The 61,738-nt window shown below is 42.0% G+C and overlaps 2 protein-coding genes across 4 annotated transcripts; both read left to right on the top strand.

Annotated features, from left to right (window-relative positions):
* The first annotated feature begins 1,168 nt into the window (after nucleotides 1-1,168).
* On the top strand, nucleotides 1,169-23,095 carry LOC115164581 (synapsin-1-like). 2 transcript variants are annotated; one of them, XM_029717216.1, is made up of 13 exons: nucleotides 1,169-2,136; nucleotides 4,943-5,000; nucleotides 6,131-6,222; nucleotides 6,857-7,013; nucleotides 7,169-7,258; nucleotides 9,336-9,398; nucleotides 9,520-9,662; nucleotides 9,835-9,909; nucleotides 9,997-10,099; nucleotides 16,343-16,492; nucleotides 16,662-16,731; nucleotides 16,882-17,491; nucleotides 22,608-23,095. In XM_029717216.1, the coding sequence occupies exons 1-13, from the start codon at nucleotides 1,811-1,813 to the stop codon at nucleotides 22,741-22,743; spliced, it is 2,073 nt and encodes a 690-aa protein (XP_029573076.1). In that variant the 5' UTR covers nucleotides 1,169-1,810; the 3' UTR covers nucleotides 22,744-23,095. The 2 variants fall into 2 exon arrangements, with proteins under 2 accessions (XP_029573076.1, XP_029573077.1); XM_029717217.1 differs by having other exon boundaries at nucleotides 22,646-23,095.
* A 17,137-nt stretch (nucleotides 23,096-40,232) lies between these two features.
* LOC115164580 (apical junction component 1 homolog) lies at nucleotides 40,233-50,157 on the top strand. 2 transcript variants are annotated; one of them, XM_029717214.1, is made up of 3 exons: nucleotides 40,233-40,423; nucleotides 43,180-43,559; nucleotides 46,533-50,157. In XM_029717214.1, the coding sequence occupies exons 2-3, from the start codon at nucleotides 43,236-43,238 to the stop codon at nucleotides 49,857-49,859; spliced, it is 3,651 nt and encodes a 1,216-aa protein (XP_029573074.1). In that variant the 5' UTR covers nucleotides 40,233-40,423; nucleotides 43,180-43,235; the 3' UTR covers nucleotides 49,860-50,157. The 2 variants fall into 2 exon arrangements, with proteins under 2 accessions (XP_029573074.1, XP_029573075.1); XM_029717215.1 differs by lacking the exon at nucleotides 43,180-43,559.
* Nucleotides 50,158-61,738: the final 11,581 nt, after the last annotated feature.

Raw genomic sequence — 61,738 nt, forward strand, 5'->3', positions numbered from 1 at the left:
CAATTTTTTTGACTTGTAAAATAGGAACATAATTGGAAAATGCCATGGATACCCCCACTCTCAACTTAAATTGGTGACTGAACTAAGATTTGTTAAAGGCAATGGTATTGCTGTTGTGATTAGTTGTGTAGTTTTGGGTACCGGTAGTTAGGAGTACGGCAAACACCTTATTTCTTTGGTTCCTCAATATACATTTACCATATTACAATGTAGGCTATGTGTTACAGCACTACTTTTGGTGTCCCCCTCAGGAATTGCTCTTGAGAAAATGTCATGTAATTGTCCCCTCCAAAGTTGATATCAGATTTTCGCCCCTGTCTCTACTATTATTTTGACATTTCACATTCTTAAAATAAAGTGGTGATCCTAACTGACCTAAGACAGGGAATTTTTACTAGGATTAAATGTCAGGAATTGTGAAAACTAAGTTTAAATGTATTTGGCTAAGGTGTATCTAAACTTGTGACTTCAACTGTATGTTAAACATTTTCTAAATGTATGATATGTTACAAATTCTAGCTAGGTGGCTATGTTACCTAGCTGGCTAACATTAGCTAGGCTTGGGGTTAGGGTTAGGATTAAGTTCAGGAGTTAGGTTAAAGGGTTAGGGAAAGGGTTAGCTAAAATGGTTAAGGTTAGGTTTAGGGAAGGGTTAGCTAACATGCTAAGTAGTTGAAAAGTATCTAAAACGTAGTAAGTAGTTGAAAAGTTGCTAATTTGCTACAATGCTAAAGTTGTCTGTGATGAAATTCGAAATCGGGTTGCTAGACATTCACGTTATACGCCTACCCATTTACCCAGACCAACCACCCTACTGGCTTAATTAACATTACCAATAGTAACATGACATACTAATTTGGTGTCCCGGAATTACGTTACTATGTTACGTCTAGTCTATGGGACCAGGCTGCTTAGAAAAGTCCAGCTCTCAGCAACAATCACTCTTTGCTTTGTCTATAAATGTGCAGCCTATGATAATGCACCACACAATTCTCTAAAATCCACTACTATCGTGGAATATCAAAATCTGAACAGCTGCCTAAACCTATGGCTATTAGGCTATTACTTCTTCATTAACTTTTTTTAATTCATCACGAGCATAGGCAACATATGGCGCATTTCCTGTATGGGGGGTGCCCGCAGTCATTCTCTCGGCAGGAGAGCAACGCCCCTCAATCGTCTCTCCTCAGCACCACCCCTCATCCCAACCTGCCCCTCTCCTCTCAAAGGGATGCAAGGGAGTGACGCAGGATAGACGGGAAAACTGCGCTTAACCTCGAAGGAAAGATTGGATAGGGGTGATGCAATAAGACAAATTCTGGAAACCCAAGTGTAAATCACGGAACCTCCGTTCCCTAGAAAAGAGACCGAAGCACGGCTTCTATGGTCAGTGGTGGTGGATGCCAGACTCACATGTTATCTATTTTACGCAGCCACTCACTAATGTTTTGATGGATGCGGCTCGAATTTGGACAATTGGTTGAGGTAGGCGAAGCTTAGATATTCGTGTTGACTGTGTTTTCTCACCGTGACCGATAATCCTTCTTCGAGTCAATTGAAGAGGTCTAAACCTTGAAGGGGATACAGGCCAATCCATCTATAGATTTGGAAATAAAATAATTTTATGGAGATACCTATTTTAACGACGTAACTGGTTTTTTTCTTCTGCGACTCAGGGTTGATACATTTCACACTGATCCTTCGATTCAAATGTCAAAATAGTGTTATAGGCTATTGGTAGGCTAATTCATAGATTTGCATCAAAGAGGAGGATTCACCATACACCTTTTCGTAGCCAAAATTGTTCAACATGAATTACCTGCGTCGTCGGCTGTCGGACAGCAATTTTATGTCCAATTTGCCCAATGGGTACATGACTGATCTACAACGCCCTGACGCGCCGCAGCAAGACCCTGCAGTAGTGTCGCCTGGACCACCGGAGAGGCGTCTGTCTACCAGCCAGCAGTCGGAGGGCACTGGCAGCGGAGCCGGAGCTGGATTTTTATCTTCCTTTACTAAAGCTGTCAAACAAACCACTGCTGCTGTTGCTGAGAAAGTCACCGAGGTAGCAGACAAAGCAGGCGTTGCCTCTGGTGCCAAGATACTCCTGGTAATTGATGACCAACAAGCAGACTGGTAAGGAGAGTGCTGTGTAGGTTACACGTTATGGCCCCTGTCTAGACTCAAATGGGTGCCAGTATGCTACCAAGAAACATAACTTCATTAGGATATAATTCACCTTTACTATGGTCATAACACACACACACATATCCTCACAAGGATAGTAAAATAAGGAATATTCTGACAAGTGGGGACATTTCGCCAGTCCCCACAAGGAAAAAGGTTATTTTAGGCTTAGGGGTTAAGTTTAGGGATAGGGTTACAATTAGGGTTAGAATGTGGGGTTAGGTTAGGCGTTATGGTTGGGATTTTGAATGTGAATCAATTGTTTGGTCCCCACAAGGATAGTAACACACACACAACGAGACTACATTTTACTAATTTAGCAGACGCTCTTATCCAGAGCAACTTACAGGAGCAATTAGGGTTAAGTGCCTTTCACCTAGTCGGCTCAGGGATTCAAACCTGCGACCTTTCGGTTACTGTCCCAACGCTCTTAACCACCAGGCTACCTGCCGCCCAACTGCCGCATACTACAGTGTACACTGAGTGAATAAACATTAGGAACACCTTCTTAGTATTGAGTTGCACCCCCTTTTGCCATCAGAATAGCCTCAATTTGTTGGGGAATGGTCTCTACAAGGTGTCGAAAAACACAGGCATTTTGGGTTTTCTGTTTTCTATGTGGGTTGTCTAGATTGTCATTGTATGTTGTATTTTCTATGTTGTGGCCGGGTATGGTTTCCAATCAGAGGCAGGTGTTTTTCGTTGTCTCTGATTGGAAGCCATACTTAGGCAGCCTGTTTTTCATGGGGTTTTGTGGGTGGTTGTTTTCTGTTTCGTTGTTTGTACCTGATGGGACTGTTGTTGGTCGTTCTGTTATTTAAAAGTAAATATGAGCACTTCACACGCCGCATTTTGGTCTCCTTTAGACGACCCTTATTACAGCCTGGCACCTACTACCATACCCCGTTCAAAGGCACTTACATATTTTGTCTTGCCCATTCACTGTCTGAATTGCACACATACACAATTCATGTCGCAACTGTCTCAATGCTTAAAAATCATTCTTTAACCTGTGTCCTCCCCATCATCTACACTGATTGAAGTGGACTTAACGAGTGACATCAATAAGGGATCATAGCTTTCACCTGGATTCACCTGGTCAGTCTATGTCATGGAAAGAGCAGGTGATCTTGATGTTTTGTACAATCAGTGCATATGTCAAAGACATATGTTATCCACAGTTATTATCATACCTACATAGGCCACCGAAATAATGAAGATGTCTTGGCAATGCAAATGGTGCAATTGCAATTTTGCACCACCAGCACATTGCAGGTAGCCTCGCTTGTGCCAGGCATGGTAAACTAGACTAGGCTACATATTCAAATGGTTCTGTCAGGCCAAATAAGGACGCATTCACAATGTAATGTTTTTTGGTCTACTTATCAGCCCATATGAGAGCCCCAAATGATTCAGTATTTAACTTAGGCCAAATGTGTAAGATACTATGATGATTTCTTGGTCCATGATAGTTCATGTTCCTTTCCAGTGTGTTAAACTGGGTCTGTTTTATTTGATAATACATGTATACCTACAGTTACTTCAGAAAGTATTCATACCCCTTGACTTATTTTACATCTTGTTGTGTTACAGCCATCATTCTAAAATGGAAGAAGTTTCGAACCACCAATACTCTTCCTAGAGCTGGTCGCCCGGCCAAACTGAGCAATTGGAGGAGAAGGGCCTTGGTCAGGGAGGTGACCAAGAACCCGATGGTCACTCCTCAATCCTGACCAGTCTCCCAGTCCCTGCCGCTGAAAAGCATCCCCACAGCATGATGCTGCCACCACCATGCTTCACCGAAGGGATGGTGACAGATTTCCTTCAGACGTGACACTTGGCTTTCAGGCCAGAGTTCAATATTGGTTTCATCAGACCAGAGAATTTTGTTTCTCATGGTCTGAGAGTCCTTTGGGTGCCTTTTGGCAAACTCCAAGCGGCTGTCATGTGCCTTTTACTGAGGAGTGGCTTCTGTCTGGCCACTCTACCATGAAGGCCTGATCGGTGGAGTGCTGCAGAGATTGTTGTCCTTCTGGAAGTTTCTCCCATCTCCACATAGGAACTCTAGAGCTCTGTCAGAGTGACCATCAGGTTCTTGGTCACCACCCTGACCAAGGCCCTTCTCCTCCAATTGCTCGGTTTGGAACACCAAGGAAGTCTTGGTGTTCCGAAACTTCTTCCATTTAAGAATGATGGAGGCCACTGTTTTTTATTTTAAATACATTTGCAAAACTTTCTAAAAACCTGTTTTCGCTTTGTCATTATGGGATAATGTGTGTAGATTGATGAGGAACATCTTTTATTTGATCTATTTTAGAATAAGGCAGTAACGTAACAAAATGTGGAAAAAGTCAAGGGGTCTGAATACTTTCTGAACGTACTGTAATTGTATGTGTAGGGTACAGAGAAGAGGTAGTCATTAAAAAATATCAAACTTTATTATTGCATACAGAGTGAGTCCATGCAACTTATTATGTGACTTGTTAAGCACATTTTTACTCCAGAATTTATTTAGGCTTGCCAAAAAAAATGGGTTGAATACTTATTGACTCAAGACATTTCAGCTTGTCATTTTTGTATTAATTTGTAAACAGGCTGTAACACAACAAAATGTGAAAAAAAGTCAAGGGGTGTGAATACTTTCTAAAGGCACTGTACATCGAGTATGCTTGTGAGATAGCATTACAAAACTACTCTCCAAAGTAGGCCTAGTTTTTATGCAATTCAAATATTTTCTCTTGCCTTTCTTCTCTAGGGTAAAGGTCTTCAAAGGTAAAAAGGTTCATGGTGAATTCGACATTAAGGTGGAACAGGTGGGTTGCTCGTTCACCTTTGTTATTTTAATTGTCTATTTTATATCAGAGATGGAGATGGAGATTTGAGGTTATAGAACAGCCAATGAAACTCACAGGTCACCTCATGATGGGTGTTATTGAGTACAGGGATTGAAGCACACAGATAGACAACCCCTGCACCTACACTCTTAGAAAAAAAAGGTGCTATCTAGAACCTAAAATGCTTCTTCAGCTGTCGCCATAGGAGAACCCTTTTAAAAATCATTTTTGGTTCCAGGTAGAACCCTTTTGGTTCCAGGTAGAACCTTTTTGGGTTCCATGTAAAAACCCTTTACACAGAGGGTTCTACATGGAACCCAAAATAGTTACACCCGGAACCAAAACGTTTTTTTCAAAGGGAACAGCTGAAGAACCCTTTTGAAACCCTTTTATCTAGGAGTGTACATGGGTGCTGCAGACCTGCACTTACTGTATGCAATAAACAATGAATCAAAGAAATACCAAGACATGCACATACTGTATAGTTGAACTATGTTAAGCGGACTGACAGTTGGATAATTATCAAGTGTGATAATAATGTTGGAAATAGGTCACTCTGAATCTGCTAACAATATCCATGGAAAATAAACTGATCTCATGGACCCCAAAACATTTATACCTGGTGGTGACTTTATAGAACAATGAAGTTAATGCTACCCGCTGTGCTTTGTAAATGAAGACTTGAAAATGCTTCTGGATTATTTTCTCTACCGGCATTTTCAATGTCTCCTATTTCTGTCCTCTCCTTTTATGTTGCATTAGAGTGTTTCCACTATGCACCCCAATGAGTCTCAGCAGGAAGAGCCCTGTGCAATGAATGTCTCATCAGTTTTGGGGGACAAAGCCATTGAAGTAATACAGTAGTTCACTCCAAAATCAAAGTCTGTCAGATAATTCTGATCTCTTAAGTGGGCTAATGTGAAGATGAATCAATGTTCCACACCATCTATTTTGTAGAGCCACCTGTCTCAACTCCAAAGAAATGGAAAAGATCTAATTTCATCACGCCTGGAAAACGTTGATTTTTGCAGTGAACTATAACCTTAAAATGTCCCTGTTATGATCACATTGAGGTTTGACTGGGATTGACACGGATATTGTCCACTCAGGCTGACTTCTCTGAAATCAACCTAATAGCGCATGCTACAGGGTGCTATAGTGTTGATATCGAAGCAATCCGGAACGGAACCAAGGTCATCAAGTAAGTCTACTGTACATCCTTTGAATACAGTGTTCTACGTGATGTTTAAGATAATCAGACACAAATATCTATCATGACACAAGGCGAGACCCAGATGCAGACACAGGAGGCAGATGGTTGGAGTCTTACAATATTTATTAATCCAAAAGGGTAAGGCAAGAGAATGGTCGTGGACAGGCAAATGGGTCAAAACCAGTTCAGAGTCCAAAAGGTACGAGAGGGCAGGCAGAATCAAGGTCAGGGAAGGTAGGATGATCAGGCAGGCGGGATAGTAGTCCAGAGTCAGGCAGGGGTCAAAACCGGGAAGACTATCAAATAGAGAATAGCAAAAGGAGAATGGGAAAAACACACTGGTTGACTTGACTAACATACAAGACAAACTGGCACAGAGAGACAGGAAACACAAGGATAAATACACTGGGGAAAATAAGCGACACCTGGAGGGGGTGGAGACAATCACAGGAACAGGTGAAACAGATCAGAGCGTGACAATATCATAAGTGTGTCCTGATTGCTTATGTTACAAGATATGCATGATTTCTTGCAATTTTCAAGTGCAAAAGCCAGAATAAAATGCTGACATGTCTGCTTGAATATAATGTATTGGTAATGTGTGATTTTTTAATTTTCCAAGGTGTTTCAGTCCAGACTTTGTGCTGATTAGGCAGCATGCCTTCAGTATGGCCAAGAATGGAGACCACCGACACATAGTGATTGGGTTACAGTATGCTGGTCTCACGGGTGTAAACTCTCTACACTCTGTCTACAACTTCTGTGACAAACCATGGGTGGTAAGCGTGGCAATATAAAGCAGATTCAATTGTTTGTTGTTTGCTTTCTGAGCCTAATCTAATTCAAGTAAACAGCCATGACTGCTAGACAGATCATGACTTTTGATTTAACTGAAAAAGTCACCTCTTTTGTCTATTATCGCGTCTCGTTTCAGTTTGCTAATATGGTGAGATTGTACAAGCAACTGGGACCAGAGGAATTCCCACTGATCGAGCAGGTTTACTATCCCAACCACAGGGAAATGGTGGGTGTTCTGCCATCTGCTTCCCTCTACTCCTCCCCCACCACGACATGGCCATGTCTTCACACTAAACAGACCTAAGCAAAGACTATTAGGTGGCCCTTCTGTTTGAATAACACATACATTTCTGTGTCCAGTAAGAAAAGGACAAAGGAGTGGCTAGCACACATCAATAATCCATCTCAGATCTATCACAACAATCAATCTTAATATTGTCTCTGATTAGACTGAGGGTTCATGTGTACAGGTCGCAGTAGAGCAGAGTGGATTTGATTATTCCTGCGACCTATGGATCCCCTCAGTAGCGCTGCACTGAGATCAGTGTCTGTGCTGCCGCAGTGCTGCCCCCCTCCACACCTGCCGTCGCTGGCCTGCTCTCGGCGCAGCTCGCCTCAATGATCAACATGAATCGCTCGATAACTCTGAAAGTTTAACTGCTGCTGTTTGGGCTCATGATGCCCTCAGCATATTCACACATATTCATACATTTACATAAGTATTCATACCCTTTACGCAGTACTTTGTTGAAGCACATTTTGCAGAGATTACAGCCTCGGGTATGACGCTACAAGCTTGGCACACCTGTATTTGGGGAGTTTATCCCATTCTCTAAAGATCCTCTTCAGCACTGTCAGGTTGGATGGGGAGCGTCGCTGCACAGCTATTTTCAGGTCTCTCCAGAGATGTTCCATCGGGCTCTGGCTGGGCCACTCAAGAACATTCAGAGACTAGTCCCGAAGCCACTCCTGTGTTGTCTTGGCTGTGTGCTTAAGGTTGTTCTCCTGTTGGAAGGTGAATGTTCGCCCCCAGTCTGAGGTCCTGAGCACTCTGATGCAGGTTTTCATCAAGGATCTCGCTGTACTTTGCTCCGTTCATCTTTCCCTCAATCCTGACTAGTCTCCTAGTCCCTGTAGCTGAAAAACATCCCCACAGCATGATGCTGCCACCACCATGCTTCACCCTAGGGATGGTGCCAGGTTTTCTCCAGACGTGACACTTGGCATTCAGGGCCAAAGAGTTCAATCTTGGTTTCATCAGACCAGATAATTTTGTTTCTTATGTTTCTCATGGTCTGAGAATACTCCAAGCAGACTGTCATGTGCCTTTTACTGAGGAGTGGCTCCAGTCTGGCCACTCTACCATAAAGGCCTGATTGGTGGAGTGCTGCAGAGATGGTTGTCCTTCTGGACGGTTCTCCCATCGCCACAGAGGAACTCTGGAGCTCTGTCAGAGTCACCATCGGGTTCTTGGTCACCTCCCTGACCAAAGCCCTTCTCCGCCGTTTGCTCAGTTTGTCCGGGCGGCCAGCTCTAGGAAGAGTCATGGTGGTTCTTAACTTCTTCCATTTAAGTATGATGGAGGCCACTGTGTTCTTGGGAACTGCAAACTTTTTTTGGTACCCTTCCCCAGATCTGTGTCTCGACAAAATCCTGTCTCAGAGCTCTACGGACATTTCCTTCGACCTCATGGCTTGGTTTTTGCTCTGACATGCACTGTCAACTGTGTGACCTTATATAGACAGGTGTGTGCCTTTCCAAATCATGCCCAATCAATTGAATTTACCGCAGGTGGACTCCAATCAAGTTGTAGAAACATCTCAAGGATGATCAATGGAAACAGGATGCAACTGAGCTCAATTTCGAGTCTCATAGCAAAGGGTCTGAATACTTATGTAAATAAGGTATGTGTTTTTTTATTTGTAATAATTTGCGAAAAACTGCTTTCGCTTTGTGATTATTGGGTGTTGTGTGTAGATTGAGAAAAAAGTAATTTAATCCTTTTTAGATTAAGGGTGTAACGTAACAAAATGTGGAAAAAAGGGAAGGAGTCTTAATACTTTCCGAATGCACATTAAAACGTGATGATACGTTGATATTAAACTGCATCCTGACACATTTAGCAAATAACAGCAGCTCAATTTGAGTTTACAGTTTACTCAAGTAGCAATTTACTAAGAAATGCTGTGCTAAACATTGTCTTTAGTCAAACAAATCTACCTGGCCACAAACCTACCTGCATGTCTGGAGCCTGTGCAGTAGGACGTTTTCCAATGGGGATGTTGTGTTGTCTTTTGCTGCAGATTACCACTCCTGGTTTCCCTGTGGTGGTGAAAATGGGCCACGCCCACTCAGGGATTGGGAAGGTAGGACTGGACTGCTCTTGTTACTGTTTTAAATGATACCAAGTAGGCCTGGATTAGTGTTTATGCTTCACAAATCAATACTATTGACATAATCTTATTCAATCATGACTTTACCCTGCAGGTGAAAGTGGACAATCAATATGACTTCCAAGATATTGCCAGTGTTGTTGCCCTGACCAAGACCTATGCCACATCTGAACCTTTCATCGATGCAAAGTATGATGTCCGCATCCAGAAGATTGGAGACAATTACAAGGCCTACATGTGAGTGAAAAAAATAAGCTCCTTGTTGTGGTGACTGAGGTCAATCCATTCGACAAATCCCCAAGCTATTCAGCAAAGGCTACATATAATTTATTCTGCATATCCCGACATTGATGTGAATAAGATGATCAAGAGAGAACATGCTAAACGGTAGATCTTGTCTGTTTATCAGGCGGACATCAATTTCAGGGAACTGGAAAACCAACACTGGTTCAGCTATGCTGGAACAGATAGCCATGTCAGACAGGTGAGTGTTAACACAGACTGGGCTTTTGTGCATCAGACAGACAGCAGTGCGTTTAGTAGTTACTAGCAGTGTTCTCCAACATCGTAGGTATCGGATGTGGGTGGACTCCTGCTCTGAGGTGTTTGGAGGGTTGGATATGTGCGCTGTGGAGGCTCTGCATGGAAAAGATGGCAAGGATTACATTATAGAGGTAAAAGGATTAGAAGCATTGTTAACAATTTTGCTCTTATATTTATTATATAGCTTACACTCGCCAGTTTTCTTTCTTTCTTATTTCGCATGTTTTTTTATAAAAAAAGATATTTATACTATTTTACGGAAGCCCTGAAGCCCAAGACCCCCCAAAATAATAATACGTAGACTCTTGGAATTATCTCATTTGAATGAGAGAGTATCTTATTTGAACATTTTAGTATCTCGTTCGAAACAACTTCATTGTTCCTTTGTCTAATTAGGCCTAATTTGCTATGCAGCTTGTCAGACCGTGTAATGGTTGCTGCAGCCATTCATTCACTAATTCCATCCACTGATATGATTATGAATTGACAGTTTTTTGATAGCCTAAAGCAGGGCTGAAGGCCAGAGCATGTAAGTGGGCGAGTGTGGAGCAAGGAGCAGCTTCTCTCCCGCTCCAATTTCACTCTGGTACTGCTCAGCCACAAGCTCTGGGCATGCTCTGCCTAGCATTTTTTGTTTCCTTTATCAGTATTATTTTAATTAGGTCTATTTGGTTGTAATTACTTAGCCTACCCCACCCAGAGTAGCATATATCTAGTTTATATTCTACTTTCTAACATTAGGATATGTAGTTTCTATTTTGAAGAACTTCTAATGTATTCACAGATGTTTTAGGTGGGCAATACATAGGCTACTCTACAATGTATTCACATTTTTCTTGGAATAGAAACACCACAATATAAATCCATTTAATTAAGCTAAAATAAATAAAAGGCCAGTATCAGTTTATTTTAATGAAATAAAGGGAATAAATAATCTCAAACACCAATAAACTTGACATGTGCATTGAGCAAGGGAAATGTGCTCTACAAATGAATTATTATTATTATAAAGACAGAAAAATATGCATGTAAAAGCTTAATTACATAAATAAATATTAGTGGGAATAAAGCCACAATATAAACAAGAGAAAGAAGAATGGAATATATTTGAAAAGCCTAGAATTAGGTTTGATTGGAGAAAGAAAACAATTAATACTGCACAAAAAGTGGTTGTTTTCCCTGTTATTTGATCAATAAAAATATTTAATTTGATTTGGATGTTTTGTGGCTTTACCCATAACTTTTTAACTTTTGATGTAAATGTTTGAGGAAAGGGTTTTATTCTTTCTGGATACCATTAGAATGACAATCGCAGGGAAAGGGACAGGCAACAACTATATCTATATCGGTCCGCTAATACTAGTGAAAGGCCCAGTGCACTTATTTTGTAGTCAAATATTTATATATAGTTGAAGTCGGAAGTTTACATACACCTTAGCCAATTACATTTAAACTCAGTTTTCACAATTCCTGACATTTAATCCTAGTAAAAGTTCCCTGTCTTAGGTCAGTTAGGATCACCACTTTATTTTAAGAATGTGAAATGTCAAAATAATAGTAGAGAGAATTATTTCTTTCATCTTTGATTTCTTTCATCACATTCCCAGTGGGTCAGAAGTTTACATATACTCAATTTGTATTTGGTAGCATTGCCTTTAAGTTGTTTAACTTGGGTCAAACATTTGGGTAGCCTTCCACAAGCTTCCCACAATAAGTTGGGTGAATTTTGGCCCATTCCTCCTGACAGAGCTGGTGTAACTGAGTCAGGTTTGTAGGCCTCCTTGCTCCCACATGCTTTTTCAGTTTTGCCCATACATTTTCTGTAGGATTGAGGTCAGGGCTTTGTGATGGCCACTCCAATACCTGACTTTGTTGTCCTTAAGCCATTTTGCCACAACTTTGGAAGTATGCTTGGGGTCATTGTCCATTTGGAAGACCCATTTGCGACCAAGCTTTAACTTCCTGACTGATGTCTTGAGATGTTGCTTCAATATATCCACATCATTTCCCTTCCTCATGATGCCATCTATTTTGTGAAGTGCACCAGTCCCACCTGCAGTGAAGTGCACCAATCCCTCCTGCATTTTTGTTTCATCAGACCAGAGGACATTTCTCCAAAAAGTACGATCTTTGTCCCCATGTGCAGTTGCAAACCGTAGTCTGGCTTTTTTATTGCGGTTTTGGAGCAGTGGCTTCTTCCTTGCTGAGCGGCCTTTCAAGTTATGTCGATATAGGACTCGTTTTACTGTGGATATAGTTACTTTTGTACCTGTTTCCTCCAGCATCTTCACAAGGTCCTTTGCTGTTGTTCTGGGATTGATTTGCACTTTTTGCACCAAAGTACGTTCATCTCTAGGAGACAGGACGCGTCTCCTTCCTGAGTGGTATGAAGGCTGCGTGGTCCCATGATGTTTATACTTGCAAACTATTGTTTGTACAGATGAACGTGGTACCTTCAGGCGTTTGGAAATTGCTCCCAAGGATGAACCAGACTTGTGGAGGTCTACAATATTTTTTTTCTGAGGTCTTGGGTGAGATCTTTTGATTTTCCCATGACGTCAAGCAAAGAGGCACTGAGTTTGAAGGTAGGCCTTGAAATGCATCCACAGGTACACCTCCAATTGACTCAAATGATGTCAATTAGCCTATCAGAAGCTTCTAAAGCCATTACATAATTTTCTGGACTTTTCCAAGCTGTTTAAAGGCACACTAAGTTGACTTTATGTGTCACGACTTCCGCCGAAGTCGGCCCCTCTCCTTGTTCGGGCGGCGTTCGGCGGTCGACGTCACCGGCTTACTAGTCATCACCGATCAATGTTTCCCTGTTCGTTTTGTTTTGTCTTTATTATACACACCTGTTTATGATTCCCTGATTATGTTCATTATTTAACCCTCTGGCTTCCCTGTTTGTCTTGTTCGTGATTGTTCATGTTTAGTGGTTGTTGGAGGTGTTTCTCCCAACCCTGTTATTTTGCTGTGGGAGAAGTTTATTGTGGTTTTGAGTGTTTGCACTCATCCCTCTGTCCTGCGCCTGACTCCGCTACTTCTCCAACATATTCGTTACATTATGTAAACTTCTGACCCACTGGAATTGTGATACAGTGAATTATAAGTGAAATAATCTGTCTGTAAATAATTGTTGGAAAATTACTTGTCATGCACAAAGTAGATGTCCTAACCAACTTGCCAAAACTATAGTTTGTTAGCAATAATTTTGTGGAGTGGTTGAAAAACTAGTTTTAATGACTCCAACCTAAGTGTATGTAAACTTCCGACTTCAACTGTATATTTTTATTAATAAATATTTTTTATTCAGATTTTGCAGGGGGTGATGCAGCACCTTCAGCACCCCTACTTCCTGCGGCTATGCTTGATTGTGAGCTATAATCAAATGTTGAATTAAACGTGTGCGACACAAGAGGTAAACAAGTTTTCCATCAATAGAATTACTAAACTTACAGTTAAAGTATCCATCACCAATAAATGAATGAAATTCAGAAATTATAGGCTGGTTTATGTTGCGAAAAACATGCTTTTATTAGCCTATCAGAATCTCCTCTGATAGGGCTTCAATTGAAAGGGGTAACTTGTTATAGACTACAGTTCACAATAACAAAAAATAAATAAATTTTATCACCAAAATAAAATGAAGAGATAATAAACTTTCATGATGACAATTAATTTAATCTTTGAATTGTTGGCTAATGGTTTACTGAAACATAAAGAAGCTATCCAATTTTCAATAGCACCGATGACAACAACCTATTCATTTGGTGATAAGGCAAAGCTCCTGAGAAGGAGCGCTTGAGAGGGAGATCTGTGCGTAATGGATGGATTTTGCGTTTTTATTAGCAGGATTTAGTTTAACTAATGTCTAATTGTGGAGTATTTGGTAAACGAAAGTGTCACAATACATAGGGGCATATTTATCAATCAGGGAATTTGACGTTGAGTAGAGATCTTCATGCCTGCTGCCAAACCTGGTCTGAAATTGCAAAGAAGATTTGTCCTGTCCCTTTGGGAATTAAGATAATTAAAGAATATTTTAGGGACTGCAGATTACCAGCGTGGAGCTGTTTTTTACGCACCAATCTGTGTTCTCTTTTGGTGATATCACTATTGTGCATGCCCTCAATGACAGAAGCTTTTTTGTGGTGTTTTGTAGTGAATCTTTTATAGAACGTCTGATCATTCAGTTGCCTGAGTACTTCAGCTTTTTATACAGTGTAGTCTTGTATAGTAACAGCGTCCCTCTTGTCCGCTAGGCGGATGACTATTAGAGGGGGCATTCTGGACATTTAAGACCTGTAGCTTGGATATGTCTTTATGCACCAGTCTGTAGTACATATCCACAGCGGAATGAACGTCGATGGACCCCTAAAAATAACAGGTTCAGATGCAATGTGCATATGAATTAGTAGTCAAAACGCATTGCTGTTGTGCGTCCTGGTATTCAGGCTGATTTGCCCCTATGTATTATTTTGTATATCTTTTCTGTAAATAGTTCACGAAAGTTTATTGCACCATACTGGCCGCCTACTTATTTTCTTTCTCCAATCAAAAAAAATATAAAAATAGCACAAAAGCACATTGTCTCAATGTATTTGTACATTTTAGGCTTTTCAAATGTATTCCATTCTCCTTTCTCTTGTTTATATGATGGCTATATTCCCACTAATATTCCTTTATGTAATTAAGCTTTTACATGTGTATTTTTTTGTCTTTATATTAATAATATTTAATTTGTAGAGCGACTTTCCCACGTTCAATCCACATGCAGAAGCTTATTGGTGTTTGCTTGAGATTATTTCTTCCCTTTTATTAATGAAAAGAAGTTGATACTGGCCTTTATTATTTACGATTTATTTAAGATATTTTAGCTTAATTAAATTGATTCTATTCCAAGAAACTCTAAAATAGATTTCACAGTAGCCTATGTATTGCCTACCTAAAAACATGCGTGAATACATTTGAAGTCCTTCAAAATAGAAATGACATTTCCTAACGTTAGAAAGTAGAATATAAACTAGATATAGGCTACTGTGGAAGGGGAGGGGCTAAATAATTACAACCGAATAGGCATAATTAAGACTAGTGATAAAGGAAATAAAAAATGCTAAGCAGGGCAGGCCCAGAGCTTGTGGCTGAGCAGTACCAGAACGAAATTGGAGCAGGAGAAGAAGGCACCATTTTTTTCACACTGCTCCACACTCAACACTCGCCCACTTACATGCTCTGGCATTCAAAAGCAGCCCTGCTTTAAGCTATCAAAGAACTGTCAATGAATAATCATATCAATGGATAGAATCATGAATGAATGGCTGCACCAACCATTACATGGTGCTGTCACGGGCGTCGTAAGGAGTGGACCAAAATGCAGCGGGTATATTGATAATCTTCTTTACTTTATTAACGAGAAGACACTAAAACAAAACAAACGACGAAAACAGTCCAGTAAGGTGCACAGACCATACTAGGAGCAACCACCCACAAACACAAGTGAAAAACAAACACAACTAAATATGGCCTCCAATTAGAGACAACAACAGCCAGCTGCCTCTAATTGGAGGTCATTGACAAAACTAACATAGAAACAGAAAAACTAGATAAGGACATAGAAATAGATAACCTAGAACATAAACCAAAAACCCCGAAAAAAAAACACAAAACAAACACCCCCTGCCACGCCCTGACCAAACTACAATAACAAATAACCCCTTTTACTGGTCAGGACGTGACAGGTGCGACAAGCTGCATAACAAAAGAGGTCTAATTTGACAAAATAACCATTAAGTAATTCAAACGAGATGCTCAGTTGTTCAAACAAGATACTAAGTCATTCAAATGAGAAGAAGAAGAGGCTAAGTAATTTTTTTTGCTTTTGGCTTCATGGACTCCGTAGTATTTTGATATTTAATACTGCATTACTGGGAAAGGCTCGCAATTTAAGCGTTCTTAAACTGTGTAGTAACACTGTAATTACACTGGTAACATTGTAATATCTTGTGGCTACCCAGACTATTTGCATTGCCCCCCCTCCCCCCTCTCTTTTACGCCGCTGCTACACTCTTATTATCTATGCATAGTCCCTTTAATAACTCTACCTACGTGTACATATTACCTCAGTTACCTCGACTAACCAGTGCCCCTGCACATTGACTCTGTACCGGTACCCCCTGTATATAGTCTCGCTATTGTTATTTTACTGCTGCTCTTTAATTACTTGTTACTTTTATTTCTTATTCGTATTTTTTAAACTGCATTGTTGGTTAGGAGCTTGTAAGTAAGCATTTCACTGTAAGGTCTACACCTGATGTATTCGGCGCATGTGACTAATACAATTTGATTTGTGTTTCCCCATCTCGTTCTCTCAGGTGGTGGGTTGCTCCATGCCCCTGATTGGAGACCAGCAGGATGAAGACCGTGCTCAAATTGCAGACCTGGTCATCTCCAAAATGAACCAGACAGTCCCACGCACTGCAAGTCCCTCTCCTGTCCGTCCCACAGCTGCACAGCCTGCACAGGTGACACTATTTCTAACCACCACTCAGTCTAATAGACTTAAAATGAGTCAATATTTGTCAAAAGGAGTATGTTTAGATGAGTGGTCTTTATTGTTAATTGGCCAGTATATTTGGTTTGTATTTATAACCCATTAGCTTTGTGTCTCATTGTAACATGTTGGCCACGTAGAAAGCTGCATCCTCTCAGCCTGTCTCACAACCCAAAGTGCCACAGGCTCAGCAACGCTCTTCTCCACAAGGTAAGAAGATGGCTCTGTAATATTAAGGCCCAAAAATCCCAATGGACACTTGCTTTTGTTCATTAGCTGGTAATATGAAAGCTACATTTGTTTTGTTGTTGAAATGATTGCTTGATAGGGACAGGATAAACAGTGCTCTGTCTCCTTCAGGTGGCCCACAACAGGCACCCACCGGCACTGCCACCCCACGCCAAGGAGCCCCCTCCCAGCAGCGCCCCTCTCCCCAAGGCCAGCCCCCTGCACAAGCCCAACCCCCTGCCCCAGGCCACAACACCCAGAACCCCCCTGCCCAGACATCACAGAAAGATAGACAGGCCAACCCAGGAGCTGGGGCACAGCCGCGTCCCCCAGGGCAGGGGCAGAAACCCCCCTCTGGTCAAGGATCCCCCCAGCGATCCATGAGCCAGGGGGGCTCCCCTCAAAACCAGAGGCCACAGCAGTCAGGTCCCCAGCTGCAGCAGAGCCCCCCCCCTGGAGGCATGGGCCAGAAGTCCACAGGGGGCCAGTCCCAGCAGAGGCCCCAGCAGAAGCCAGGCCAGCCTGCCAGGCAGCAGTCCCAGGGAGGAGGCCCTCAGGGCCCCCAGCTGCAGAGGGCTCCAGCCCAGCAAGGTCACCCTGGGGCCCCTACCACTCAGCAGCCCCGCCCTAGTGCCCAGGGCCAGGGAGGCCCAGGAGGGAAACCTCCTCTGCAGCAGAAGCCCCAGCCCCCACAGAAGCCCAACCAGGACCCTCCTGCTATGGGAGCCACCCCTCCACTGAAGTAAGCAAAGCTTTCAAAAAGTATTCCAAAACATTCAATGCCATTATACTTTTTGCTCAGTGTATCCCAACTGTATTACTCAATAGCTCAATATTGGATGTAACATCCTCCTATTGTTTTTGTCAGTTTTTGTGAGCCACACAGGATGCTCTGTCTATCTTATTCTAGATAAGGATGAGTAATTAACTGACGAGAGGATTCTGTGTTCTAGATTTAGCTTTCATTTATTTTTATCTCGTCAAGGGGATTGATGTGCATGATGGTGTTATATCTGTACTGTAGGCTAGATATTGAGTTTGCAAATCAGTGTAGCTATAGTTTGTCATGGGATATGTTATCAGATGTTTACAGTGCGATTTGTTATTTGATCCAAATGTTTGGACTGAGTGTGCATGAACAAGTCTTTTCAAGACGATTCCAATGGAATGTTCACACTTTGTGTCCTGCTCATTATTACTTTTCATGTTGCACTTGAAATTACAAGGACTGTTATTTTGGATAATGCTAGATTTTATGGATGAGAGGTTGGTCAGGGCCGACCCTAGGCATATGCGACATAAACAACCGCTTAGGGCCCCACGGCTGCTAGGGTGTCCTAACCACCCGAAAATAATTATTATAATATATATTTTTGTAACTCAATCAGGGTCTCAACTTACCGATGAGCATTAGAATAGTAGAATACACAAGGTGCAATTTTCCAACAACTTTTCGTTTAGGGCCACCAAAAGGCTGGTTGACATTGTATTAAGTACCATTGACCATGTTTAATGTCCTGGTAATTCTCTAGTGACTCATGGAAAGGAAAGTTTAAATAACTACATCATTTACAACTAAACAGTGTTCCTTAGAACATGTGAGGGCAATGTGGAAAGGGTCAAGGAAAGTGTTATGCAGGTTTCATTATGTAGTAAATTATGTACGCTTCTAGTGTATATTGCATAGAAAATATGGCTTTAACAAGCTATTAACAGTCAAAATGTAATGTTATGAATTTAATTACTGTTCCCTGAAGGAGGGAAATGACGTACAACATACTATGGGGAGTTGAACCTTCGCGGATCTACAATCACGCCTGACAATGAAATTCGCGCCTCGCTGGATGCACCGCCTCCACAGGTGATAAGCGCGAGGCTCGGATTAATTCCTTCAATTTAATACTACTCTTCACTGAGCCCAGGAATGGGTGGCGCGGGGCCAAACAAGTGTTGTACCTCGTTTTCCTCCTTCAGGGAACAGTAGTTATAATCCTAACATTATGTTCCCTTTCAATCAGTCAACTTCGGTTCAACATACTATGTGGAAATATAATCACGCCCCAAGTTGATCCTGATGGATACTAAATGAAACGGTCCATGGCAGACCACCCAGACCTGACCCCACCAGATGTGGCAGTCTGGGTATTGTGCAAACGGCACGCTGCATAGTGACTTTCCCCTGTCCCAGCGGTAAGCACCCTATGGGCATTACTGGGAGCAGTGACATCCAAGCGATAAAACCTCACAAAAGTGTGTGGTGATGCCCAACTTGCCACATGACAAATATCTCCTACGGTCAACCCTTTAAACAACGGCCAAGACGCAGCCACACCCCTGGTAGGTAACCCTTGCCACTTTCTGCTATATGCCAGCGTGATAGCCTCCGCAAGCCAGTGGAAGAGACACTGCTTAGAGAGCGTCCTGCTGCGAGCTGGATTAGCAAACAGACTAAAAGCTGGTCACATAACCGGATATTCCAGGTCAGTTCAATGTACATGCGAAAAGCTTGCACCGGACACAGGGCATGTAACTGCTGTTGCTCTTCAGAAGCAAAAGAAGGAGGCGAAAATGGAAATTGCTCAAAGCTAAGGACCTGTAGGTTTTGTGGGAGAGGATCTTCAGATCCATCGACTCCAGAGGCTTAAAGGGGTTGCCTCCAAAACCAGCGTCAAGCCCCAAAAAAGTACACTTTTCAGGAACCACACAATCAGGGATAGCGGCCATGTACACGTTTAAAGTGGAGAATGCCCGCACTGAAAAGGAACCTGCCCTTTATCTTGGCACCAGAGCCCAACCACTTATACGCATAGCCACAAGAACCAATTGTAAGCCCTCCCGGCACACCCTCTCCAGCGTGGGCTGAATCAGAACCACTGGCGGAACGCGTAAAGGAGTTCCGAAGACACTGGTGTGCCAGAGCGTCCATTTCCAACAGGGCACGGGTCCCTCATCGAGAAAAATAGAAATCACTGCGCATTTCTGAGGCTGGTAACTCTAGCTCTTCCGTTCCTGTGGCGGTCCTCGTGAGATCCAGTTTCATCATAGCGCTTGATGGTTTTTACGACTGCACTTGAAGAAACTTTCAAAGTTCTTGAAATTTTCCGGATTGACTGACATTCAAGTCTTAAAGTAATGATGGACTGTTGTTTCACTCTGCTTGTTTGAGCTGTTCTTGCCATAATATGGTATTTTACCAAATAGGGCTATCTTCTGTATACCACCCCTACCTTGTCACAACACAACTGATTGGCTCAAACGCATTAGGAAGGAAAGAAATTCCAAAAATTCACTTTTAACAAGGCACACCTGTTAATTGAAATGCATTCCAGGTGACTACCTCATGAAGCTGTTTGAAAGAATGCCAAGAGTGTGCAAAGCTGTCATCAAGGCATATGAAATCAGATTTTATTGGTCACATACACATGGTTAGCAAATGTTAATGCGAGGGTAGCGAAATGCTTGTGCTTCTAGTTCCGACCATGCAGTAATATCTAACAAGTAATCTAACAATTTCACAACAACTACCTTATACACAAGTGTAAAGGAATGAATAAGAATATGTACATATAAATATATGGATGAGTGATGGCCGAACGGCATAGGCAAAGATGCAGTAGATGGTATAGAGTACGGTATATACATATGAGATGAGTAATGTAGGGTATGTAAACATTATAAAAAGTTTTTAATTATTAAAGTGGCTAGAGATTTAAGTCAGTATATTGGCAGCAGCCACTTAATGTTAGTGATGGCTGTTTTTGTGATGCACCTGTACTGACCTCGCCTTCTGGATGATTGCGGGGTGAACAGGCAGTGGCTCGGGTGGTTGTTGTCCTTGATGATCTTTTTGGCCTTCCTGTGACATCGGGAGGTGTTGATGTCCTGGAGGGCAGGTAGTTTGCCAAAGGGTGGCTATTTGAAGAATCTCAAATATAAAATGTATTTTGATTTGTTTAACACTTTTTTGGTTACTACATGATTCCATATGTCTTATTTCATAGTTTTGATGTCATTACTATTATTCTACAATGTAGAAAATAGTAAAAATTAAGAAAAACCCTTGAATAAGTAGGTGTTCTAAAACTTTAGACCGGTAATGTATGTTTTGTAGTAAAAAAAGATAGCGGAAGATACTTGTTTTCAATGACATCATTGGTGTGTATTGTGTGATTTTAACCAATTATGCGTAGGCATTGCTAACTAATTGTCTACTAATTGGTTGATGATGTCATTGGAAACGCTTATCCTCCTCTTTCTTGTTTACTACATAACATAGAAACGTGCCATTTTCACATGTGGTGCTGGAGATGCTGAATATGAAGTAGAACATTTTTTAAATGTCCCTTTCAACATTGACAAGCTTCCAAACTTAGTTGTGATTCCGTGACTGTATTGCCTTGGATGAAGCCTTATGGACACGGGGTGCTCCGGCAATGGTTGCGGTAGCACCGTCCATTTAGAATAACCAAGTGACTTAATGGTAGATAGGTATACTAAACAAGAGAGTTACCCAAGCAATTCCACCATTAGGAAGCCGGAATAGCTAGCAGTAGCTAGCTCACCTCGGCAATTTAGCTAACCTGGCTAGCACACTATGCAGCGCTTGTTAGCTGGCCTGGTCTCAAAAGTCTACATACAACCGGATCACAGAGGTGGGACCCAGACCCTTCTGCGATGAGAGACAAGCAGTGCTTAACCAAGGCAGACACAGGCGGTAGGGGGATATTCACAGAACCTGGTTGCCCTCTCTCTTTGAGTAGGCTCCCTTAACTGTCGACAGAGCGCACAGGAGCCGGTAGACATTCTAGTCGAGCATCCATCTCTGCGTTCCGCAACTCCGACTCAGCCAAGGTACGGGCACCCAGGAGAGGAAGTCACTATTGGAAACACCAAGTTCCGTAAGGAATGCTACATGATTGTCAAGAGAACCTGAGCCGTGGACTAGTTGGGGAACAGTGCCAGCCGTCTCTTAGTTTCACACACAAACTGATTTGAGCGAGAGCATCCTGAGCATGCGCCGAGACATACAAGACAACAAACACTAGTATCTTTTAAAATACTCAGGCATGGTCTCGAACCCGGCTTGTTAGTAGTTTTGTCTTAGTTATTGCTATAGCCAGACCAAGCCATTTGAAGAATAATTAATTAATTGTTTGTGATTAGGAAACTTATGAGAACAAAGTACAAACTTCAGCACACAACGTCCAGGGGATGAGCACGCTCTACCATTAACGGACAGTTTAGTTGACGTGACTTAAGACAGTCTCGTGTTCCAATTGTTTGTTTTAGTAGCGTGAATTGTTCCTGTTCACACCGAGGTAAATAGTGGAATAATTGAAGGAATGAATCCGAACCTCACACTTATCACCTGTGGAAGACACGGCTTCCAGTGTGGCGTGGATTTCATTGGCCTTGTCAGGCGTGATTGTAGCTCCTTCAACCGAAGATGTGAGAGTGCGACTCGTATGTTGTACCAAAGTTGACTGACTGAAAGACAACTGCAAGCAATTTCTTACATTTATTTATCTTTGTGCCCTTGAGTCCAGAACATGGACCAAGGAACACTGGTCAAGGGTAGGGGGGATGGGGGATGATTAAAAAAGCATGCCTTTGCATCCAGATCAATAATTGAGTATACATATAAAGTTGAGCTGATCATGTGTTCCTATGATCAGCTCAATGTCCATACATACTGAAGGAACTCTGTCTATCCCCTATGTATGGTCTCTCTCTTTCTTTCTCCAGACATGCCCTACACTTCTTACCATTACACCCTACACTTCTTACCATTACATGGGTTTGCTGCATGACTTTAATAGCCTCTTCCTCTCCTCTATTGCCATTTCCTCTCTTTATAGCAAATCCCAGTCTCTTACCAATGCCTTCAACATTCCAGAAACCCCAACGCCACGGGCCAGCCTTAGCCAGGATGAGGTGAAGGCTGAGACCATACGCAACCTACGCAAGTCTTTTGCTAGTCTCTTCTCAGACTGAGAGATGGAGTAAGCCCCCTCCTACGCCGACTGAAAGGCAGACCCTCCCTCTTCCCCTCCCCAACACACAATGGACCAATAGGACTAACACCTCCCTATCATGGACATTGATGTACATTGATGTGAAAATGCACATATAAAACATCCACTGCCTATACAGACATAGGATCTTAATTTGACCAGTATTGTCGCAGCAAAATAATCCTGCAGCAAAAGGATTTTAACATTAAGTCCATAATATTGCTTGATCGATGGTTAAGCTGGCCAAAATTAGGCTATGTGAAAAGTGCAATACTGTTAATATAACCCAGGCTGTATCACAACCGGCTGTGATTGGGAGTCCCATAGGGCGGCACACAATTGGCCCAGCGTCATCCGGGTTTGGCCGGTGTAGGCCGTCGTTGTAAATAAGGATTTGTTCTAAACTGACATGCCTAGTTAAATAAAGGTTAAGTAAATATAAAATATTAAAAACCGTGTGTTAGTGTGGGTTTTCAGTGCATTTATGTAAATCACAAAGCTCATCTGCATTTCCTGTGGTGCAGGAAAATTCTCCACAACAAAAGAGTGATCAAATTAAGATCCTACATCTGTACATTTGAAGACCACACACAGAATATAATACAGATAGCCCACTGGGCAAAAACTGGTCAAATCATGTTTGCACTTTATTTCAACCAGAAAAATCTACGAGATGACATTGAATCAACGTAGAAAACTGATTGGATTTGCAAAAAAGTCATCAATGTAAGGGCATTTTGTCTTTTTTTCACCCAACTTTTAACTTAAATCCAATTACATTTTTCTTTTTTGAAAACTCGACCAAATGTAAATCAAAACTAGATGTTGAACTGACATCTGTGCCCAGTGGGAGGTTTGTTGCTCTCAGTCTGAAACATTCCCCATCACCTTCACGTTCCAAATGATTCCTACAAACACACACACATACAGTACACACCTACTTCTCTTGTTGTTGCACGTGTGTTTAAATTTCAGATAAAAGTAAGGGTGAAGATTCTTACCCCATCAATCATCAGTCCCTTTTTAAATTATGTTATATATTACATTTCAGTAGGTGGCCTATGTTGCTACAGTTTTTATGTATTGGGCGATATTTACTTGGTCACGATTTGATCATTTGGAATTGTTTTTATGCTCGTATACCTGAAACAATACACTGGTAATCGTCATGATAGTGTTCCCAGTTTTCTGTTACTGTCAGATCCTAGTGACACATTTGACCAAGTCTTGGTTGGCTCTCAAATGAACCATCGCTAAATTAAACTTGTCGGCACGGTGTTGTTCACACTACAGTAGGGCAGTTCAGTGTTACAGTAAAGCAACACTACAGCTGTTTGAGTTGCCCATTCATTCTAAGTTATGATTTTTTTAGATGCATGTCAATAAAGGAGATATGGTTGGAATTTCAATCACTCACATCGCCGCTTGTAACCGTGTTGTCACGTAATTAGCTAGCGTAATTAGCATAACAAAAGTATGTGTTGTTTTTGTGAGAATGCCGTTGCTGCCTCCCTCTCCCTTCTTCTGTTAGATTAAGACAAAATCTCAATAGCTCTCAATTTGGAAAACATGCCTTACACAGACACAGAGTTCAGTCAGATAGTATTGTCTCAGGGATGTCCTGGTAAGTGACACACTGGTGTCAGGGGTCAGGTCTTCCAAACGTTTCACTGAAATGAGGATGATGAGCTACTGCAAATGAAAGCATGTGTATTTACTGAGGTAGAATGTATTTGTTCTTTCAAATGTATTTGCACATGAAATATAACAAAATCATACTTGAAGACATAAGCGATATTTTTTATGTCAGATTTTAATGTCAGATTGTAGAGACACAGCCAGCTCAGTGCTCTATTTTACCAGCCATCACAAGGGCCTGGGATGCTGCTGTTTCTGTGAGTGGAGAGTTTGGGTGCCTGTCCTGTCTGTCCCCTGGCTCCCAGCAGGGTCACAGCTTGTGAGCAAGGGACCTAGTCCAAATTAATGCTCAGCCAAGGAATGTACCATGGGTCATGTAGGCAGTGTAAAATAAATGTACTGGTATGTCCCCTGTGGGATATACAGTACCACCGCAGTATACTTCTGTTTGATTTTCTACACGTAATACTTTCTCCCCAAAACATTAATGACCCCTTTGATCATTGGTCAGAAAACAATCCCTAGATATTCCCTGAGCCCAAAGCTGAAACCTGTTTCTAGGGCACTGAATATGTCTTCCAAAAAGAGTGTGTTCCAGGCAATCTGTTTTTTGGAGCGAATTCAGAAAGTCCCAATCTCCCTGCAGAACCCCTCTGCTTCCTCTACGCATCGACCCTTAGTGTATCCACAGTGACCCCTTGTGATAAGTGGTGCATAAGCGTGTAAATGTTGTTTTGTAAAACCAAATAGAAGTGTTGTACAGATAGTGACCTATGAATGATGCAGATGTGTCACATTTCCCCCCTGCTGTTGGCTGTGCTTGTTGATATTTTGTGCAATGAATACTTGTGGGTTTTGGATTTTTGGCATTTATATAATTCTTAAGCCATTTTTCAGTACTGGCATTCACTATCATGAATTATGCATTATTTCTACTTTTTGAAAAAGCTTTTTTTTAAATCTTAGTTTCACTTGTATTCAGGATTACATGTCTACGTTTGAAAATGTATATTACACATGTTATCATGGGACTCAAAGGAAATCATAACTCAGCAAACAGAATTGTCAGGATATACCGTTGAATGAATGGATCAGAGAAGCCTCAAATGATACCCGCTACAAAAAAATGACTTGTCTGGATGAACACGTGATTGGTATACATTTGTATTGTTTTACTCAGCTCTCTGCTACTGCCTGTAACAGAGAACATCCATCAGAGACCATCTTAGCTGTATTTGGAGTTATAATCCTCTGGTGGATTATACATTGTTTCAATTATCATGACACTCCAATCTTTGTGAATCCTGTTTGTTGATATTCATAGACATGGGTTGAAATGTTTATTTCATTTACATTCTTTTTCATGGGTAGATTTGAATGTATGTTTACAATTTGTATGCCTTTTTTCTTTGCTTAAGTAGTTTTCCTAAATGCAGATGTAAGTATTTTTTATTTTGTTATCTGCACTATGAATTTCTGTGAAATTGATGGTCAATATTGATGCCTGCCAGATGTATAAAACAAGAAATCTATATGTATCTAAAATAGACAAAAATGATAAATATTACATATATTGTAAATCATTGTGGAGTATTCAAATAAATGTAGAAAAATATATTTGATGTTATTTTGATGTTATTTGCAATGTACCTAAATAATTATGCTATCAACATGTGCACATATTCAATAAAGTTCAAGACCATTAGTAACAATGAGGAACCATTTTCTTCATAATGTTCAAATGATGATAAAAAATAACCTTCTGAGTAGATATGATGACAGCAAGCCCAGTGGAAAACTGTGAATGGCCAATGGCTCATTTCCTCTGTGGAGTTGGAGAATGAGCCATTGTGGAGCTATTCAGTCGAACAACTGTCATATTATGCTTTATTGGTGTAATAAGGTTTAGCTCTACCAATGTGCAGGGTTGCAGTCTGACTGACCAACTAGTTGGAGACTCAAAGGACTCTACAGTATACTTTACTGTGAACTTTACCACATCACAACCACCAATTTTGTTTGAATTTTATTTTAACCTTTATTTAACTAGGCAAGTCAGTTAAGAACAAATTATTATTTTCAATGTCGGCCTAGGAACAGTGGGTTAACTGCCTTGTTCAGGGGCAGAACGACAGATTTTTACCTTGTCAGCTCGGGATTCGATCTAGCAACCAATGCACCAACATGGGATCCTAACTTGGGATACTGTAGAGGGGTGTATTTTCTAATGTCTTTCTTATCATATTGTTGTAAGGACAGATATAATGTTTTAATGCTTGGAGAACATGTAATAAGAGCTACAGAGATACAGCATATTATACCTAGGGCCCGGTGATCATGTGACATGACTGGATTTTAACCTTTTAATTTAAAGTTTTTCATCAAACTGTTCCCTTTTCATTTTATGTCAGATGGTCCAGCACCATCCTCAGACAATTGTTTAACTTATTTTGTATAATTCTTGTTTCTGTGTAAGGCTTAAACAGGATAAAATTGTTAAGTCACATGATTCTACAGAACACAGGGCCCTAATTATACAACAGGTGTGAGCAACCTTAAAAGGAATGAGAAGTCAGAGTAGTCACATTGAGATTTACATTATTTTTCAAGTGAGCCCTGGCAGTAACAAAAGAGCTACAGAGTAGATTATAAATGTCTGGTAATCTTTTAAGATTGTACCCTACTTTCATGCATAATATGCCAGCTATGCAAAAGGGATAATGAACATGGCATGAGGTGGAAAAATCTGGTGAATAAGATTTACTGCCAGCCTTACTACAAAATACTACACACAAATGCCAATGTTGAAGTGATCCCATTAATTTAAACAGAGCATGCATAGAAAATATCCAAAGATGATCAAGCCTTTTATTAATCTTATTTTTTGTGCAACAAATGTGTTCATTCAAGGTTTATATACAGTACAACAGCCAAACACACAAGCCCTGTAACGTCAATAGAAACTACTTGGCACTGTTAGAACTATTGTACCAGACAAAGGCAGCATCTACCCTATCCAGCCAAAGAGATACAGAGGAGACTGTTATTACTCCTTCCCCGTCTTGGTCTCTTTACTTTCGTCAAAGGATTTGCTTCATAGCCCAACATTTTTTTTTGTTTGCTTGTTTGTTTTTAGCTTTATTTTGTATATGAATAATCTAAGTATGCTCTCTGAGAATTGAAACTAACACAAAGAGTGTGAGTATTGGTATTGCACCCAAATATCTGCTGCCTCCCTAGAGTTCTCTTGCTGTGACTTGGCCTGGAGAAAAGGTTGTTAAAGGTCCAATGCAGCTGTTTTCATCTCAATATCAAATTATTTATGGGTAACAATTAAGTACCTTACTGTGATTGTTTTCAATTAAAATGGTGAAAAAAAATGAGTTTCTTAGCAAAGACCAATTTCTCAAGCAAGAATGTTGCTAGAACTGTCTGGGAGTGGTCTGAGTGGGGAGGGGGAAACTGGATTCACCTGGTCAGTCTATGTCATGGAAAGAGCAGGTGTTCATAATGTTTTGTACACTCAGTGTATATACAACACAGAAAAATCACGTATTTGACTGCACTGAGCCGTGACTTGATCTTAAAGATGTTAAAGGTCTTGTCAAAGAAAAGTCCCTGAGCTCTGTCAAAACTCATAAAAGGATCTGTTGTTTTTTGCCTTCAGTAAATAGTTCATAGTGGGCCTGATGTGACATACTTAGCGAAGGATGAGGGAGGGAGAAGAGTTCGATATTTTATTTGCAGTCGATCACTTTCCCAGTTTCCCCAGAAAGTTTTCGTTATACTCTACTGTGTCTGGAGTGCACAATCCAATTTGCACAGGATGTTATATGGTTTCAAAGCTGCTAAATGTTCTGAAAGGTCACACTTGATTTTAAAGCTATGTCTGCCTGCATTTCTTATCTAGATACTAAGAGTGCAACTGTTTCCAACCTGACCATAAATCTTCATAAATATCTGATGACCAATAAAGACCTAGACAGTGATGTACTTTCACGGAATCACTCTCTGATCTCCTGGCATACAAATGGCTTAGTGTCATTTACTGCTACCCAGCCACGCCACGAGTTGATATGATATGACATGAGAATTGCTCTGGCAGCCACTGACAACCCAATGATGACAGTGACATATGAGATGTTGTCAATCTGTCAGAAGGAAGAAAAGTGTTTTAATATGACAAAATAACATACATTCCAGTGCAACTTTGTGTATTAGTTCAAGGAGCAAATACAGAAAACATATTTAAAAACTTTTCGGAAGGAGTTTAGGTCTACAGCTCCACACAAGCCCTGACTGGTACTGTTACTCTGCCATGTAGTATCGAGGGAAATGTCCTTAATGAGTTCAGCTCTCATTATCTTACTGGAGATGAATAAAGGATTGAGGCATCTTTGTGATAACATTAGCCTTGCATTGTCACCGACTGGGAGGGAGAGAGATGGCAGAGATGGGGTCCGTGATGTCTCTTTCTCTCACTGAACAGAGATATTTCTAGAGCTGACCTACTTAAACAGCCCTGAGATGCTGTGAGCACAGGTGCATCTGGTTCTGACTGTCTCTGAAACCCAGACAGACAAAAGAATTAGCAGGATTCACATGATAAGAATGGAAAATGACAACCTCAAACAGCACAGCTCATCAGCTGACATATCACATTAGGGAAGGACTGACGGCTGGGCATGTTTTGAGCCCTTCATAGATATTTACAAGACTTTACAGTAATGAAATGTGAAATTCAGTCAAAGCTACGAAGTGTTCACGGTTGTATTTAGGGAGATTAGCTGTCATGGTATAACTCAGTTCTTGTTGAAATAAAAACACTCTGAAAGTAAATCTGGAGATTTGATAGTATTTTACAAGTAGAGTGATTGCATATTTTGTCAGCTGTGAAAAGAAAAAAAATTTTGATCTCATAAGTTGTGATTGCTTTTTACTTTCTTCAACCATGTAGGTCTATCTTAGGCTTGTACAATCGCTTTGTTTAGGTGGTTTTAGCACTGATGGGAGCTGTCCTATTGTGGACGGCAGAGCCAAAGCATAATTAGAAAGAGCTCAATGATTCTATTAACTGAAGCACTGAAGATTTGTTGTCTGTCAAGTCATGTTAGGCCTTTTTAACAGCACGGCATGAATGACCTCCCATTGAAATCCTTACTCTTAAAAAATCAATCAATAAATTAACAAATGACTACGTGTCATCTAAAAGCTCTAATTACATTTAAGTTAAACTTCACATGACAATGCATTTCTCTGTGTCTTAGAATCCATTAGGCTCAGAAATTTGGCCAACATACATCATTTTCTAGAAGTGGGAAGTCAGAAGTTTTCATGGGTATTCTTCAAATGATGGTCTGGGTCATGTTTGCACACATGGTCTAAGCCCACTAAGTCTCCCTGGCCAACATGACAGATGATGAAGAATGAGAGACTGAAGTGTGTGGCACAGATTTAATTAAACCGCTCCCCAGGATGTCTCTCTGCCGCTCAGGAGACTAGCAGAGAAGAGTTTCTGTTTGCCGAACACAGTAGCAAATAGTATTGTCTATTCTTACATTATATAAGTACTGACAATACGAGCAGTGTACAGTATGCCCTAAAGACTGCTTTGAGGATCTGCTGTAAGGGTCTGGTTGGTAGTCTTCATCCAGTATGGAAGTATACCGTATGGTTCCATAATATTCCCCTTATTGCACAGCATCCGGCATAATATAAACCTCTCGTTGATCACTCTTGATAATATGGAATGGATGGGGAAGTGATTGGATTTTGTTTACCTCATTGCATTCAAAAATTTGGTAGAACGCTTTACCCCCTGGATCCACTCACGTACTGTTACATATTTACAGCCAATTTTCGCCTTCATTCATCTCCGGATTCTGAAGTAGATTTTGATGGTCTCTATGGGGAGCTCCAATCAGCACTTTACTTCATTCCCTTTGAAATCAATTCAGCCTTTTATTTTGCTCCTACTCAATATGGGTTACCATAGATACTGCTCCCAACTGTTAGCTAGCTTCATGCATTTGTTTATGACTGTACAGTTTCTTGGTGTGGTATATCTCTCAAAACTACAAAACATAAATGCAATAAATCGACTGTCTTTGATGTTAACATGTAGCCTATGTTGTGAATGCATGTGTGATACTGTGATACTCAATAGCACTTCAAACTGCTTCAATTAGGGATACGTGAGAACATCTCTGCTACACTAAATGCCTTTATATTTCATCACCATACAAAATGCCTAAGAAAATTCAGGGGGATGAGGATAAACGAGACAAAGATGCCAAAGGGTCAGAAGCTCAGTGGATTTAATAGTTTGTCACTCATGAAAAAGCCCAATCATCCTGTTTGCATATGAGCCAGCCTGACTCACTCCCCTCCAGGCCTGCCCACATTCTGTGTCATGGTGGGGGCTTCAGCTCCCTATTAGTCAGAAGACTTAACACTACTGCACTCTTGTCTAAATCCTCATCCCATACTCATGGACCATTTGAGCCCAGAGGCTGTTGACCCATTGCAGCGTGGTTGCTCAGGTCTGTTTGGGCAAAGCTGATGGATATATGTGCCTTAGTAGTTTAGTTTAATTTGTTGACTTTTTAATCCTCTCAGTCTTGACCAATGGATTTAGAGAAAGACTCTCCAAAGGATTCCTCAGATTCACAACACTGTTCTTCACTCAATCCCTAGAGTCTCAGCTTTGGGTAAAGCCTGGCCTGATTTAACACATCTACATATGTTATAAATGAACTTTCATGGACTGTAAGAACTCTTAGATAGCTGTCAAGTGTCAGCTGTGCAGAGGATGGAGTCAGGCGCAGGACAAAGAACTGAGTAAAATAACGTACTTTACTCTGAAAAATAATCAGCCAATAAATCCAAGGGGGGTTAACAAACCCTAACACAAAAGACTAACACGAAAACCAGGAAACAATCACACACAAAACATAATGAGAACCAGAGGGTTAAATAGGGAAATAATAACGTAATGGGAACCAGGTGCGAACAATCAAGACATAACAAATGGAAAAAGAAACGTGGATCGGTGGCAGCTAGAAAGCCGGCGACAAACGCCGAACAAGGAGAGGCACCAACTTCGGCGGAAGTCGTGACAGTACCCCCCCCCCCCCCGACGCGCGGCTCCAGCAGCGCGCCGGCGACGACCCGGAGGACGAGGCGCAGGGCGATCTGGGTGGAGACGGTGAAATTCCTGCATTAAGGAAGGGTCCAGTATGTCCTCCACTGGCACAGTTGAAACCTATAACATACCTCGTTCAGTCTCCTCAGGACTTTAAATGGGCCCACAGAGCCAGACCCGGTCTCCCGGTGCATATACCGGGCCTCACTACGGTGGCAGTCGGTGCTCGCCTTCTGTCGCCTGATGGCCCATTGCAGGCGTACATGGGCAGCGTCCCACGTTTCCTCCGAGTGCCGAAACCATTCATCCACCGATCTGGTTCTGATACCACGGTGCCAGAACTGGCTGATAACCTAGTACACACTGAAATGGGGACAGGTTAGTGGAGGAGTGGTGGAGGGAGTTTTGGGCCATCTCTGCCCAGGGGATGAAAGCCGACCACTCCCCCGGCCGGTCCTGGCAATAAGACCGCAGAAACCTACCCACATCCTGGTTAACTCTCCCCACCTGCCCATTACTGTCGGGGTGAAACCCTGAGGTCAGGCTTACCGAGACCCCCAGACGTTCCATGAACACCCTCCAGACCCTTGATGTGAACTGGGGACCCCGATCAGATACTATATCCTCAGGCACCCCGTAGTGCCGGAAGACATGTGTAAACAGGGCCTCCGCAGTCTGTAGGGCCGTAGGGAGATCGGGCAAAGGAATGAGACGGCAGGACTTAGAAAACCGATCCACAACAACCAGAATCGTGGTGTTTCCTTGTGATGGAGGGAGATCCGTTACGAAATCCACCGATAGGTGTGACCACGGCCGTTGTGGAACGTGTAGGGGTTGTAATTTCCCTTTGGGCAGGTGTCTAGGTGCCTTGCACTGGGCGCACACCGAGCAGGAGGAAACATACACCCTCACGTCCTTAGCTAAAGTGGGCCACCAGTACTTCCCACTAAAACAGCGCACTGTCCGACCAATGCCAGGATGACCAGAGGAAGGTGACGTATGAGCCCAACAGATCACGAACATCAGACGGAACGTACTTACGTCCAACTGGACACTGGGTGGGAGTGGGCTCCGCACGCAACGCCCGCTCGATGTCCGCGTCAACCTCCCATACCGTCAGTGCCACCAGGCAAGATGCCGGAATTATGGGAGTGGGATCCGTGGACCGCTCCTCTGTGTCATACATCCGAGACAGTGAGTCTGCCTTGGCGTTCTGGGAACCTGGTCTGTAGGATAGAGTGAACACAAAATTGGTGAAAAACATAGCCCACCTTGCCTGACAAGGATTCATTCTCCTCGCCACCCGGATGTACTCCAGATTGCGGTGGTCAGTCCAAATGAGAAAAGGGTGTTTAGCCCCCTCAAGCCAATGCCTCCACGCTTTCAGAGTCCCGACAACAGCCAACAGCGCCCGGTCCCCCACATCATAGTTTCGCTCCGCCGGGCTGAGCTTCTTCGAAAAGAACGCACAGGGGCGGAGTTTAGGTGGCGTACCCGAGCGCTGAGACAGCACAGCTCCTCGGACGCGTCCACCTCTACTATGAACGCTAAGGAGGGATCAGGATGAGCCAACACAGGAGCCGAGGTAAACAGAGCCTTCAGGTGACCAAAAGCCCTGTCCGCCCCAGCTGACCTCTGCAGTCGCACGGTCCCCCCTCCAGCAGTGAGGTAATGGGAGCCTCTACCTGACCAAAGCCCCAGATAAACCTCCGGTAGTAGTTGGCAAACCCTAAGAACCGCTACACCTCCTTTACCGTGGTTGGAGTCGGCCAATTACGCACGGCTGAAATGCGGTCATTCTCCATCTCCACCCCTGACTTGGACAGGCGATACCCTAGGAAGGAGACGGACTGTTGGAAGAACAGACATTTCTCAGCCTTAACGTACAGGTCATGCTCCAACAGTCGACCAAGCACCTTGCGCACCAGAGACACATGTTTGGCGCGTGTAGCGGAGTATGTTAGAATGGCATCTATATACACCACTACACCCTGCCTGTGCAGGTCCCTGAAAATCTCGTCTACAAAGGATTGGAAGACGGATGGAGCATTCATCAACCCGTATGGCATGACGAGGTACTCATAGTGCCCAGAGGTGGTACTAAATGCCGTCTTCCACTCATCCCCCTCCTGGATACGCACCAGGTTGTAAGCACTCCTTAGATCCAATTTGGTGAAGAAGCACGCCCCATGCAATGACTCGGTCACACTGGCTATGAGAGGCAGAGGGTAACTATACTTTACCGTGATCTGATTTAAACCTCTATAGTCAATGCACAGGCGTAAACTTCCATCCTTCTTCACAAAAAGAAACTCAAGGAGGCAGGTGAAGTGGAAGGCCGAATGTATCCCTGTCCCAGAGAGTTGGTGACATATGTTTCTATAGCCACCGTCTCCTCCTGTGACAGAGGATACACGTGACTCCTGGGAAATGCTGAGTCTACCAGGAGATTTATCGCACAGTCCCCCCGTCGATGGGGTGGTAGTTGAGTCGCCTTCTTTTTACAGATCGGCATATTCAGGGGGGATGTGCATGGTGGAGACCTGGTTTGGACTCTCCACCGTAGTTGCACCTATGGAAACACCTATACACCTCCCTGAACACTGACCTGACCATCCCTTGAGAGCCGTCTGTTGCCACGAAATAGTGGGGTCATGATGGGCCAACCAACACCACAGGAAATGCAGGAGAATCTATCAGGAAGAGTAATTCTCTCCTCATGACCCTCCTGTGTTATCATACATAGTGGAGCTGTGACCTCCCTAATCAGACCCGACCCTAAAGGACAACTATCTAAGGAATGTACAGGGAAGGGCACATCAACAGGAACAATAGGGATCCCTAATCTACGAGCAAACGAACGGTCAATAAAGTTCCCAGCTGCGCCTGAATCTACTAGCACCGTATGCTGGGAAAACTCAGGAAATTCTATAGATATATACATGTGCACAACAGGAAGCTCTGGGTGAGTTGGGTGCATACTCACCTGGGATGATCCACCAGTGCCCTGCCTGCTGCCTCGACTTCTTGGGGAACCTCTCCAGCACCGACCAGCAGTGTGTCCTCTGCGGCCACAGGTAGTGCAGGAAACAGACCCCCCTCCGGTTACCCTTAGAGCAGCACCTCCGAGCTCCATAGGTGTAGGATTGGAGGTGCTGGGGGATGGAATGGACGGACCCTGATCCGAACGTCCACGGGTGGCCAACAGGTTATCCAGCCGGATGGATAAATCCACCAGCTGGTCAAGGGTAAGGGTGGTGTCCCTGCAGGCCAGCTCCCGACGAACGTCCTCACGTAGACTACATCGGTAATGGTCGATCAAGGCCCTCTCATTCCATCCCGCACTGGCAGCCAGGGTCCTGAAGTCCAGTGCGAATTCCTGTGCGCTCCTCATCCCCTGTCTGAGATGGAACAAACGTTCCCCCGCCGCTCTCCCCTCAGGTGGATGATCGAAGACCGCCCGGAAGCGGCAGGTGAAATCCTCATAGCGGACCAACGTTGCGTCTATACTTCCCCATTCCGCGTTGGCCCACTCAAGCGCCTTCCGACAGACAGATGAGGGCAGACACGCTCTCGTATCCCGAGGGAGCCGGGTGGACGGTCGCCAGGTAGAGCAGGAACCCCTAGCACCCGGCAGCCATCCCATCATAAGCGCTCGGGAGCGAGAGCCGAATCCCACTGGGTCCAGGTGACGGAGGGGTGGACAGCGGTGTGGGTTGTGGTGTTGGTTGGAGTGAAGTAGATGGGGTTGTGGGAAAACCTCTTTTTTCCCCATCTCTCCATGGTGAGCAGCTCGCGATCCATGGCTGTGCCAAGATGTTGGAGCATCGTTGCGTGCTGCTGGACGCGTTCCTCCACTGGTACCGGAGGACTGGGTGCACCTGCTGACTCCATAAAAGAGGTGCGTGATTCTGTCAAGTGTCAGTTGTGCAGAGGTGAGGACAGAGTCAGGCGCAGGACACAGAACTGAGTAAAATAACGTACATTACTCATAAAAATAATCAGCCAATAAATCCACGCAGGGATAACAAACCCTAACACAAAAGACTAACACAAAAACCAGGAAACAATCACGCACAAAACATAATGAGAACCAGAGGGTTAAATAGGGAAATAATAATAACGTAATGGGAACCAGGTGTGAACAATCAAGACATAACAAATGGAAAAAGAAATGTGGATCGGTGGCAGCTAGAAAGCCGGCAACGACGACCACCGAACGCTGCCCGAACAAGGAGAGGCACCAACTTTGGCGGAAGTCGTGACAATAGCACACATACAGTAATAAAAAAAAAATCCACACATAATTCAAGACCCAAGACTGTGATCTGTATGTAAAATATTAACCACCAAGGGAGCACAGACAACATCTTGAGATTCCCTGGAGAATTTCCCTTGAAACATTCAAACTGCATACATTTTTTTTGCAAGCACATAGGCTTACATTTACCCCCAACAACCCCCTCTAACGTATTTTCCTTTTTCCTTTATTTTTACTCCAAGGTGAAAGACTGCTTTTGATGGGCTGCTGAATCTGCTATTATTGGCTGGCAATGTTGTAAAGAATAGGTCTGAATGCCTTTGAGACCTGTTGTCTCTTATGTAATTGTATAACAATCTATGGTGGATATAGAAATATCCATGTAAGTGTAACAGATGTCCCACAAAGACAAGAAGACTGGTCTTGACACCAGTGTAACAGATGTCCCACGAAGACAAGAAGACTGGTCTCGACACCAGTGTAACAGATGTCCCATGAAGACAAGAAGACTGGTCTCGACACCAGTGTAACAGATGTCCCACGAAGACAAGAAGACTGGTCTCGACACCAGTGTAACAGATGTCCCATGAAGACAAGAAGACTGGTCTCGACACCAGTGTAACAGATGTCCCACGAAGACAAGACTGGTCTCGACACCAGTGTAACAGATGTCCCACAAAGACAAGACTGGTCTCGACACCAGTGTAACAGATGTGGCGGTCCTAGTTGATCGGTAGTTTATTTTCTGCCGATAGACACAAGGGAGCACATTAGATGTGCAGGACAACTGTATGTTGATGGCTGTAGATACATAATTTGTCGCTTACATGTCAATATCAGACAATATCATAACACTGACAGAGATAGTACAAAATACAATAAATGTAAGTATCTGAAGATAGACACAATGAAGCACATTAGATGTGCAAGACAACAGTATGTTCATGGCTGTAGATTCACGATTAGTCGGTTAGTATAGAAATAACTGTGAATTAGCAGGGGCTAATGTGACCATTACATCTCGAGCATGATAGCTAACTCACTCTTACAGCAATAACATACAATTGCACATTCCAGGATGCCCTCAATATCTAACAGGTACTGTACACATATACTGTATACATATAAGGACATGTGCATAGTGAACTCGTACACATTGTAAATATCAAAATAGAATAAAGTATTTCAGAACGTGACATAACACTTGAATATCAATGTCACACTGGGAATATTTGATGATCACCATCTCCCCTATCTGCAAATGTAACCAATAGCCTAACACCTTATTGATATGTAAATTCATCCAACCAATAGGAATACCTAAACATCAAATACACATTTCTGCAGAGGCAAGTGGAGACATAACTAACCCTCTTACATAAGAAACACAGAGACTTATCAACATGTTCATGTTGGGGGCCACTCATCCACCAGCAGCACATAATCAACTTAGAGACTTTTACAAAGGTTTCCTCGATGACTTTGGCAATATGGCTCTTTGGAGAGCATACGTTGAAAGTAGTCAAGTCAAGACCCAGTTTACAGACAGAGGACAGGAGTCAAGCTCTGTTTGCAGTTCCATTGATCCCTTTAGCAGGGGGCTCTAATCAACACAAGGACATTGATTTCCTCCCCCAAGGGCCTCTGAAGAGGCAGAGACACCTGCTATCACAGCTGACAGATATTAATGCCTACTAACAAACAGCTGACAGTATCTAATGCCAGAGTGTGGGGCAGGAGAAGGTGAGTCAACCATGAGCAGTTAGATCCCACTCTCAGGGATATTGGATGCTAAAACACATCACAGAGTGAGATTCTCAGTGCTCTCATTCTAAATCATATCTTATACAGTACCAGTAAAACGTTTGGACACACCTACTCATTCCAATGTTTTTCTTTAGCTGTACAATTTTTTTTACTACATTGTAGAATAATAGTGAAAACATCAAACCGATGAAATAACACATATGGAATCATGTAGTAACCAAAAAAGTGTTAAACAAATCAAAATATATGTTATATTTGAGATTATTCAAAGTACCCACACTTAGCCTTGATGACAGCTTTGTACACTCTTGGCATTCTCTCAACCAGCTTCATCATGAAGTCACCTGGAATGTATTTCAATTAACAGGTGTGCCTTATTTAAAGTTAATTTGTGGAATTTCTTTCCATCTTAATGCATTTGAGCCAATCAGTTGTGTTGTGGCAAGGTAGGGGTGGTATACAGAAGATAGCCCTATTTGGTAAAAGACCAAGTCCATATCATGGCAAGAACAGCTCAAATAAGCAAAGAGAAACGACAGTCCATCATTACTTTAAGACATGGTCAGTCAATCTGGAAAATGTCAATAACTTTGAAAGTTTCTTCAAGTGCAGTTGCAAAAACCATCAAGCGCTATGATGAAACTGGCTCTCGTGAGGACCGCCACAGCAAAGGAAGACCCAGAGTTATCTCTGCTGCAGAAGATAAGTTCATTAGAGTTACCAACCTCAGAAATTGCAGCCCAAATAAAAGCTTCACAGAGTTCAAGTAACAGACACAGCTCAGCATCAACTGTTCAGAGGAGACTATGTGAATCAGGCCTTTATGGTTACATTTCTGCAAAGGACACCAATAATAAGAAGAGACTTGCTTGGGCCAAGAAACATGAGCAATGGACATTAAACCGGTGGAAATCTGTCCTTTGGTCTAATGTGTCTAAATTTGCGATTTTTGGTTCCAACCGCCATGTCTTTGTGAGACGCAGTGTAGGTGAACAGATGATCTCTGCATGTGTAGTTCCCACCGTGAAGCATGAAGGAGGAGGTGGGATGTTGTGGCGATGCTTTTCTGTTGACACTGTCAGTGATTTATTTAGAATTCAAGGCACACTTAACCAGCATAGCTACCACAGCATTCTGCAGTGATACGCCATCCCATCTGGTTTGCACTTAGTGGGACTATAATTTGTTTTTCAACAGGACAATGACCCAACACACCTCCAGGCTGTGTAAGGGCTATTTGACCAAGAAGGACAGTGATGGATTGCTGCATCAGATGACCTGGCCTCCACATTCACTCAACCTTAACCCAGTTGAGATGGTTTGGGATGAGTTGGACTGCAGAGTGAAGGAAAAGCAGCCAACAAGTGCTCAGCATATGTGGGAACTCCTTCAAGACGGTTTGGAAAGCATTCCAGGTGAAGCTGGTTGAGAGAATGCCAAGAGTGTGCAAAGCTGTCATCAAGGAAAAGGGTGGCTACTTTGAAGAATCTGAAATATAAAATATATTTTGATTTGTTTAAAACTTTTTTGGTTACTACATGATTCCATATGTGTTATTTAGTAGTGTAGATGTCTTAACTATTATTCTACAATGTAGAAAATAGTCAAATTAAAGAAAAGTCCTTGAATGAGTAGGTGTTTCCAAACTTTTGACTGGTACGATACATGTGGGATGAGACAGATGGAGGAGTCTGGCTCACCAATAGGAGTTGTTTTTGCTCTGCCAATAGAACTGTAAGCCCAGGCATGAGAAGAAATGCAAGTACAGTGTTAATGCTCCCTATTCTATTGCTATGGGAAACTGGTCTGGTGCTGTACTGTATGTTATATGTCCAGAGAGATGTGGAGGGCATCATTTCAATCTTCATGAGAACTATCTGTACGGTGTTTCTCTCCTCTCTCTGTGTGAGACTGCTTTAGTAAGCAGTTTTACTGCAGCAGCTGGTGACTACTGCTTTGGGGCCCACATTGTGCTGTCACCATCATCAATTCAACTAATGCAGAAACTGTGTCTAGGTGAGATTGAGGAGCAGGTGCGGGGAGCTGGAGTCATTACCCTGTGCTGATGAGAGGTCACTGTTTCAGAGGTTTTGCTTTGCTATCTTGTTTTTTACTTCACTGAAGAGCCCCAAATAATGTTGACATGTATCCACCATTTTATCATCAGTAGTCTTTCTACTGTTGTGCAAGAGACTATTGTGAGTTAATCGTATGTGACAAAATGAGTGAAGAACTTGTGTGAACACAGCAGGGAGCTTTTTAGGTGTACATTTGAACATGCTGCCATGCCTCATCTCACATAGTACATTTTGGTGTGGAAATAATGTCAGTTTAATAAATAACATGCCATTAATAAGCAAATAATGAAGAGTTAATTTTCATTGACAGGATTACCTGTGAGAGCTCAGCGAAAATGATTGGTGAATTATCTTCCCATATGAACAGTGATGAAAAATTAGCCTTAATTTTTGTGTCTGCAGCTACTTTCATGAACACAGATAGTATGCAATTCTCCTCACAGACATGTATTTAATAAGCATGACACAGTCCCTTGTAAACGCTCATCACGCAAGCATACGAACTCACATGCTAATGCACGCGAGCGCGTCATTTAACGCCCATAAGCGCAGACTCAGACACACCCCCTTATTGCTACGAGTGCTTCACATAAACCATGAGGGCGCACTAAATCACTGTTGACTGTGTTGTGGACAACATGTAGCACTAAATGCGAAGATGGCATGATTATTATGAAGACTGTATAAGAGATGTAGTAAAGCTGCACCTAACAGGAGCCAAGGATTGATCATGTAGCCTACATATGATGGAAGCGGATCATTGGCGTGAAGGGTAAGATGATATCCACTCCTATTTGATGATGGAATGAAAGGACGTGTTTCAAAATTCTCCGTTTTTCCTCTGAGTACGGCCACAACATTTTGGTCTATTTGAGCGCGTGATTACCTCTCCTCGGATGATGTCTTCGATGCTCAAATATATTGGGTCAGCAATGCCGTGCCGCATCAATAAACGAGGACAAAGTGTGCTTCAGATCTTGGTGTGCCAAAATCACACCTTTGAAAATAGAAAAGCTCAATGATAACTGTCCTTTCAAATGCAGCCATCGGATCAAATCATGACACTGTTACAATAGCGCATATTAGACCTATTGCATCAATGCATTTTCCCAACAGTTGTCTCTGTGGATAAACTGTTTACTTTCTTATCAATTGTTTAGAGGGAATTTGACAATTTGCGACATGGACAGGTTGCCTATGTAGGTTAAGTTGGATTCGTTTCACGTAGAGAGAGTGCATAACTGTGGCCCGTCGAGCATCTATTGAAAACGAGCCTATTTGAATGTTTCAGTGTGTGCTGAGTGTATCCAGGCGACATGGCATGTGGTATGTGAGTGTAGCCAATGTTATTTGTACTAGTTTACAGTGTTAAAGTGAAAGTGGTCCCGCCTGCCCCTTGATGCACTTCTGTAGCCTATGGCAAAATATTTTATTTTAACTCAAGTCTCTCTTCCATCGATGATATAGACCTACATAATCATGGACAAGCATTAATATTGTGTATAGGCCTATGCATAAGCCAAATAAACGATATCTGTCGCCTACTCTGTATACTGAAGACATTACTGTCAGGTAAATGGCTATTTTCTCCAGATTGCAATGATTTCCTAATTTTCAAATGAGACAACGCAAACAGAGTAGGGCTATCATGATTCAGCCATATAATGTCAATTCTGATATTTGGATTTCAGCAACATCAAAAGAGACAAAAAGTTACACATTCCAGAGATTCACCATAGTTCAGCTCAAAGATGTGTTTTCTTATTTTATTAGCCTCTGGATAAATAGCCTTCTTTAACCAAAGGACATACAGTACCAAGGCCATAAATCTGCATCCTTTGTGACCTTTTATAAAAAATGCTGTCACTGATGACTTACCCTCTAAAAAGGACATTCAATGCCTTTATCAGCATGAGATCAAATCAGGTGACTTTGTTTTGTTGGGCGATAGCATAATGGATTGCATAATGGTGGAAAGAGGGTATGATTGTACACACACACACATATACACACATACACAAACAAACACACACGTCTGCACTTCAATGTCAGTGTTGTCAATTTACCTACTTTCTGAGTAATACTGTATATTATTAATTAATTCCATCCTCTTTGCTATTTTGGGTAGCATGGCTGACACAGATGTCAGATTGATTAGAGAATATTCATGCTTCAGTGGCATTTCAGTGGTGGCCATCAATTAGACAGCAACCAATGTAATGAAAAATAAATAGCCATAATTAAAAACATTTATCTTGTCAAAAAATATTTGGTTATGCTTCATCTTACAGTCTGCCACAATATTTATTGTGTATATCCTTAGAAATAACATTGTAAAATAGTAGTAACATAATAATAATCAAATAATTATATTGTTGACGTTAATTTAAACAAACACACCATTTCTAAATATTTTGATACCAGGTTGTTAGTTATCAATTGTGTTACACCCGACCCAATGGTGTAATATTTAAAAAGGACATATTTGCTGTACGTTGAAATCTGGTTTGAAAATTGTAATTACAAGATGAGTCAGTGGCTGTAACCATGGTACATGATTTAATAGTATCTGTAGGTCTGGTAAGGTTATGATGATTGTGTGTAGATGATATTTAGGTGTGTTGTGGACACATTACGGGGGAGACGTTTGGTCAGACCTCTCTCCTCAGGATGAACAGATGGTATCTCAGGGTTAGCTCATGGGCGAGAGCCAACAAGGGAGCCTCTATGTTTGTCTCTCTGTCATGAAAATATGCTTTAAAAGTCAAATGAAAAAGCATTACAAGCAAGGTCTATGTGCAAAAATATTGAAATGTTTGCACTATTTGAAACATGGACACTCCCTTATTCTTGGTTTTAAACAGAGACACATTATTTATATTCCATTTCTTCATATAAACAGTGGTCAACTATACCCCTTTGTTTATTACAATGTACTGTTGTTTAAGATATGAATAGCAAGCTATGTACTAATGAAATACTCTGTGTGTACTGAAAGCCACTATGCTACTGAATCTATTCTGTTGAAAATCTATTTATTGTGTGAAACAAAGAGTCAGTGATCTTGACTCTTGAAAACAACCCATTGGCATCTTACATAGCCTTTAATTTTTTTATTTTTTTGGGGGGGGGTTGACTGTCGTCTACAATCAATGGAAAGGGACTTATTTACTGAGGAGTTGCCAGTCACTATTATACTTTTTGTATATATTGTCACGCCTGCTCCCGCTCCCCCTCACTGATGCTTTCGGCTCCCCAGCATTACGCACTCCTGCCACCATCATTACGCACAACTGCCTTCCCCCGTCACGTGCATCAGCGATGATTGGACTCACCTGGACTCAATCACCTCTCATTACCTCCCCTATATCTGTCTGGTTCCCCGCTCTGTTCCCTTCTTCAGCATTAATTGTCGTTTGTTGTTGTTTACCTGTGTGCTGACGCTGTTCCTGTTTTGTTACCTGTCTGTTCCTGAATAAATGTTGACTCTCCATATCTGCTTCTCATCTCCGGCGTCGGTTGTTACAGAATGCTGAAGCCTTCATACGAAGCATCGGGGAGTGCTGGCGTTCCGGTTGGTGGTGATGTCGGGTCCGGGGGCACCACTGATGGAACAGGGGGTGCCTAAGCCAGCTCGTCGGGCTGTCATGCCCTATCTGGTGCGAGAGGTTCTTGCCCCGGTTGGCTCGGAAGCCGCCCATCCCACATCAGGCCTCAGCCGGATTGTCAGGTTTTTACGCCCAGCCAGCTCGTCAGGCTGCTACGCCTCCGCCGGATCATCGGGCTCCCATGCCTCAGGGGGATTGACAGGCTTTTACGCCCCAGCCGGATCGTCGGGATCCTATGCCTCTGCCGGTTCGTCGGGAGTTTACGCCCAGCCGGCTTGTCCAGCGCCCGTGCCTCAGCCGGTACGTCAGACTCGCCCAGGTGGGACGCCAGGTGGCACCCCTAGAGGGGGGGTACTGTCACACCTGCTCCCGCTCCCCCTCCCTGGTGCTCGATAGGCGCCAGGCTCCCCAGCACTACGCACTCCTGCCACCATCATTACACACACCTGCCTTCTCCCCATCATGCGCTTCAGCGATTATTGGACTCACCTGGACTCAATCACCTCTGTCATTACCTCCCCTATATCTGTCTGGTTCTCCACTCTGTTCTTTGCTTCAGCATTAATTGTAATTTGTCGTTATTTACCCGTGTGCTGACGCTGTTCCTGTTTTGTTACCTGTCTGTTCCTGAATTACATTTACATCATTACATTTTAGTCATTTAGCAGACGCTCTTATCCAGAGCGACTTACATTTCATACATTTCATTTCATACATTTTTTTTCCCCCGTACTGGCCCCCCGTGGGAATTGAACCCACAACCCTGGCGTTGCAAACACCATGTGTTGCAAACACCCTGCTCTACCAACTGAGCTACAGGGAAGGTCAATAAATGTTGACTATCCGTACCTGCTTGTCATCGTGTTGTTACATATATACAGTGCCTTGCAAAAGTATTCATCCCCCTTGGCATTTTTCCTATTTCGTTGCATTACAACCTGTAATTGAAATGTATTTTTATTTGGATTTCATGTAATGGACATACACAAAATAGTCAAAATTGGTTAAGTGAAATGAAAAAAAATAACTTGTTTCAAAAATAAAAATAAAAAAAAACTGAAAAGTGGTGCGTACATATTTATTCATATGAAGCCCCTAAATAAGATCTGGTGCAACCAATTACCTTCAGAAGTCACATAATTAGTTAAATAAAGAGGGCCGCCCACCAAAACTCATGGACCAAGCAAGGAGGGCATTAATCAGAGACGCAACAAAGAGACGAAAGATAACCCTGAAGGAGCTGCAAAGCTCCACAGCAGAGATTGGAGTATCTGTCCATAGGACCACTTTAAGCTGTACATTCCACAGAGCTGGGCTTTACGGAAGAGTGGCCAGAAAAAAAACATTGCTTGAAGAAAAAATAAGCAAACACATTTGGTGTTTGCCAAAAAGCATGTGGGAGACTCCCCAAACATATGGAAGAAGGTACTCTGGTTAAACAAGACTAAAGTTTAGCTTTTTGGCCATCAAGGAAAGCGCTATGTCTGGCGCAAACCCAACACCTCTCATCACCAAGAGAATACCATCCCCACAGTGAAGCATGGTGGTGGCAGCATGATGATGCTGTGGGAATGTTTATCATCGGCAGGGACTGGGAAACTGGTTAGAATTGAAGGAATGATGGATGGCGCTAAATACAGGGAAATTCTTGAGGGAAACCTGTTTCAGTCTTCTAGAGATTTGAGACTGGGATGGAGGTTCACCTTCCAGCAGGACAATGACCCTAAGCATACTGCTAAAGCAACACTTGAGTGGTTTAAATGTCTTGGAATGGCCTAGTCAAAGCCCAGACCTCAGTACAATTGAGAATCTGTGGTATGACTTAAAGATTGCTGTACACCAGCAGAACCCATCCAACTTGAAGGAGCTGGAGCAGTTTTGCCTTGAAGAATGGGCAAAAATCCCAGTGGCTAGATGTGCCAACCTTATAGAGACATACCCCAAGAGACTTGCAGCTGTAATTGCTGCAAAAGGTGGCTCTACAAAGTATTTACTTTCGGGGGCGTGAATAGTTATGCACGCTCAAGTTTTCTGTTTTTTTGTCATATTTCTTGTTTGCTTCACAATAAAAAGATTTGTCATCTTCAAAGTGGTAGGCATGTTGTGTAAATCAAATGATACAAACCTCCAAAAAATGAATTTTAATTCCAGGTTGTAAGGCAACAAAATAGGAAAAATGCCAAGGGGGGTGAATACTTTCGCAAGCCACTATAGGTTTGGATCCTTACACAATCATTCCCAAAGTGCTTGAAACAAACCATTGAATTATTCAATGTGGTTTAGTGACTATTTTTCTCTAGAGTGAATGATTACAGATACAGATATCTGTACAGATACAGTTTTGCACTATTTTCATGACCAGACTTTGTATTTAAGATCCCACTAAGACTAAGTCTGATTTGTTATTACAATACAATACTGATAATTTACTACCTCTTAGAAATGCAGTACTTTTTTTGAGGGGAACATCCACAGTTTCAGTATTTGTTACTTTAATTGTTTCTCTATTTTTAAATGTCAATTTATGGGCCTTGCCTATATTAGTACACTTTTAGAAGAAAGGGTTACAAAGGGGTTCTTCGGTTGTTCCCATAAGAGAACACTTTTTGGTTCCAGGTAGAACTCTTTTGGTTTCCATGTAAAACCCTCTGTGGAAAGGCTTTTACTTGGAACCCAAAAGGGTTCTACCTGGAACCGAAGGGTTCTAGCTGGATCCAAATAGTGTTCTTCAAAGGGTTCTCCTTTGGGGACAGATGAAGAACCCTTTTAGGTTCTAGATAACACCTTTTTTCTAAGAGTGTGTTGTGTTTCTCAAGTGTTGATCCTGTGCAAGATGTTAATCTTAGATTTAGATGCTGTGTAAAGCATCTTGGCAATATGATGGGCAGTAAAATTGAGATTTCCCATTCTCCTAAAATTAGAACAACCTTGTGTGGCACACTGCAGAAAAGCACATCACAGCATGATACAATTAAATCCTTCATCTGTTTCTTCTCTAGCTATGTGAAAATCCACAGATTACAGGCTCCAAGTTTAAGATTCTTTACTAGATGTGAACTTTTCCTTCTTTTCATTGGATCTGGAATGAAATAGGCCTACAGTATGGAAGATAAAAGTGCTGAATTAAATAATAATTTGATTATTTATATTGGTAATCTCTGTGATCATAACATGTTAATGTCTGTGTAGAACCACTTCTAAATTTTTAAAGATGATAAATGTGTGTATGTTTTACTATGGATATAAAATGCTTCTCTATCTTTCTTTTCTCAGGTCTTATTGATCTTGAATCAATCTGAATGGGGAGATCGGAGGAGTCCCTATAAGATGACACGCACAGATCCCTCTGATATACTGGTATCTACTCTGTATCGGGACATCAAACTAAATCCCATCACTGGGGACTCCGTTTCGCTCAGCCCCTTCCAACAATGCGACTTGCAAATGATTGACAAACTGGAGCGACACACGGAAACCATTAACAAAAGACACTGCCGTAGCTTTGACTACCTTGAGTCATTGGACGACCCACAGCCCTTTTCTGCCTCAATGGAGTATCCTTACAAGAGGACTGAGCATCAGGGGGTGCATAAAGAGGTGACCTGGAATGGCCTGGATCATCCAGGACACCTCCGTTTCTCGTCCCCTGATCTGTTCAACACTAGACTACCCCCACCACAGCATGCCAACCCAAACAAAACCAGTCAGGCCACGAGGTCAGATTCAAAGAAGAGGACAAGATCAAAAAGTGCTCCCAGAGTCAAGACCACCCTTACCCCTGTGCCCATGTCAGTCTCCCCACCGGTAACCAGGAGAGGACGAGATGTCCCACAGGCTGTACCAGACCCCCCTCTAAGGACATCTGAACCACACCGGGACTCTTACTCCTCTAACCAGGCTTTTTCGAACGAGGTACACCCTATAAAACTGCAACCACACTCTCCCCTCTACGTCTCAGACTGTTTCTCTGAGGAGAGCAAACAGGATGAGCCAGCCATCACTCCTCATGTCAGGTGTCGTGTGGATATCAAGCCTGATGCAGCGGTCCTGCAGCACACAGCCAGGAGGTCTCAGAGCATGAGAACTGAACATCCCTGGCAGAGATACTCCTACTTCAGTCAGAGCAGAGGTCTGTCTGTGCCACGGCAGGTACGGACACCCACACCAAACGACTGTTACAGTGGCGATTATAGACAAACATATCAGTACACTACCTGCGGGCCCTCCAGCTACATCCAGCCAGTAGACATGCGAAGGGTGCCCTCCACTATAATGCCAAGAGAATACTTGTCAAGGGAGCAGAGGACTCTTTCAAACCCCAATATACCCACTAAATTCTTCTACACTGAGGATCCGACCAGATACCCTGTCCACTCCTCTGCTAGAGCGTACTATCAGGATGATAATTCCAGCCTCACCAGCCAAGGCAGTACTCTTAATGGTCAGTATGTGCATGATCCACAGACTCGCTGGGTTCACACTCTCCCAGTCCGGCCATATTATACAGAGCAACACTTGTCCAGCAGAGACCCTGTGCAGGCTGTCCATACCAGACCTTACTCCACAAGCGAGGCAGGGCCATACTTTGCTCAAACACAACAGGCAAGAGCGTACTATGGGGAAGAACCCAGGGGCTATCCCTGTCAGTCTAATGGCTCCAGGATGTTATACAGCAAGCCGTACAACCCCCCAGCAGAACAGTATATTCCTTACAGGGGGTATCACACAGAAGGCCGTCGACGTACACAAATGTCCCAGGCCTATGCAGATGACTGGTATCGTTCAAGTATGTCTGGATACTCCAACCAGTCCTCTCAGCTGACACCACAGAGAGTAAGACAAGAGCCAGTAATGTCCCCCTGGTTTGAAAACAGTTATGTAGAGCCAACCAGACTGGGAGCAGAAGTCAGAAAACACTCAAAGTCCTGGGACAATATTCTTTATCCTCGTCATGACAGGGAGCAAGCAGTGCCATGTGGACGCAGCTATGATAATCTGTTATTCCAGGGGAGACATGCTCTGTTTCCTAATGATACACCAAAGCCAGTTATACTCAATCTATCTAGTTCACCAAGGCGCTATGCTGCCCTGTCCCTCTCTGAAAACTCCTTAGAGAAAGGTCCAAACAATCCTGGAAGGAACACTAAGGCTGGGCTATGGTTTGTAACTCCTGAGATCACAATAACCGACAATGACATACGCGCACGTAACCACAATCAGCAAGATGTGCGTTCAGCCACCTGGGATGCACTGGATTGTGAAAAGCTGCCAACTCTAAATGTTCTTCATCATCAAGAGCAGCCATCTGAGTCAGCGGAACTGACCAAAGACAGACAACACAAAGATTATTCCCTGCAGCAGAGCCTAGAGCAACTGGACGAGCTGCTAGCTGATCTTGTCACTGATTACAAACCCTCGACCAGCAGGCGGCCTAGTCAGGATCTAATGAACCAACTAAAACAGTTGATTAGTGAGGATGATGAAAAAGGAAAGCTAATATCTTCTGGCCTAGAGAGTCTAGGAGGCCTAGAGAGTCTAGGAACTCTGAACTCACCAATCGCCTCCACTAAAACCAGCCCTGACACCATCAAAGACCCAGACAGTGGGTGTGATGGCTTACAGAGCATACAAAGGAGTCCAGAGGAGATCTCCCCAGACCACAGCACAGACGACGATGACACCATGATGTGTGCCAACAAGAAGTGCAAGCGGACAGAGACCCTGTTCAATGCCTGTCTTTACTTCAAATCCTGTCATAGTTGCTACACCTTCTACTGCTCCCGGAACTGCCGTCGGGACGACTGGGACAGCCATAAAGAGAACTGTCTATATGGGCGTATCAGTAGTGTGTGCAGGCACATGCTGAAGTACTGCAGAGAGAACTCTGAGATCCATAAAGCCTTCTCTCGCATTGCCAAAGCTGGCTACCTTTCCAGAGGGAGAGGCATTCTTTTCCTGGGCTTTGCTAACCCAGGGACTGCTGACAACTTCCTGAAGGTTGGGCTTGAGAGCCTTGTCATGTCCCCCACATATCTGTCTCTAAGAGAGCTGGACAGCTTCAAAGACAACCTGGGGGATTACTGTAAGGACCTGCAGCAGGCTGGCAATGAGTATGACCCCAATGAATGTTTTCTCTTGAATGTATCCATAGCTGTTGGTGAACTAGTGCCTAACAGACCCTCACCAAGAGTCCAAACACCAACAGTCCGAAAATATGCAAAGATTTCGTTGGCCTCCTCCAGCCCAGATAAAAAGGTCTTCAAGAAGGAAAGTGACATGGAGACACTCATTCTCACCCCGCCACCAGGCACACCTGATATTGACAAAGAGGGAAAGGAGGGTATGAAAGCCAGAGAGATCTGCTTTATCAATATCCAACGTGAGCTCAGGACCAGGGGAGTCTTCCTGCGTCATGAGTATCCCAAAATATACCGTCAACTCTGTGAATTTGTGGAGAGCAACAAGAGATTCACGCCCACTACAATTTACCCCATAGATAAGAGAACAGGGAAGCAGTTCATGTGTATGATCATGGCTGCTTCTGAGCCCAGAACGCTAGACTGGGTGGGCACCCCCCATCTCCTGGATGATATTATATAGTACTGACCTGTGCACCTCTGATGTCACCTATATGTACATGTATATACATGTGATTTAACAGATATTTATGATGGATGTTTGTAGATACACATGTATTTTACATCAGAAAGGAAGATTGTTAAAGGGATGCTTCAGGATTTTGGCAGTGAAGCCCTTTATCTATTTCCCCATTATCACATGAAATCGTGGATACTATTTTATGTCTCTAACTAGCACAATTACTAACTAGCGTTAGCGCAATGACTGGATGTCTATGGTAACTGCCAGCATGCTAGTAGATACCATAGACTTCCACTCATCGTGCTAATGCTAGTTAGCATTATCTCGCGAAACTACCTCTAACTTCCTTCAAACTGGATGCAGAGACATAGAAACGGGTATCCATGAGTTCATCTGACTCTGGGGAAGTAGATAAAGGGCTTAATTGCCAAAATCCTGAAGTATCCCTTTAGTAAGACTACCAGAAGTAATGTTTGCATATTAATCACTAAGAATTAGATATTATTTAGAAGTGATTCATACAAACAATGTGCAGGAAAGGTTGACTGACGTGCCACACACAAACAAACTATAATGTAACACTTTATCATTGTAGTTTTTGGTTGAAGTAGCGTTGTTTTGATCCTGTTACACTGAAATATTTGATCTGCATGTAAAATGGTCATACTGTATTTCCAAGTCGTTATTTAACTGAATATAACTGAATATAACTGAGGGAGACACTACTATTAAGAGCATTTCTAAAGTAAACTAGATTAAAGCTTCAAAGCATAATCTCCACTAGTGTTCTACTTGTTGAAGCTTTTCTCAGCAGCTGGAATATATCAAAAAATACTGACTGTTGTATTTCTGCAGATGCTTCATTATATCCAGAAAATTATTCTAATTTGAATATCAAGAATCTCTTGAAATTGCTGTGATGTGCCAGGGTCTGGGTAGAAATCGTAGTTAATACTATTAATATCACTGCTGATAATAATACTTTCATTATGCCTACGTATGGATAAAAAAAATCAGGTGTCTACATCTACGCTCTGAATCCCCTCACCCCTTGAGTTTCCCAGTTGTTGATTTTGTTTTAGGCATTTGAATTGCACCCTCTTTCATCACTTTGTTTAGATTTTGTACTAATTCTACACTGCTAAATTCATTGTAACATGCTTGATAACTTGTTTGATAGTGGCCTTCAGTAGAAAATGCATTTGACAGAAAGCAATGTGTGGATTTGTTTTGTAAGGCTTGACTCTTGACTGTAAATTAATGTGGTGCATTTGCTTGACATTGCAAATGAACATTTATTTTGCTTAAAGCACGTTATTTATATTCAGGTATTTTAATATTGATTATGCTCATGATAAGACTGACAATGGTTATAATAAACTGACATTCAATGCTTGTAAATTGAATATTATTTTCGAAGGTATATGAAATATTAGTACTACTATTTTTGGTTGAGGAAAAAATGTTTTAACTAACACATTTGTTAAGAATATCTATTAATATCCTATTCCGCCCAATGTATTTCATACCTGTAAATGAACACACAAATGCAATAAAAAGAAAAAAACAAAAGAACAACTTAACATTTAAACAGGACATATTGGTAATGCTAAGTTGGAGCTTTGAGCTGCTATGAGCTTATTTTGCACTTGAACATAAATTATACAGAATGTCTCCTAATGCATCTACACAGCACTGAAACAAGCATGTTATGTTTCCATTGATAGAGCCTGATATATCTAAAGTTGCTATTTTTTCCTCCTGCAAGATGTCACCCAATTTTCTATTTTGTGATGTTTATAACCCATGTATAATAAATTGAAAATAAAGGCTGACCTTTCTCTTTGCATTTCTCTTCTAGAGTAAACCATGCAGAGCCTTATATTCAGACATATCAAGGCTCTTGAGTAAACCATACAAATCACTAAAACAATGATCATACAATGTGATGCATAGACCAAGTTGAAGGACACACAATAACAACTTGGTATTTAGTCTTTCCCTTTATTTTTGTTGGTCTTACAATTTAGGACCAAAATAAACACTATGTATATGGGAAGTCTTTAGTTATTCACACTTCTATCAGATAGCCCTGAAGGACAGTCGGAATTACTTGAAGACTGAATAAATCGAACATCCTCGTCTAACTGATGCATTGACTAACTGTAAATCAAATCAGCCATGCCACATTAAAGACCATTCTCTGCACCGCAAGCTAGAACTCCAGAAAGCCTACAGCCCATTAAACAGACCAAGACAATGCAGATAATTATTTAAATGGTATCTCAATATTACTTAAATGTTGATAGTGACTGAATTTGCCAACAGACACTATCCCAACACGATAGTGCATCACCGTGCAATATGCAGGCACATGTGAGAAACCAGCACTACTTCTGCTCCTAAAATAGACATCTCAATATTCTTATGTTAGACAGTGCTGTGTCTTTGTTTTTCTATTCAAATGGAGCTGGATGGAGAGAAAAACCTGGAGAAAAGCCATTTTGAAGAGTGTATATGAAATCATAGAACTTGAGCACCACCTATTGATGAAATCTAGACATTGCTAAAGTGGCAAATCAGAATAGTCAAAAACGGTATTTCATATTATTTGAAAACAACAGTTTGTAGCTTATAGCCTACAAATCTGTTTTATTCATACTCACTCTATATTGAAAAATATTCTATGACTAGATACACACTATATTTTCTCCAGGAGGTATCTTTGCCACTGTAGGCCTATTATCCTAACATTTGAAAACAGATTGTTTATGAACTTCACAGACTGCAACTATGGCCCAAATTGGAGTCCAGGGTTCCCTATGGGTCCTTGAGGGGGTCCCAGGGGGGTTCTCAACAAGGTGGGGGGGAAATATTACATTTCTTTCACACCCATATTTCACTCACAGTCAAGATTGCCTGCAGAACACATCAGGAGAAATGATGATCATAGTTATTCTCTCAATCATAATTAAGAAAGTAAATATGTCTATTTTGTCTATTAACACACAACAGAGAGAGAGAGAGAGAGAGATGGTGGACTAGACTAGGCAGTTGGCCCCTTTATTTAATTGTGCAAGGAGTATACATAATTTGAACCATAGGGATGCCTCCAACATATTTACAGTGAAAAAACATAAATAAATGAGGTGTGCTTGTCATAAACAAAGATTTTCTAGATTTTGCTTCTCCAGCCTTAGCCTTGAGATGAACCTTTTAGGGACTCACTTCAACATAAATACTTTAAGAAATAAGGAGATAGGTATCTCATTAGTCAATGAATGTAGAAATGTATAACGGCCAACCCAGCAGACTGTCGACCAATCGGGTCACGCAGTTGCTAAACTAATCGTCACGAAATCCCTTGTAAAAAGACAGGGTATGTGTAAGGGAGTGCGTAACTGGCTGCAGGGAAGTTAGGCGCAGGAGAGCAGAAATGCGTAGCAAACGGAGCCCTTTATTGAGGCGAACAAAACACCTCACTCGGAAAACTAACCACACACGGGTTACAATAACCCGGAACGAACCAACCTGGAGTACACATACATTTACACATAACAATTCCACACACAGACATGGGGGGAAACAGAGGGTTATATGCAAGACGAGTAATGAGGGAATGCAAACCAGGTGTGCGGGAAAACAAGACAAAACAAATGAAAAATGAAAGGTGGATCGGCGATGGCTAGAAGACCGGTGACGTCGACCGCCGAATGCCGCCCGAACAAGAAGAGGGACCGACCTCGGCGGAAGTCGTGACAGTATGAGTCGAGAAAGTGCTTATTTTCCTCAAAAGTATGCATTGTCACGATTTCAAAACGATACAATATTACAAAGAACAAGTAAAATATCTCAGATCTCGGAAATTATAAGTAATGTTGTCCTTGTTGTTCACGTAATTCATTCTAATGTTGTATTTTTGAGCTAGCGCCCAATTCACTCCCATTCACTCATTGAAGGAGTCTCTATGGGGGGTGATAAGGGCCCAAATTAAGCCCAGGCAACTATACCACTGTGTGGCTGCCTTACTAACATCTGCATGTCGCCTGCATGTTACGTTACCTAACATGTCGTGATACCAACGCCTTACTAACACCTGCGTGACTCCTGCGTGTTAATGAAAGTCATAAGGTGCGTAGCCTACATCAGACAACCAATAAGAGTTGTGTCCGTGGCTTTCAGTCGAATGGAGGAGTTCATAGGCTTTCCCAGATGGAAATTTGGGATCCTTGGGATATCCTACCTCAATCAAGTATAAATGTAAAATGGTTAAGTTTAGTTTTAGTTAAGGGTTATAGTTTAGTGTTCAGGGTAAGGACGTCCTAAGGTATCCGAATAGCAGTGACCATTCATAGTGAGAGACGGGCATGGTATTTGAGAGCTTGGTGGTGACACAGATATTAATTTGTTCGGTTTTTTTACAAGCAGCAGAAGCGATTTTCCAGTGTCTGCCCCAGATAGTTTCCTTAGAGACGATGAAAGTAATTACCAAGATGTCCTTGATCCAATTGAGGAGTAAATAGGCTATATTTAAGTTGTGATATCGTTGGGAAATATTTAGGCCTACGGTGTTGATAAGGCAAATTTGGTTTATTTGAAAATAATTTGTTTTTGTTGATAATGAGTTGATAACGTATTGTCGAAAGCACGTAGGCAATATTATTCCTATACCCACATGCATCCCCCATTCAATTTTGTTCCTATACCCAAGAATGCAAAGGTATTTGAACAAAATGACTATCGCCTTGTAGCACTCACTTCTGTCATCATGTAGTGCTTTAAGAGACTAGTCAAGGATCTTATCACCTCCACCTTACCTGTCACCCTAGACCCACTTCAATTTGCTTACCGCCCCAATAGGTCCACAGACGATGCAATCGCCAACACACTGCACACTGCCCTATCCCATCTGTACAAGAGGAATACCTATGTAAGCATGCTGTTCATTGACTATAGCTCAGCATTTAACACCATAGTACCCTCCAAGCTCATCATTAAGCTTGAGGTCCTGGGTCTCAACCCCGCCCTGTGAGATTGGGTCCTGGACTTCCTGACGGTAGGAAGGTAGGAAACAACATCTCCACTTCACTGATACTCAACACCGGGGCCCCACAAGGGGTGCATACTCACTCCCCTCCTGTACTCCCTGTTCACCCATGACTGCGTGGCCATGCATGCCTCCAACTCAATCATAAAGTTTGCAGACGACACAACAGTAGTAGGCTTGATTACCAACAACGATGAGACAGCCTACAGGGAGGAGGTGAGGGCAGTTGGAGTGTGGTGTCAGGAAAACAACCTCTCACTCAACATCAACAAAACAAAAGAGATGATCGTGGACTTTAGGAAACAGCAGAGGGAGCACCCCCCTATCCACATCGATGGGACAGCAGTGGAGAAGGTGGAAGGTTTTAAGTTCCTCGGTGTACACAACCTGAAATGGTCCACCCACACAGATAGTGTGGTGAATAAGTTGCAACAACGCGTTTTCAACCTCAGGAGACTGAATAAATATGGATTGTCACCTAAAACCCTCACAGACCTTTACTGATGCACAATTGAGAGCATCCTGTCGGGCTGTATCACCGCCTGGTATGGCAACTGCACCGTCCACAACCGCAGGGCTCTCCAGAGGGTGGTGCGGTCTGCACAACGCATCACCGGGGGCAAACTACCTGCCCTCCAGGACTCCTACACCACCCGATGTCACAGGAAGGCCAAAAAGATCATCAAGGACAACAACCACCCGAGCCACTGCCTGTTCACCCCGCTACCATCCAGAAGGCGAGGTCAGTACAGATGCATCAAAGCTGGAACCGAGAGACTGAAAAACAGCTTCTATCTCAAGGCCATCAGACTGTTAAACAGCCATCACTAACACAGAGAGGCTGCTACCTACATACAGACTTGAAATCATTGGCCACTTTAATAAATGGATCTCTAGTCACTTTAATAATGCCACTTTAATAATGTTTACATATCTTGCATTACTCATCTCATATGTATATACTGTATTTTATACTGTCTATTGAATCTTGCCAATGCCGCTCTGTCATTGCTCATCCATATATTTACATTTATATATTCTTATTCCATTCCTTTACTTAGATTTGAGTGTATTAGGTAGTTGTTGTGGAATTGTTAGATTACTTGTTAGATATTGCTGCACTGTCGGAGCTAGAAGCATTTAGATTTGAGTGTATTAGGTAGTTGTTGTGGAATTGTTAGATTACTTGTTAGATATTGCTGCACTGTCGGAGCTAGAAGCATTTCGCTACACTCGCAATAACATCTGCTAACCATGTGTATGTGATTTGATTTGATTTGATTTGACATGATCCATCCAAGGCCTCAGCTGGACGCCTAAAACGTGAGAAATGAAAACAAAATGCTACAGTAGTGTGTGTGTGTATGTAGTTCCAAGAAAACACATGAGAGTGATGTGCCCTTCTGTGTCAATGTTAAAATACCATAAATGGAATATGGCAAAGTAGATAGTGATATGAGTGAGATTACATGAAAATAAAGACACCTTTGGATCTAAAATGAGTATGGGGTGCCCTCGTGTCTTTTTTGTCATTGCTGATGAAAATTGATGTCAATGATGAGTGGAGTGTGGCTAAAAAAGAAATGCAATTTTTTGTTGATTTTGTTTTGTACTGTAGAAAACAGGATGTGGGCAGTAGTATTCCAAATATGTATCTGTTTGGTTCATATACTTGTGGCCAAAAAAATGACAAATAAATTGTTTTAAAACAAGGTGCTGAACAATGTCAAATTTGCTGTATAGTTAACACAGTGGATAAATTGTGAAATTAAGTATACAAACATCATAACACCATTGAATCCACCAAACATGTAATTTTTGTTTTGACTTTTTCTAAAATGATATCTCACATTATTATAATCTAAAGTAATATGTATTCAGCTTCAATTTGATTCAAATCAAATTTAAATTAAAAACACAGAAAGAACAATTGACATCAATTAAAGTGCTGAACAATGTGTAGTTGACTGCGAAGTCAGTTTCCCAGTCTCCCTTAATGTGAAGTTGTCTCTCAATTTTCAAAGACAGGAGACATAGGGTTCCCAAATTCAAGTAACCCACAACGTTTTTCTTTGAAGAATAGAACATCTAACATTTGTAGATGATGATGAAATTGAAAGTCCCGACAGAACATTTTACATCAATGAAAGTGCTGAACAAAGTCAAATTGACTGCAAAGTCAGTTTCCCAAAATACCTTGAGCACTCTTAAGTCTCTGAATTGTGAAAGATAATAGCCAGAGGATGCCCATCTAATCCACAATTTACTGTTTTAAAGAAAAGCACATACATTTCATACAAACATTTCAACTGAACACACATAATAACAGCTAAATTGAATCCATCAACCTAACATCTTGAATTTGTTTTAATTAAAATATTCTGCACCAAATGTGGACATGATCTCAAAGAGATAAAATTGTCTATTTGGTAAATACACTTTAGAATGTATGTTATCCATTTTAAAGCATGACACCTAACGAACTAAGCAAAGCCAAATGTTGGGGCTTGAATTATGCTATTTTTGTATAACATACTTTCAGATCACTGAAACTCCACCTGATGTGGTGGAAGTTGTCGAACCAGATCAGAACCCCTTCAAGGATCACCTTCAGGCACAGACTGAGAAGGATGTGGAGGTTTTTGACCAGGTAAAAACTATTGTCCACAGTTAATTTATTTTCTGGCCCTCCAAGAAATATGTAAGAGAACCAAGAGCTTTGACATGCGGGCAAATTATTTGGTTTGGAAGAAGGATGAAAGGAAGGCGAAACCTGGGAAACCGTGCTGCTCTTTGCTCCTAGCTGGGGCCACCATCCGTTAAGGTGAATATTAAAATCTCAGATAACTATTTGCATTTGCCTCCTCACGGTGGGCGGCAAAGTCATGCTGTCAACAGTACCAACATTGGCCCGGGGGTTTCTCCAAATAGTCAATCTCAAGGCTAACTACTGGGTCACTGTCATGACGTTGCCCTCTTTGGACACAGCGAGCACCATCCCCCTACCTCTGCACCATCTCCCTCTGTCTCCTACACCCAGGCTGCTGTGGTCAGAGAGGTCGTAAATTCCTGGAGGAGACTATCTCCTCATGGCCACAGTATAGAGAGAGAGTGAGTTTCCATAGAGAGGACAAAGGAATTTCTTCCACCTCACAGAACTGGAGAACCGAACAACATTTATGTTCTGGAGAATGTATACAAGATCGGTGAAGAATCCAGCTACGAACTGGTCCGTTTGGTACAATTTTGTGAAACTCATGAGAGACAATACCGCCACATTACCATAACCATGTTTATATAATAGCCTCAGTTATGAGGCTTACATCTAATTGTTGTATAAACCGAATGAATAAGGATGAAGCTATTTGTGAGATGATGGGATGCTATGTAATGATGTTAATGTGAGAGAATTGTATTCCTGTTTAAAGTTTCACTAAGTCCTTGGCACGCCCCCAGGGGCACAGACAGGACCTGGCGTCATGAGACAGCCTTTTTGATGTTCTGAATAAAACCCCCACCTAGGTTTTCTATCACCAGACCAGCTTACCTCGATAACGAGAGGGCCAAGGTTTGAGAGGAGGCCAGCTTACCTCGATAACGAGAGGGCCAAGGTTTGACCATGCATTTCTCTTGCTGAACTTTTAACCATACCACGTGGTTAAACTCTTAGACTATCGATACCGACAGAATAAGAACAAGTCTTTGATATTAATTACTAGTGTGCAGCTAGGAATTCGGTATCATTGAACGCGAAGACCGACAACTGCCGAAACAGCTATTCTATAATGACATGAATGAATGTTACTCTGAACTATCCATTCTAACCATGACAGAGAGAGAGAGAGGGCGGACAGACGCTCCAACAGAAACAAACTTTTCAACAGAGATCCCGACGACACACTGAGCGTAAATATATATATTGATTGCAATTGTTCCCGAATGAGTGAGCGTTCATGTGCAAAGGATTAGCATTTCAATTGTTATAATATTCAACTCTGTAGTGTCTCCTCAGTTGACCCCCCCACTCCCCTTTTGTCTAACAAGCAGCCATGCCGGTTTAGCACCCTAGGGCACATTCTCCTATCATTTCCTTGTAAACATATCTACTGTTTGTTATGCATTTCTGTGAATTACTTAGTTAGTAAATAAATGATTTTAAGACAATTGATGTATGGATGACTCATAGTGAAGACTGGGTTCGTGCAGATAACCAACAATTTACGACGTTTGGAACGAGACTAACGTGAGGTAAATAATAATTAATTAATTCGAAGACTAATTGATCAGATATTAAAATATCTGAAAGGGATATTAGGAAAATTATAACTTTGTAATCGGAATATTTGCCTTGGTGCCCCGACTTCCTATTTAATTACAGTTACATGATTAATCAGTTTAATCGCGTAATAATAATTCCAGAGAGTTATTTGATAAATAGGTCTTCAGTTTTAATGATGCCAAAGACACGACAGTCACAATGATTAACCTCTGATTAACAATGATTAACCTCTGCTGCCACTGTTAAGGTGTATGACTCAAGTGGTTATGACACCACCCCAGAGTTTCTCTCACAACTCACCTCTCTCATCTTTTCCAGGGACCATCCCTTACCTCCCTCATCCACCCCACTGACATAAAACATTACAGATGGGTATCCTTTCTTTTCTGTCTGACATTAACAATATTGCCTATCTAGTCAAACATTTCAATTAAATCATTCAGTAACTATATTTTTACACATCAACCTGCTCAACCTGTAACCTGTAACCTGTAACCTGTGTGTTTGCTTGTTTACTTCTCTGTCTCTTGCCCTGTTCCCTTTACTTTGCTCTTGTTCTCCAGGACCTAAGGGTTCTGCCTAACACCCAGAAATGGATCCACCTGATGTCATCCATTACCAACCACCCTCCAACTTTTCATTACATCATGTACAGTTACTGTTATTGTCATGTTGTCATTATCTGCTAAGAAATGTTCTTGCGCTATCATACTGGGCACATCATGTGAGATACACAGATGAACTAAAAACACTAGCATTACAAACACTCAGAGCAAACAGAGCAGTAGTGCCTGGACTCCATCCACCAGAATTAAGTATTTCAGGCTATTATTGCAATGTGAGTGTAGAGAAAATCTGTGATAGTAAATTGACACACCTGTACCAAAATAAATATCTAAGTTTATATATTTCAATCTTTAATATTGGCAGGTTGGTTTTCACAGCTGTTTCACAAGGTGTTAATTATTGTAAATTGTAAGGTATCCCTTGATGGTATTCGTTAGTTCAACATTATTCATTGTTGTATCCTAGGACCTACAATATATATATTCAACCCCAAGGGTTTACTAATGAGGTATACATTTTTTATATCATAATAGAAGATTACTGAATTAGGCCAGCTTAAAATGAAAACATGCCAGCCAGACAAATTAGTGTATGGGCGGCAGGTAGCCTAGCGGTTAGGAGAGTTAGGCCAGTAACCGAAAGGTTGCTGGTTTGAATCTGCGTGCTGACTAGGTGAAAAATCTGCCGATGTGCCCTTGAGCAAAGCACTTAACCCTAATTGCTCTGGAAAAGAGTGTCTGCTAAATGACTAAAATGTAAGAATCAAATGTATTTGCGTATGAATGGATTGGAAATTAGCTGACTTTGTGATCCAAGGTAAGTAATGTGTGTGGGGTGGGGGGGCATCAAAACAACATATTTTACCCCGATGCCTGTTTATTCATAAAAGCAGATGATGGTAAATATCATTAATCACAATGGTTAGCCTATGAAAATGAATAGGAAAACAAAAGCTTATTAATAGGACTACATTTTCCTAATTGGGAACAAATATAACGTGGAGAAAAGTCAATGTATCCTAGTCAATCTATTGTTTATCAAATCCAGACTAAATAAAGGCCTTAATGTGTATCAAATATGTAGGCGATTGTGGGTTAAATCAATGACAAATATAGCTGAAATGTTCAGGCTTTATCATGATCTGTCACCATAACAGGCTGGGGTGTTTTCGGTTCCGTTTAGACTAAGGTTATGCGTAACAACGCAACTGCACTGAAATGAATAGCCTGATTCAATGTGATTCTCCTGTGTAATAAAGTGTTTCTGGTGAACTGATTGGTCTATGGATAGACCCATACCGATTCTACCTTTTTGGTCTTTTGTGGTAGGTATAGCCTACCACTAATATTCTAAATTACAGAGTATTTAATTCAACCATATTTTCCTGTGATGGTGACACTTGCTTTTAATTTAAAAATGAATGTTTTCATAAGCCTATTGGTCCACCAAGAAACCATGTTGAGGCTGAGCAGGACCTTCGATAGGCTAGTAGACTATGCGGGAATAATCGGGGAGGTAATCATTGTTATAGCCTAGATTGCTTTACATAATCTGGACCGTTGTTTTTTCTAAGGCTAAGCAAACAAGGGGTAGCATATGCTTTTTACCCATCTCTATAACAAGAGTTAGGCCCATATCCCTCAATTCGAGCCCTGCTTTTAACCATAAGACATCTCCACAGAAATGTATAACCTAAGGATTGCATGGTGACAGTGATTGTGTCTGTTAAACTGGGAACTCTGGGGAAAAAACGATTGAAAATCATTGATTTTCAGGTCAGAGAAAGATGCCAGTTTCTGACTCTGATGACGTTCAAAACTATTTTCCCCAGTCTGAGCTCTTCTGAGTTCCCAGTTGTCTTGAACACACTGAAGTCGAAAGTCAGAGATTGCCGAATTCCGAGTTCTTTTGAATGCGCCACTAGAGACCTAGGTTACGTCTTATTTCTGAATAGGGCTATCTCCAACAAAGAAGCCCCTGTGTCTG

The sequence above is a fragment of the Salmo trutta genome, chromosome 27 (genome assembly GCF_901001165.1).
Source record: "Salmo trutta chromosome 27, fSalTru1.1, whole genome shotgun sequence".
In the NCBI taxonomy this organism is placed as follows: Eukaryota; Metazoa; Chordata; class Actinopteri; order Salmoniformes; family Salmonidae; genus Salmo; species Salmo trutta.

Excerpts from the sequence above, each read along its gene's own strand:
- LOC115164581 (XM_029717216.1), top strand. The coding sequence starts at position 1,811 with ATGAATTACCTGCGTCGTCGGCTGTCGGACAGCAATTTTATGTCCAAT. Across the intron at positions 6,223-6,856 it reads AACGGAACCAAGGTCATCAA|GTGTTTCAGTCCAGACTTTG; the intron begins GTAAGTCTACTG and ends TAATTTTCCAAG. Across the intron at positions 7,259-9,335 it reads ATCCCAACCACAGGGAAATG|ATTACCACTCCTGGTTTCCC; the intron begins GTGGGTGTTCTG and ends CTTTTGCTGCAG.
- LOC115164580 (XM_029717214.1), top strand. The coding sequence starts at position 43,236 with ATGTCGGGTCCGGGGGCACCACTGATGGAACAGGGGGTGCCTAAGCCA. Across the intron at positions 43,560-46,532 it reads CAGCGCCCGTGCCTCAGCCG|GTCTTATTGATCTTGAATCA; the intron begins GTACGTCAGACT and ends TTCTTTTCTCAG.